This window comes from Macrosteles quadrilineatus, unplaced genomic scaffold, assembly GCF_028750875.1.
Source record: "Macrosteles quadrilineatus isolate MER2022 unplaced genomic scaffold, UCM_ALF_1.0 Scaffold_8__2_contigs__length_117827958, whole genome shotgun sequence".
NCBI lineage: Eukaryota > Metazoa > Arthropoda > Insecta > Hemiptera > Cicadellidae > Macrosteles > Macrosteles quadrilineatus.
Window position 1 is genome coordinate 107,485,217 of NW_026542601.1, and position 72,089 is coordinate 107,557,305.

Genomic DNA, 72,089 nt, shown 5'->3' on the forward strand with positions numbered 1-72,089 from the left:
CTTCAGTATTGCATTCCTTTTTACAGTCTTTAAAATTTACACAAAACACTTAACATTTTTAAATTAGCTGTGGTGAAAGTCAACGTAGTTGTTTTGCAAACTAAGTCAGCTGATTTTATTGTTGTCTGAAGATGTTATTGTTTATTCAATGAAGTCAGTTCCACTAACCTTTTACAGTGAGTGTACACTTAAAAAGTGACATATTACTAAAGCTGCCATATATCAATTAATATTCGTCCAATCTTTAAAAATAAGATGCCTATCGACTTGTATTTAAATTGCCTTAAAAATACTTTAGTAAAATTTTTGTAAAATCAGCGGTTTTTGAGTTATTTAGAAAAGCTAATTTTTTATGGCCACCAATTTGTTTTATGAATTTAAAAAAATGTTGTAATTTTGTTGTATCTTTGTCTAGTTGTCATAAATGTTTGTGCAAAGTTTCAAATTCGTATATTTTACCACTTTTTATAAAACAATTAGAGAGTTAACAAACAAAAACAAAATGGTGGCTGTGTGAGTAACATAGGACTTTAAATATGATATTTGGACATGCTTCTTACTCGAGAATAATACCCTAAAATAGCCAACACGAATTCTAAAACACCCTTATTAAATTATGTACAATTCAAAATTACTTGCTTCTCTTACTTGAAGGTGACTCTTGTCCAAGAGATAATGGTGTTATTTATTTAATTTTTTTTTAGATAAAATCATTCATTTATAAGTCATTTATTTCAGTGTTTTTCACAGTTATATTTGGATGGCTGCAGATACATTAGGTAAAATGTCTTGAGTGAACTTTTAGTTTAGACGAACATTTTGTCAGTTGAAATGTACACGGATTAGGACTTTTGAAAAGAAGAATTGCCGGTTTTTTTGTTCAAAAAGTAAAACGCAATTTTAGTCCACACACATTGACAGATATTTTAACTATAAAAACCAAAACTCTTTAAAAATTTAAATATATGAAATTTTAACTCCGTTTGGATAGATTTTTTTATTTTTTGTATTTAGTTGTACTATAATAATGTATGTATGCAATGCAATTGTTTAATGTAATGAGTATAATGTAACTACACAGGTTACACACCATTCTACACTCACCTTTCTCTCATATTTGGGTTAAAATACGCACCTAGGTGGCGCCCCCATCTCAATGATTTATAATTGATAATAATAATTGAGATGTTATGACTTTTTTATAAGTAAAGTATTTGCATTATATAGTTCAATAGAATATCGTTCCGTAGTATTAAAACAAAATAGTAGTAGCTGATATATTTTTCTAGTATAAGCTAGTGACAGGATAATCGTATAACGTACAGCATTTCAAAGTTTGACTCTCTTTAAGCTTCAAAATTTATTTGAAAATCAGGATGATTTATTACTTTCCAAACTTCAGAAGTAAGGACTTTAACGTGACACCGAATCTCAAAGATCTGATTAACTTATTCATTAACTTGTCAAAGATCAATCTTGGAACAAGTTCACGGTGTTCTCATGAGTGAAGAATGTTTGAAATTAATATTGGGAGAATTCACGTTGTAGAATAAAATGCTTTATTCCAAGTAGTTTATCCTAGTAACTTAAAAGTTGTATGGTAATAAATCAGCGATAATGCATGATCCAGCTTTCCTGATACTCTAAAAAAAACACCAATTTAAACGTTAAATAACTTTTTCGTTCCGACTTCTTATATTAAGAATAAAACAAACATTATATTTGTTTTGTGAAGTAAGGAAAGCAACTGTAAAATACATAATTGTTCACAAAAACCTACTCAAAGCTTTCTGTGGATTTGTTGTCTTAATGTTGGCACCAAACCAGTACACTGCCGCCAACATAAATCCTCGGAAAGGAAAATAACATTTGCTTTTGAGAGAAATTCTGCAGCCATATATAACAAACAGGATAGCCAAATTTTCGGGTCGACTAATAAATGATCGTACATTATTATTCTCTCTTATACATATATTTGTAGGAACCAAGTTGCACTTTAGTCACTATGTGTTTGTAACCAGTTTAAATTCTACTAAGTTCTTAAAACAAATTGTGAATGATTGCTCAAGAGCCTACAACATTTTTTTTCTTTTAGTTATTATAAATGAACTATTAGTTTATCAAATTATTTAGGATTATGATATAACCTAGCTAGATCGTACCATTAAAAGAGGTAACGCTATTACATTAAGAATTGACATACACGACTATTTAACATTTTTATCATGCAATACTTCATTTTTTAATCATATGACTACAGTTTAATTTGCTTTGAATGTATTAGAGAACTTTGTTTGCTGATAATAATACTATAAATAGAAAAATAAATACTAAACTTAGGGTGGGATATTTGCCTACAGAAAAGTTCTGATTGATTGTTTGTTAAGCACAAACATAATTATGTACAACTTATAATTATGCTTCAAAGAGGCCAATACCCTCTTATACCATGCAGCTCTTTACGTTGTTAAAATAAACTAAGCAAACTGTTTTAAGTTATTGTATTTAAATCATATTTCGAAGCAGTATTTTTATATGTACATTTAAATCCCTTATTTGTATAATCTTTCAGGTTATATCATTTATATATATGTAGATAACTTTGCCTGTTTGAGTTGTCTTACATTATTTAATTTAAGAGTAAGAGTTTTTGCATATGGTCTATGCATATACGAAGGAAGTCAAACCAATACTTTTTGGTGTTACAGATTGATAGCTTAATTAATACCTGTACCTTTTCATCAAACAGATTTGCATAATCCATAGGCTAGGATCTTGGTAGTCATTATGATCCAAACTGTAACCTTTAAGACGACACTTGTGTCTCCAAGCCACAATACTAGATAAAAAAGGTTTTTTTTGTGTAATACATAGTTTTCTAGCACTTAACATACGCTGTATGCCGTCTGAAACTATATAACTAACAATTATACAGTATTTTTCATTGCACACACAAAAATCTTACAATCAACTCAAAACACTCTAACAACTCAAATTAACACTTTAAATAGTACGAATCCAAAGCATGGGATTAACACAGTATTTTGTCGTCAGTGGATCATAAATATAGAAATATATTTTTATTTTTGGAATCTAGAAGAGAAACAACTAAACAAATTAACCCTGGCCAAAGCTAGGTAAGGTCTGCCAACATAAATCTTTCGTTGACAAACTGTTTCTGATAAACGAGGTAAATTGTTTTATTGGTGGTCTGGAAACTAGTTCTGTCTTTGATATTACGAAAATAACATTACGAACTCCAACATTTCACCATCTCAACGTTTCATTTTTAAGCTATACCACTTTCTAAAACTACTAGAAGTACTTGCATTATATTAAATAAACATACTCCACAGGCAGTATCTGTCCATAGAACTATGATGTTATAAACATATTTTTCTTAACCAGTAATCTAACTTAATGGTTTCGAATCGTAACACTGAATAAACTCTAGAAGGGGTTTTGTAATAAAATATATATTTATATAGAATATTTTACTAAACATAATATGCATAACGATGAACATCTTAAGATTTATTTCTATACAATTTTAACTATATTGTCTATTTTAATATCACTTTGTAACCATGCGCTTCGTCTATACATTGAATATCTATTTCGATTCTACATATATGTACAACTAACTAGGAAGACTATTTTAAGTACATAATAATTAATTTGTTCTAGATCCCCTAAATCCTGTTCAAAAATAAATTCATCATAATGTTCGATTAACATTTTAATTATTCCAATTTACTCAATTGAAACGTTACACACATATTCTATTATTTTAATATGAATTGTTAGAATCTTTATGTTAAAGTTTTTATCAATCTCATATATTTTAAACAGTAACGCAATGAAAACAAAACCAATATCAATCATAAAATATTATATATACCTGATATGGATTTTGAAAGTTTCAATTCTCTAGAAATTAAATCGTCTTAATTCATCTAAAATTGTGTAAATCAAACTATAGTTTTATACACAAAACAATAATAATACACAACAGAACACAAATTTAACAAGTGTTGTTTTTTTACTCATACACGGTTGGTGTTGGAGCAACAATATAAGAATCAGATATTAAAGTTATTCATAGAAAAAAACGATTAAAAAACAGTATGATTTAATTGAACATATATTCCAAAATTTTACTAAAATTAGAAAAAAGTTAATAGCATTGCAAGTTAACTAAATTTATTTTCCCTTATTTACACCATTTCTCACTAAGTATTTCCATAATTATAATAAACATATTTAAGTATTCAGCAATTTTAGTTTGAAATTTTGTACTCTTTCTTAAGGCCCATGAACCAACTTAACAATGCTAGGACATCCTAGGAGTACTAAATAGTAGGTAACCGTAGTCAACCATGTCTTTCCGTACATTGCCAGACGTTTCCGCCCTACTCTAGGGCTGGTGGGTAACTACTAGGTTAGGCACGGGTCGTCGAACCGCATGAGGCGAATGGTGCCTAGAGGACATTGACCTTCTCTCTATGTCATCTTCGTCATTTCCTTGGTCTATGACGGTTATGTCACGAAGAGAAGGTCTTGCGCTGTGGCGCCAACCAGCTGGAGGACCTGCTACAGTCTTTGTCAAAAGTTTGGTGCCTGAAACAAAATTAAGATACTTCAATCATGTTGGCTAATATTGAGGTAAAGTTTGATTGGGGTTCTCTTTGCTGATGTTAATTTTCATATTGAATTTAACAATTGGTTAAACGGTATTAACCACAAAAAAAAATTAGTTTGAAATTCATTTTTCCTGCATTTATCTGGAGATGTTTTCTTGCATATTTTCATTGCAAAGTGGGCTTAATTGCACTGACTATTTCACGCAAAGTAGTTGATTCCTGAATTTACTTAGTTTCACGCACTCTTCTCACTTTGCTAATATGGTAAAAATCTCAATTCTCACTTATTATGGTAAAAAAATATATATAATAAGTTTTTAGCGTTTCTATATCAGACTACTGAGATTTAATTAATCAAGAATAACAAAGATATACTGTTTATGTTGTTCAAAAATTATTTCAAACTAAATGCTGAGAGTGTTTTCAAAATAGTATTTCCGACTAAGATATTAATTAGAAAAAAATACGAAAGAAATCTCCAAAATATAGTGATTGAGAGTTATATTAAGTTAATTTATGAGTGAATTATTTTGATATGTCAGCTACAAATACTTGACACTTCAATAAATTAACTTACCTGTAAGCATGATAAGTATAGCACCCAGAGGAGCTGTCAGTGCAATGGATAACACACAAAACATTAGCATGACCTTGGCACTCTCATACTCCTCGGAACCAGGCTTCTTGCCCATCTCCACAACCATACTTAGCGCCACTGGGGCTAAAGCAGCCTGAAAAATAGGTGCAAACATGTATTTAGAATAGTTTCTCTTATCTAAGCTACAAGTTAACTGTTAACTATAATAACAACTTTTACCTATGTACGTTAAGCTATAAGTTTTATGTTTATATTTTAACCCTAATTAATATAACGTCATCATAATTTAACCATTCAGTGATTCACTATTTTAAGCTGAATAAAAATCAGGGTGAATAAATAATCAAGATGCCCTATTTTTGCAGTTTTATTAATATAGAGTCTCATTTACTAGAGAGAGTAAAATCAATTACAGCAATTTTAATAGTCAATAATAATTGACACTAAAACTGGTTTATTTTAATAATTTAAATTTGTATTATCTTTTTGTTTAGTTTTTCTAGAGGCTGGATGCTTCTTTTTCTTTCATTTTTTTCCGCCAATGAGGCCTAATAGTGAACTATATTGATAACAAGTAGTGGCAGGTACCAGGTCCCGAACCCACGATATCGTTTCTTTGGGCCCGTGGCCCGTGTCCGTTAAGCTACCGACTGAGCCACCAACTTCATTACTTTGTCCTATTAACTTTGTTTGTATTTCTTTTAAATTGCTAACACCACTTTATGTGAATCATACGATAAACTCGTAACATGTGCATATTGTGATTATACTGTATTTCTTAAAAGTAATTTTCTTTTACGAGTCATATTGTCAAACAAACCCATTTCCTGTGCAACATCATGGACATATTTGTTTACTGGCGTAACATATATTCCTATACAAATATATAGTTTTATACCGTATTTATGATAAATGAATATAGGCCTGTTTTGACGAATCGTTGTTAATTTAATATACATTTATATTGGGTTTAATAAAAAAAAAAAAATACTTTACACCGTAAGTGTTTGGTCAAGAGTAAGAAACAAACTGAAAGAGAATAGAGCAATACAAATTACATGCCTTAAACAATGACAATTTACCTAAATTCTAAAGTTAGGAAATTTTGTGACAAGAAGAGGGGTACTATAAACTCTATAGTAAAATACAACGTATTCTTTAAAACTATAAACATTACCTGCACTGAAGCTTTAGCCATCCAAGACAACGCGACGAATATCTTCTCTTTGAAATTCAAATTTGTCCCGAACGCTACTACAACTGTAGCCATTTGCCGCAACTGAAAAATATACATATGTCAATTAACAGAAATATTCATATTCATAAACTTAGTAAATTTGCAAAAAATATGATGGAAATTATTGCCATTATTTACGAAATGTAAACTTCAACTATAATTATTCTACAACAAATAATAAAGATATGCAAACGAAATTGACAAACTTAAATAGTCAAGGCTGTCCGATTCCATAAATAAAAATTATTTTGATTTGATTTTCTTTAAACATATACTTTATTCAATCAACAAACAAAATGAAATATTTGCAATATTCAGGTAAGAAGATGGGACATGTTGTTTCGTGCAATATGGTTGGTATTGAAATCACATTGTTTGTATATGACTCTCAAACACTTCTTAAATGTAAGCTTTTTTATTTCATCGTTTTATAGAGTGTGTTTTATAAAGTTTATATTGAATGATGAAAAAAGTTGTTTTGAAATGTAGAGTTGTACCTGAAAAACGCTTTCTCGGTAAATACCATTTTATTTATCGTAATAACCTATTATTATACAAACATGACTTACGATGCAGGAAGCAGCTAAAGTGGCTGTGGCTATTATAAATATATGAGTATCAATCTCTCTAATACGAATCTGGGTTCCAGTCAATGAGAAAAGAATTGGCTCAAACACCATCCAGAAAATATCAAACGCAGTCACGACAGGGTTCTGAAAATAACATCATATTAGCACCATTTTTAATTGTATATTATTATCAGACTATTACTATAGAATTCGGGATTTACCAAGCACTTTACTTGCATGCAAAGTAAAGCAGCATAATACATGAAATTATTTATATGTTACATTATTTTATAAACTATTACATATGGCATATATGTATTTTGATATATTACATGGATGTTTTCTGAAATACTTTAAATTTGTGTAGTACTATTAACATTTCATCCAATACTGTGTCGAAATAATTTTTAAAAAATTGAGTTTTGTTCTTATTGGAACGTTTATTATTTTTTATATATAAAAGTAGAATTTCGAAGTTACACTAAATTATTCTATTTGCTTGTAATCAATGGTTTCATCAGTTCCCATTTCGTAGTCCATTTTGATAAAGGAATAGAGTTTGAATCAGCTAACTAACTTACTTCCTCAGCAAAAAAATGTTCACCTCAATAGTTATTTGTGTAAGTCGTGTGCGAAGTGGCAGTTCACTGCACATAAGAGAAATTATTACACATGAGCCACAGGCGAGTGTGGAAAGTTTCTTGAGTGCAGCAAGGCACTTTGCACTCACGTTACACATAATATTTTCCTACAGTTTCTATAAAGCTTATAAATAGTTAGTATTTAAAGCACTATACAACCCGTTTTTCAGTTAGGTTAAATAATAGTCAATGGTTAAATCCTAAATCCTAAGCGATGAACGAAATGGAAAACGCTTCACCGGCTGATCAAAGTCGTAATATCTTTTTCTGTTGTTTGGTTGGAATACTGGAGTGCGACAAAAACAAATGAGTGTGGGAAAAGTAAGTAAATGCAGCAATTAGCTACTTTGCGTGCTAATAAGTGCAAGGAAGCCCACTTTGTTAGGAAACTGTAGGAAAAAGTATTTGTTTATATGATCAACAAATGTATAACCTCCCTAAAACATTTGAAAATATTTAGTTTCAACCTTACATCCTCTATGTGCCAGCCTTGTGTTGACCAAATCCAGGAGGCAATGAAGGAGGCTGCCACCACTGCCAGGGGCCCCGCACCCTCCAGTTCTATCAATTCACTTCCAAACACGGAGATAAGTCCTCCGCACAGGAGCAGCAGAATCCTCATTGGTACAACGAACGGCTAAAATAATAGTGCATTGATCAGTAATCATATAATTATATGCATTCCGTTGTTATCTATAGCATAACCAAAGTCTATAGACATTCTACATACTATTTTGTAATTATATTTTGGCCTATAGCGGTTATTATGATATTTTGAAAATGTCTGAGTTTGTGAATACATTTTTATTCCAAAATCGTAAAGCTTATGGTAGGATGAATTCGTATTTTACAATAATATTTATAAGAAAGCAAGTATTTTAAGTAGGAACAGACGCTTGTTATTTTAAAATAAAACTGATTTAATAAATGTATGAAACTTATATGAGTAATATTTTCTTGGTAATAAATATATAAAATTTATAACATTATCTTAATAATAACTAGACCGGAATAACATTAGAACCATGAAAATAAGTAAACATTAGAATGCTAATATATTGTAAAGTTGGCAGTTAATAAGTCTGGGTTTTTCTATAAAACAATTAGAAAGTTTTCGGCATACCATAATTTGGCTTAACACAGGTGAACAATATTTCAAAAGATTAACAATTATGTAAAAATAAATTTTTTATCGTCAAATAAATTTATGGATTTTTCAAAATCTAAACATTTATTTTTAAACTAATCTCTTTCCCAACCGATGAAGCAATATATAACCAGGAAATTTAGTTTCTATCCCTAGATTTTAGGTAAACTATTTCACTCTCATATAATAATCAAGCACTTAATTTTTCATTACAGTTAGATTGTAAATGGAATCCATCTCTGGACTTAAATAACGAATATTCCAAAATTCGCTTAAAACATTGTTTACTTACATCACCTTTCTCAGGAATGTATTTTAGAAGCAGTCCCCAAAATATTCCGAAACCTACACCACAAAACACAGAGGCCATTCCTAAGATGACGTTATACATTGCCGAATCTGTAAAATAGAAAACCACAATACAACAAATGTATACACTATTTACAAAAGTCACTTACATTAGTGTCACTTACACAGTTAAATCTCACGGATTTATTTTTGAACTTTATTATCATATTTATCTTAAAGTTGCTGAATTCACATGGTAAATATTGTATAAATTATGTTAAAGGAATGTACTTGCTGATTTACACAATACATATTGAAACGTGTAATTTTTGTATGCTGTGTTATAGCATTATGTAAAACACTACATTGAAATAATTAACAGTCAGTTTGAAGACTGATTTAAATTATTTCTCCTTGTTTCCTAAAACTATCTTTGTACCATCTAACTATCTTCTATTTATTTTAACTATCCTTAAGTAAACTGTCTTTTCCGCTTTTATTGGTTAATGTTTAGCTTTATTTTATTTATATAAGGTAATTTGACCATATAATACTGTACTAATTAGCTACATAGTAATATTTGGTAAAATATGTATTAAGTTCGTTGTATTATCAGTAAATATTCACAACTTAAATATTTTACCTTAAATGGTTGATTGGGCTTATTATACTTGTTTGGAATCAATAAAACTTAACGCTTGCTGATAATTGCAGTAGGTTTTAAATAAATTTTCGGTTTAACATAATACTGTATTTGATTTAGTTGAAATTAAATCAAACTAATTACACTGTTTACAATGATGTAAAACTATAGTAGGCTAACAATAGCTGCATTTAAAACACGATGAAAAGGTTCCTGGACGATAGGTAGCTGGTTAAAAGTGTGAATGTTTATACTAAAGTATTTTCCTGATTCAACAAATCGTTTTAAAGTAACAAGCGCCAAAAGCACATAGTTTAATGTATTTAATATTCCTTCAACAAGAAAAAGGTCATAAAATCTCTATGGCTCGTGTTTAGAGCTAAATACAATCTCAATATAGTTAACTCTACAAATTTTAGGTGATGACAAACGCTTACGCTCTGAAAACATGAGGCCTTGCAGTATGCCAAAGGCGGCTACGGACGCAGCGTCGTCTATGCCGGAAACGGCGATAACTACGGTAGGGATTCCCTTAGCTACACCGTAGCCCTTGCTACGGATACGGAATAAGCACGGTACAACTACGGCTGGGGACACGGCAGCAACCACCACTCTGGAACATATAAGGACAATAGTGACATATAGTCTAACATACTATAACACATAGCACACACTACTACACACACTACTACTACAACTACTACCACTACTACTACTACTGTATGTACTATAACATACATGTGGTCTGGACATATAGTGAGGGAATAAGTAACTTAATAATCTCTAGCAAAATTAGGCTGAACAAATAGCCAAACTGTTTTGTTTGGATTGGTACAATCCATAATTGCTATTCGCAACTATAATGTTATAATATACCAAAAATAGTTTATACCTTTTTTCCTAGGACGTTAGGCACAAGCCCGGGATAGTTTTTCACATTACTACAGGCTAGACCTAGGGGTTACGGCATTGTCACTTAGATAAAATCCATTGCTGATTTGGCGGGATTTGAACCCGGGAACCCAGGAACCGGATTCCCACGCTCTAACCCCTAGACCAGCTTGCTACGCCAAAAATAGTTTATACTAAGGTCCAAAATGTTGTGTGTAAGTAAACTAGGTTTATAATTTTGGCTTTTAGCTAAGAGAGCAATTTACAATAATTATTTGTTGTCAATTAGAAAGTAAAATTTTCTTTTTGTGTCTTAACTTTGTATTTTTTGTATTTTTTATGCATAGTTTTTAAATAAACCGTAGCATACAAAAATAAAAATTTTAACTTAAAAAAAATATATTATATGAAGATGGCATTCCTTTCCATCCCCTGGATATTATTAAATATTCACTTCTACCCGCTTTATTTATAGGATATTTTTAATTTTACTTTTTTATTGTTTTGGTGACTTTGCAACCTATGTTACCATCTGACGTGATTATAAAATTAACTGAGTCTTTAAGAAATTTATATACATTTTGATTAAATCCACCCCCTCAAACGTGATCACATTAAATACAAATTAAACCAGGTTTCTGATTTGACTGTAGGATAAAACATATACTTTGTGATCAAAAATAATTATTTTATCATTATAAAATTTAATAGGATTTATATTGGCATTTATAGTATATGATAAGCATTGCAAATTCAGAGAGTGATGGTTTATACAGATTACAAAACACGCTTTGAATACTAGAACCATTATAATCAGCCCGACCAGTTTTCGTATTCAAATAGTACGAAACCCCTCCAAACATAATAAATAACGTATAATGTTATTTTAATCTTATACCCATTCTGCTTACACCACGCTATATTATTGTATAAGTCTGATATAGGCACATACCTACTGATTTTGTAGTAAATCTACAGCTGGATTTAATGTGTGATTTATTAATTGTAGCTTATGTAGTTACTGTAAATGTATGTGTCTTATTTCAGTGAAATTTTTGCTGAAAGCTTTAATACTCTAATGCGAACAATTCTTTCATTACTTGGTCTTTTAATTTATGAACTACTATTTAGGTTTAAATATTGGAAATAAATAAACAATTTTTATCAAACCTCGAATACGAAACAGAAACATATCATAGTGTCTTTAGCAACTCTAAAAGAATGGGAAAATCAACAAGGTAAAATTCTTTGTACATCTTTGCATGACGTCATCACACAATGTACCAATATACTGAAAAATGTTGAGTGTAATAATACAGTACATATTTTTTATTGCTATCCCAGCATCAAACTTAAATTATATTATATGCCACAACATCTGGTGAAACCCATAGCGTGACATAAACATCCTACCTACAAGTGCTCAGACAACAGCAAACTTGAGTCTAAAATAAATTACACACCTACTAGTATAGAATGCACTTTATTAATAAGCATAAGACTCTGTATCCTGTAAAATACACAACTTACTATAGTATAAAACCTGTTTCTTACAGGATATCAATTACTGATGATTCATGCCATTTCTTAAACATAGAAACTACTCAGATTTTCCTAAGACTCCAAAAAAATTACTTGTTTTTTATGACGCCACACTTACCCAGTCAGCAATGCCCACATGCCTGGTAGTCCAAGGATGAAATGACAAGCTAGGTAGACTATACCCGCTTCCACACACCAAGGGACCAGACCTAGCCGCAGGATGGTCCCGAAGAGGCGCTTCATTGCCCCAGGGTCAAGGTCAAGTCCGGCCTTGGTCAAGATAAGCACCAGGGCAATCCTCCTGTTGATTCAATGAATTAGTCTCGTTCTAATTTTACTTTCTCCCCTTATACAAAGTATATAGAGAACGTATTGTTTGAAATCATCGAGGTTGAGTTTTGAGAAAGACCTTTCGTATTGGGTTCCCCTGGATTTTTTTTTCTAATCAATGTGTGTGTGTGTGGACGTTTACAGAGCTAAAGACTACACCTGTGGTCCAATTTTGAAGAAACTTGCTACGTGGCTACTAATGCATGGTATCTCCAGGAGTGTTTTTACCATCTTAATTTTGTGTTTTTGCTTTAATTTAAATGTCGTACAACGTGCAATTCAACGTTATTTATATTTCACAGGTTAAGCAACACAGTCACATTTAACACAAAAATATATTTTTGTCACTATTTGTGTGGTTCATCTGTAAATAAACAGTTTATATTTCTTTTAATTAAATTGCTAGCAGGTATTATTCCCTAATCACTGACAAAGATTCTGTTTGCTATGATTCTGAATTCAACTAAAACAAAACAGACACATAACTGGTTGAAAACACATTCAAATAAATTCACACTCAAAGCTCTAGTAGAAGTGAATTTGTCAAGATAAATGTTACTTGTAATTAGACAGAGTTGTTTTCAGTTACAAACTCATAACCCTCAGTGGTTGATATAAATCCAGCAGAACATTACCATTTATAACAAAGCGTGGACGTTTAAACATTGAGCCAGACATATTAGTCCATTAACATTACAGCGATGGCTAGATTAATCTCTTTAGTTTATGTTTAACTTAGTGCATTATACCATTTCCAATTAAACATTAAAACTAGTATTCCAAATGTTTTTATGGCGAATTAAATTAAGGTATTGTTGTTGGATAGGTTATTTAATCAACTGATTTGACTTGAGTGGTTTTATTGATGAATGACACGCAACTAATTTCCTTAGCTCCCCTCAAATTATAATTAATTAAAATGTCTAGGATATACGATAATATTAACTAACATATTCATCATATTTCATATTCATACTAGCTGGCCCGACAGACGTCGTCCTGTCCTATGTGGTTTTATGTCACATGCTCGTTCATTTTCAAGAAGAGCTCGATCGCATGGCTCAATCACGTCCTGGTCGAAGTTCGTTTGCTACGCTAATTCACCTTTTGGTTGCAAATTAGCAATTGTCATAAATAATAATAAAAATTGTGCTGCACCCTGTTGGTAAACCTATTAACTTTTTAATGCTATTGAACACCACAGAATCAATTGGTGGATCTGCACCAAACTTCACACAAACCATCCTTGAATAATGTTTAATAATGCCTGAAAGTTTCATTAGGTTTCGGAGTCCATAAAGGACAAAAAACAACCAAACAAACATACATTGGATTTTATATATATATATAGATTATTTAGGAAATTAATTACTTTTTTTAAAGATTGTTTGATGAAGTTTGATATGATGAAGGGAAATTACTTCAGTGAATGGTTTAATTTACACGTCTTATTCATTTTGTTAGAGTCCAACGTCAAAGACTTACAATTTCCTGCATAAAACCTGTTTCAATGCCTTTGCCGCAATATTGATTAAACAAGCCACAAAATTAATTTACTTAAAAAAAGTATAAAATTATCTACAGAATAATTAATACATATTTTCCAAACGATTATTGGATTTTGATAAAAACTTATATACATGTTTCAAACTCTATCATAAAAGGCTAAAAAAATGGGTTTCTATTATTAAAACGTTTCTATTGTTTTAGGTTCTATGACCTAAAACATATACATTAACAAGTTAAATAGTCCTTCTGAGGAATTTATAATGGATAGTCAAATTTTTTATCTTACCTACATCGCAATCAATAGCATTTCTGCAAACCGTTACTTTATTTTAAACTTTTAAAATATAATAAAAACATAAAAAAACTCTTATTTTCACATTACTTTATTTTGTAATCAATATATTCCTGCATATCTACCTTTCAACATGATACCAAGGACCGTTTGCTCATTTTAATAGCATAGTACAACAATCTAAACTGTTCTTCTTGTATTTTAGTGTTGTGAACAACAATTTTATCCAGAAAATAACTTTAAATATAACGAATATAGTTTTGTATATTTAAACAAATTATTATAAATTGTGATAACTGCTGAATGAATCTGTAAGCAAATAGATATAAACATCTCAGAGATATAAACAGGATTCAGATAAATACCAAATAATAACTTTAATGTTAATATATTATTTTGAAAGTTTTAAATAAAAAAAAAAATTAAATTAAAACAAACTATTACCTCAGAACTGACGAAACTTTGAGATAAGGCCCATGAATATCCACCAACCCCATGTTCTGGTAGATCACTCCAACAGCAAGCATGCCAGCCAGTCCAGGCAAGTTGATAAGTCTGAAGAAGTAACCACCGAAGTGGGCAGAGATGACGAGCATGGCCATGGCAAACAGAGGACCTCCAGGTGCTGCGTCGGAGCCCATCACGGAGTAGACGACGCCCCAGGCCAGCATGACCAGAAGGAAGAGGGCGAAGCACTGGGCCACGTGGCGGTAGGTGGGGCAGAAGGGGTAGGGACAGAACATCTGCCAGAAGCTGGGCTCCCAACCAGGACCTGTCTCCTTCTGACGACACTTGGCGCACAACAGGTACCACCAGGAACTGTCCGAAATGATTTAGTTAATGGCATTAATTCAGTACAATAACAGATAAGTAAGAGAGGAAACACGCTTATGGGATAACCATGCCCTTTCAGTTTTGGTGTATTGTGCCGGAAATATACTTTCAAGGAAGGGCCCGAACGGCAAGCACTGTGCGGAGATTCCTATCGCACAAGACACAGGGCGAGGAGGGACTTAAACCTAGACACCAGCACTAGTGCTAGACACCACCAACATGTACCATGGAGTGAATCAATGGTATCGTACAAATTTATTTTTCGTATCTGTCTGGTTTGAATACCATAGTTATATCCCACAGTTATATGTAATGAATCCACTGTACAGGGACATCATTTGGCTTCAGGCCTTTGATATTTGAAGGAGCTTTGCACTAATCCCAAAATTGTGCTCAACACTTACAACTGGAGCTATATTCATCAGAAACCAATGATAAATTGCGTAGAAACACACTTCAAGGAACACAACTGTCCTATCTGTTTCATTTGTCGCCATACTGGTTTTCTAATAATCTAGTCAATTTCATGCATTATAAACAAGGAAAACTACTATACAAACTAAAGCGATACACTTTAGGCGATTTACAATACGGGTTGAACTTTATGAATCAACATAACGCTTTTCATATTATTTCTAATTTTCATCAAAACCGCTACTTAAATAAAAGAAAATGTAACAGTTGTACTTACGCTTCAGTCCTGGCATTGTATTGCTGATGTATGTGGTCCAAGTTAAGTTGGCCTGTGTTGCTACTTGTGTTACTGTGTTCTAAAAAAATAAATGAATTATAAAAATACTACATTTTTCGTTTTGGAAATGAATTTGTGTGTCTATTATTTATAGAAAATTTATTTACAATCAGTATTATCTATTTTCATACCACGTAAAAAAAGCTGTCAGTAAAAAATAGAACTATCAATTTCCTAACTTTTGTAACATTTAGCATAAATAAATGTGCTTCATCTTTTGGTATTCTCTTTTAGTAAAAAAAAAACTGCATGCTCAACTAAAAAAGTGTTATTATTGAATTAATAAATAAAATTATATACATACCATATAATGTACTACAGCATGAACAAGTCAAATACATACTTTTTAATGAATAGTTAATTACAAAATTATAAACTAATAAAATACCCCCGCCGCAGCAAACCTGCAGACTAAGCGAATTTCCATTTGCCTGATTGGATTTACACTAAAATGTCTCCTTAAAAATATCACATTTATTCCCTATTTAAATAGAATCAGTTTAACACATACTTAGGTTTGCTGCAACAGGGAGGGTAAGTGGTTTTTTATGTAAAATGTTAATAGTTAGTAAGAAATTAAAACATTTTCCAAATTTGGGCAAAATATGTTAATAAACAAGCAAACTACAACAGTTTACTTATTCTCCATAAGAATAACATGGGAATTTTAAATTAATAATTTTTTTGAATTTTCTCCGTAACCATTAGGCGCATTATAACGCTTCAATATACTAAATTATTTGTTTTTTTAAGCTCTACAAAATAGTTTGGAAAGAAATTGCAAAATTTTATGTTTTTTGGGTCAAAAATTGGAAAACCCATTTTTACCCCATAAAAGCCCCCATAAACCCCCGTTCCCATGGTCCGATCATGCTGGTTCGCGAACTCGTTCGAATAAACGTAGGTTTACACGTTTGTACCAAATTTCATCAAAATCGGATCATTTTTGCTCAAGTTATCGCGCTAACGGACACACACACACACACACACACACACACACACACACACATATATATATATATATATATATATATTTATATATATATATATCTAATATATAAAATTCTCGTGTCACAGTGTTTGTCTGCAAACTCCTCCGGATCGACTTCACCGATCGTTATGAAATTTGGTGTGTAAATTCTGTAGGTATGCGAATCGGACGTAAACTATTTCCCGTTTCGAAATTCTTAAAAGGGCTCCGCCCCAGTGGCTCTGGAGTTTCCCATGTTAACCTTATGAGAAATGGAATTAATGAATCTTAACAGCTGTTTCAATTAAACAAGTTGGTTCTGTTCTATGATGTTCAATAGCATTAAAGTTGCAAGGATTACCAACAGGGTGCAGCACTATTATTTCTTTTACATTTATGACAACAGCTAATTTGCAACCAAAAGGTGAGTGAGCGTAGCGAACGAACTTCAACCTGGAGGCGAGTTAGCGTAGCGAACGAGCTAACCTGAAGGCAAGTGAGCGCAGCGAACGAGCTCCAACCTAAAGGTGAGTGAGCGTAGCGAACGAGCTCTAACCCAAAGGTGAGTGAGCGTAGCGAACGAACTTCAACCAGGACGTGATTGAGCGATGCGAACGAGATCATCTTGAAAATTAAACGTAACGGTACTTAAATTATAAATAGTCAAAGGCAAGACAACGTCTGCCGGGTTTTCCATCGGTCTGTCTTAGGGGAAACCTATAACTTAGGCGATACGAAGTTCGCCGGGTCAGCTAGTATATATATATATATATGAATTTGAACGGATGGTGTTTTTGGCCTCTAGGGACCTCAAAACAAAAAATCGCTCCTGGGTCCAGGTCTTACCATGAGTACTACGGTAATAGCTTATTCCCTATATGGGAAATTCGCTAATAAAAAACAAGTCTGTGTTGCTTAATTTAATTTATTTTGTGCAATCAGAAGAGCAGCACTTGCCTATGAGTGCTGCCTGTAAGTCTGCTTGATTTTTATGAAAAAACTAACTATACAAATAAGAATATTATTATTTTCAATTTAAATTAAAAAAAGGAAACTATTGCCAAAAAAGTATATATGATTAGAAAAAGCATTTAATTCTCATCTACGGTCGTGGAATATTTTAGAATAGATAAAACAGAGGGTGTTACTCTAATTTTTTTTTGTAAAAAGCGGTCCAAAGCAATATGTTTTGTGAATGCCTCTTTTCATTATTAGTATTTAATTGATATATTAAATTCATTATAAATACCTATACAACAAAATAAAATAAAACAAAGCCTGCTATTGTTTCCACATTATTTTAGGCTTGTCCTAGAGGGTTGCTCTATTATCTTAAAGATTGAATCCATTGGTGATTGGTGGGATTTGCACCCAGGCCCACGGAATCCGAAGCTCCACACTTTACTGGACCCACTCACTCCCTGAACTATTAAATAGTACAACTTGGAAGTTTTTAACGTAAAGTTTTATGTGTTTTATGTGAGTTTATGGTGATGGCTAGATAATATTGTAAGAGAAAATTTCTAACCTACAAAGTGACTGTGGTCGCCGTTATGAAGACCGAGGTTTTTACCAAGATGGCTGCCGGTGCTGATCTTTCTCTTCCGCTCCTCATCAGCATGCACGGCATCCATGCTGATGCTGACTTTCCTCCTTGGCTCATCGTGTGTGAACCCTGTGTTGAGAGTTCCATGTGCTTCTCGGCTGTCGTCTACTGCGGTCATCCTGTCATGGAGACGTCAAGGTTAGATAAAATTAATTAAAAGTTAAATTTAACCTAATTAAGAGAGAAAGATTGGATTTATAATATAAGGAAATAGTTTTAATACTGAATTGTTGCAAGTTGAATTAATTTCAGGTGTCAATGTTTGATTTAATTATTTTACATGGTTAAATCGGTGGTTCAGCAGTTAGCATTTCAATAAGTTAAAAACCTAAAGAGATCGGAGAACAACATTACAACTTTAGGACTCAAAGATAAATTCCAAAGGGATGTATGTTGTCTTTTATTTTGATATGAATATTATAAGGTAACGATTTAGACTGAAAAGAAAATTTATACGTCTTAAACATAGGAATAAAAGTGTTATTTACCACATTGGGACAAGTTAAGTTATAGAAGTAATAGATAAAACTAAAAGAATACTTTTTTAAGGATTCTTTTTACTTGGACGAAAATATTTGTTTATGATTTTAAAACTGTACATTAAAAATATGTTTTCCTATGATAAAAATTTGATTAATATTAAGGCGCCAGATGACTATTAGGAAGATACCTGTTTTTTCCTCGCTAAAACTCGTATACAAGAGTTTTAAATATCTAAGTACAGTAATAGGAATTAATAAAAAATAATTGAAAGTAACACGAATTAAACTATAAAAAACATATTTTTCACCACACTAAGATGTTTTTATCCGTTTTACAAAGGTTTATTAGAGGCCGAAAGCTACGTTTTGCTGTCCATGAAAGCTGCCATCGTGATTTGGGGACGAAGCAGGTTTTTACATCCTTAGGGCCAAAAATTAGCTGTTCACTTACTTTCTCAACACATTAATGCATATTAAATACACAATCAGTATCAATAGCATTGAAATAGACTTGTGATATTTTCAAAGCTGCCTAGCAACTATTTATTATTATTTTCACCGATTCCTCAAATGTTCACACAACCTTAAAGTTGTAGTTGTGTTCATTGTTTTTCTGCATTATTATTGTAGTGAATAGTGGTAATAGGGTAAAGTGTGGTGAAAAATAGCGGTTGTACCATGGACCTAAATAATTTTCCAGCTCTCGATCGTTCTAAGTCCCCGAGTCGGCAAAACCTCATTTTCAGCCCTAGCTACGAAATATACTATAAATCTAAATAAACATGTAAGCAGGCTATCCACGTACGGTATATACGTCGATTACTTAATGCAGAGATTACTTAATTTAAGTGCACCCCCTATAAAACTGTCTATAGTAAAACTAGTTTTATAACTATAAAGTTTCTTACTGTTGAAACGAACATCTATTTAGATTTGAATATTTAGCTCTTTTTGTCAAACAAACTAAGCGAAACATCAAATTAGATATATGCTCAAAGCATTAAATTCATATGAAGCCATTTTCGCGTAAAATAATTAGATCCCAACATTGTTCTGGTAAACAGATTAGGAACCGATTACTATTGAAATTTGTAACTAAACCCGAATATATACACATCGAACCTATTATTTTAAAATAGCTAAATATCTAACAAAAGTTAAGCCCATTAAAACTTAATTACAAATCCCTATATATGAACAATACTCAACAAACATACCGAGAAAATAACCCAAAGAAATATTCATTTTTCCAATCTAATAGCTTCCTAGCCACCTTTTTTGTACTGTGTACCGCATCGTCTTGCATAATTCTGTAAACTGTCACACTCTATGATCAAAGGATTGTATTTAAACTAACACTGAAACACTACATATACACGTTTGCTTGCGCGCACAATACTAATGACTGTGGCAGGAACTAGTAATCAAGGCATTCAGGAGGAGTTGGATAAGGCAGGTGGTTGATAACGAGGAAAGTGACAAGACGGTTCTTTGATGGAAATGTGGTAAAACGAAGTTGTCGCAGACGACAGAATCTACCAGATTTTTGTTGTTGTTTCCAAATCAATTTCATTTTGATTTATTTAGTATAATTAAACATACAATTATTGAAAAACTGTTCAGTAAGAGCGATACAGTTGTGGCTAGGTGCTGAAGTGTCTTAGTAGTTATGTTAATTGACTGCTAGTCAAAAGGTCGCTGGTTCAATCCTGAGAAAAGTCAGAAGCTTTTTGATGGTTTGAAACTTGATCTAGTTTCCTGACTTTGAACAAATGGATCCTCACTGTTGAAACAGCTGATCTTAGTCAGTAACAAAGCTACACAAATCATCTATCACCATTCTACACTCACCCTTCACTTTTATTTGGGTTATCAGCTTTAGGTATCTCATAAACATGAAACTGGACCCGGTTAGTCTTGATCATTGAGCTTTAAATAAACGATCCTGACTGATGAAACAGCTTATCTTGGTCAATAAAAAAGCTAGAATAGATAGGCCCTATAAAGTCTACTCTATTTTACCCTACGTCTCATGTTTGGGTTCAAATACTCACCTAGAGGGCGTCCATATCTTAATTTGTATTGCAATAATATTGGTAATGACAGACTGCCGGGTGATATGGTAAAGCCACGTTTGACAAAAATAAACAAACAAAATTGAGTTTTCTTTAGTTTTTCTAAAAAAGTGTTTATAGCACTACTTATTTTCATTGTTTATCACAGTCGAATTAGAAATCGCAAATGCAAGCTTACTCGGCTCATTGGTGGATGCAAATATTGTTTACGTTCCACTTAATCATAAAAATGATGAGTTTGTTAAATAATTTTAATTTCACTCAACTTATGACTATTCAATTAACAAACAACTCGAGCTACTAATCAATTACCTAGTTTTGTTACATAATTTAATTACCTTATTTCGCTACCTTTCCTTCAAATGATTATGACACAACTAGTCATTCTTCTTCATGCCTTGTAATCATTATTTGTTTATGAGTCAGATACTAAGGGTAATTGGTCTCATTTTACTAACTAGTTTATGCGTCCAGTTTTTTCCTCCTATTAAGACAAACGCAGACTTAATGAGCATTTAGCGGGGAACTACAAGTTAATTACACCAGGAAACAACTCAACTGTTGACCTAGAAAAACCCTAACCGTGACAGCGAGTTGTACAAAGCACACTTTATTCACTATCTGTGTTAACTCGTTGAGATAACACTTTTTTTATACAGTAGAAGCTAGTTATGTGATGTAATAGGTTGGCAATTATTTATTTATTAGCTTAAGAAACTACTCGTATAGTATGCCTGGTAATAAATTGAGGAACATAACGTCTATAGCTGTAGATGCAGTATAGAAATAGTATACCTCGAAACATTAAAATAACCATGCCCTTTTCAAAGTAAATGGAAATATTTTGGAGTAATTCAGATTTGATTCTCATGTTTCCACATAGACAAGGTACAATTGATCAGGAAATTATGAGTACTTTGCTAAGAAATGTAACTGGAAATACACGAACGCTACATGGTTGAATCTATATCCGTTTACTTTATGATTAACACATTGTATTTTTTCATAATTTGCCAATCGTTGCTCAACTACTCAGAGAGCACAAGGAATATCATGGGATAAGTTTGTCATCGGAATCTATTTCAATCGTTAATATCACAACTGGAAATTGCCACAATACTTTAGATCATTATACTTTAGGTTTCAAAAGTGACAGTAGTTTAATTGGCCGCTCGTTATTGTTATACACATTGTATTGTAATATTATAAGGGTTAAATCAACACTGCGCTTCTATGTTCTGAAATAATTACCACCAATTATGTTTATTTTAAAACAACACGCTATGTCTTTCTCTAAGTAGATAAGATGAGTAGATTTATGAGTCATTTTTGAAATATGTAATACAATATTTAATTAGCCAATAAATAAGGAATTTTCTTGTAACAATATTTCGTAGTGCAACATGCTAACATCAAAAATAATATACTATTTTTTTTTTTATTCAAAATAAACTACATATTACACTCATTATAAACAATATTGTGGTTATATTTCAAGAATTATTCGTAACCAAAAATATTTTCATAGATTTTATGATGACTCCCAATGTACTAATATAATTTAGTGATTTTAGGTAAAAAATAGTTAGTGTAGAGCAAATAAGAAAATTATATTGCCAACCACATCTTGTATTTCGTGTAGTCTGCTTATTAAGTAAATAAAAATCCGTCGAGAAGTCAAATTTCCAAGTCAAATGTGGGGAGCGGAGTGTTGTTATATGAAGAGCTTAGTGACGCCGCTGTGGTTCTTGAGCTATCCGTCTATTGAATATGTATAGTCTGTTAGTTTCCTTATCCTAATTTTGGAATAAAAATTATAAAAACTTATGATGACGAACGATAGTTGACAAGCAGAGCCGATTCAAATCATCGTTTACTTTACTATTTGAACGGTTTATCAAAGACCATATACGATAAAAACTTTATAAATACATCATCCTAAATATTGATGGTAAAATAGAGGGTGAAAAATTGAGTGGGATTTTTCCATATAATTAATTTTACCAAGTCTAACTTTACAGTTTAAGTTAGTTTGAATCGGAAATTGTGCACGAATTTCATTTCCGTCGATTCAAATATTGTAATATAGGTAAGCTGTTTGACTAAAACTGAACTGAACTGTTGACTTAAACCTATACGTGATGCATATATTTATTTAAATACAGATTTATATTTTGATATAGAGACAGCATTTGAAAGTGCCCTCATAATGTCCTTAATTACGCCGGTGATATGAGTGGTATACAAATAATTGATTAACACTAATTAACACATCGTATGTATTAAATAATTTGGTACTTTCCTGTTAAAGGGAACATTCATTATTATCGATGATTTTTTCTCGGTATATCGATATTTTTGTTTTCCGATCCATTACAAATTGACAACTGATCTTGTTTAGGCTAAAATAGTCTGTTATATGGATTAAGAAATGAAACTGTTCTAAGCTAACCTAACATAACCAACCAAACTTGCTGTACCATTTAAAAATTCCGTTTCGATAACAGAAAAGGCAAGTTAAACACAGAATTTTTAAATGTTACAAGCAAGTTTGGTTAGTTATGTTAGGTTATTTAACAGTTTCATTTCAATATTGTTTGTTGATACTGAACAATATTTATCGTAGTTGTCAGCTGATATGTTTCAATTTGTTAATATCGATATATCGAGAAAAAAAATCATCGATAATAATGAATTTTCCCTTTAACAGGAAAGTACCAATAATTTAAATGATACCCATATTAAAATTGCATATGAATTGTTAATTAGGTATATATATATATTTTTTTTAATCATTTACAAAATATATAACGTTCTAACAAACTCCGGAGTATTTTAAGGCTATTTATAAACAATGTAACGCAAAATAATATAAAAAAATTCAAACAATTAATTTACTTTCTTTTAAAATGCAATTAAAATCATTGACATGGATATTAACAAAATACTGTATTACAGACAAAGAGAAATTTAGGACAAATACGTTATAAAAGCTTTAGGAAAATATATCAGATGTCAGAATAATAAACAAATAGTCACATCTTTATCTTATTTAAAATATTTGAGGATTAGCATAAAGATTATAACTTTGAATCAAGAAATTATTCAAGTGGTGAAAATTAAAACCGTTACATACTAGCATATGATACACTCTTTTCTAAAACGTTTCGGTTGGATTGTATGGTTTTTAATTGACTATGCTTGTAAATATGGGTTTCATCTAGTAAAATTTTAATAAATAACGGTCGTTATCAAAAGAATGATGGATATTGATATAATGGCAGCAATAAAAGTGCACTCGATGATTTTTTTCTCTCAAAGGAGATGATTAATAGTACTGGAACTTTCATTAATTCATGTTGTCAGCCCTGCTTTATCCTCACAGAAACATGGACCATAATGGACCCAGTCATCGTGTCTGATCTTTCTTGGAGAACTTATTTCCAGTCTTTCCTTCAGTAATGGTCAAAAATTTAACTGCGTATCTAATTATATCCATAAAATAAACAAATCACAGTTTTACCATACACTTACGCAAAAAGATGTGGAAGTGATGATTTTCAACTAACGAGTTTTCCCTATATTTTTCATGAAAAATTTTGCGTCTCTACTTTTATTTATTGGACGTATAATGACATAAGTTCTAGTGAGGCTACGGATTATTTGAAACTTAAGACTACCATATTAGTATGTGAAAGTCCATGTATTTAGTAAATTTCAAGCTTTCAGCTATCGCCATTGACTTTACAACTTTAAATAACTAATACATCAAAGAACACTTCAAAAGAATAGTAAAAAACACTTATGTATAGTAAAATAAGGGTTATGTCTTTTGAACAAAAATAAAAATCCATCAGTGCCTACGCTTGGACATGGAACTGGTATTCAACCAAATATTTTACACTCAAAGTTTCTTAAATAAAAAAGAAAATTCGCTGCTCAACATGTTTTTTACAGTTTTCTTGTCATCATGAGTCATTCTAATTAATAAGTGATAATATTTAACTAATAAAAGGTTAAAGTTCTTACCTTAAACGAACAATACGTTAAAACTGTCTTGTGTTAAAATAAAAATTAAAATACAGATAGTAATTAACTTTTGGTTCATATTTTACATTTTATCCTGGAAGCAAGAGCACATAAAGAGACATAAAGCAGAAGAGAAATAGAGTTATTTAAATTGTGATTGAAATAACTGCAAACTGCGATAGAGTGATTCATTTGCAAATTCAAATGTTCGATGTGTTTTTGATGTTGTTTTCCTTTAATTATTACTTTAAAATTAAATTTCAATGCGTTTTGTAATAACAGTGGTGTGTATTATTGCAGATATTATTTTGTTTGAATAAAACCAGTTTTTTGCACGCGTTTGGTAAACAAAAAATTAAACAATAACATCTAAACATACTTAATGCTATGTACTAAAAACAAACGATCTTTAAAAAGTTACAACTGTTCATACTTTGTGCTATGTACTAAAGATACATGGAGTATACAAAATTATTGTAACCAAATTGAAATACTTTACAAGAAATGTTTTATGGGAGGGACATTTTTCTTTCATTCTTTCTACGTTTATTTTGCACACTGCTTTTGTTTTTGTTTGACAAAAATATGCTAATTTCACAAATTTCTTAATATTAATTTAAAATTTTTATTTTGTAAAAACAAACTTTTGACAAACTAACTTTTTATCAAACACCTACGGGATCATTAAAATTGAAACATCTGATAAATGTTGTATTGTAGAATTAGAATAAGTTTTAGTTAAACATGATGGTAACTGAACACTGTTACATTGAGAGAGAAATTACTATATACATTCATTGACATTTTACATGTACTCGTCTTGTATTTCAGAGTGCAAAGTTGAGCTGGCTGCGTCTAAGTTAAACTGGCAACGGCTAAACCAGTGAAGCGAGCAAACTGGGTTCCGGTTTGATAAATAGGATAAGTTTTATCATATAAGCTCCAACTCAAATTTATATTGTTGAGTGGAACAGAAATTGCATAGTTGTATTATATTACCAAAGTGGTTACGAAATTCTAACTAAACCTAAATAGAGATTGTTTACGTTTACGATTCAATGTTGTGGTATGAACTCAAAAGGGCCATTGCAGGTAGCAATGTTTTATATTAACATTACTGTACTTTTTTACATTTATTGATGTATTGGTCTTTGGATAGTTTAAATTAAATAAAACGAGTTTAAATTAACTGGTTACTGTCAAAACGACACTATGTAGTTTGAATGACTGCAGCTTTTTAGACTGCAAATTCAGCACATTCAATAGTTTAGAATGTGCATTATAAATATTCTCTGTACATATAGACCTGATATGATAATGTGCTTAATTCACAGCATGAAACAGCTATAGTTGTTCAAAAACATAGGCTAATTTTGGCAGTAGCTTCCACCTTCAGTAATTTAAACCTTTTTGTATTTTTGCACAAATTATAATGTATCTTTAACTATTGTAGCCTTATGTTAAAGGGGACATTTTATTTTACCTGAAAACATAAGTAACACTTTAGATGAAAGGCTTGTGTTTTTGTGTCAGTATTTCTATGATTCCTTAAACATAAAAAGTAAAACGCTGAAAAATTAAAACCTTACACGCATTGTTTATAGTAATAATATACTGAAAATGAGTGAATTTTACTAAAAATAAAACCTTGAAATTACCATGTTATGTTACTATTTTAGTTTGTCTAATCAGCAGTTTAGTTTAGTTTGGATACCATAACAGGTAAATGTTTTCCTTTGTATATTTGCAAAATTGAGTATCATTAACCGTAGCTGTAATATAAACGATATCGACAGTAAGATAGTACAAGTTTTTTAATAGTAGTTTACGCGAGGATTGCGTAAAGATAGTGCTAACGACACGAGTATAACATTTAAAAACATCTACGAGTGTCATTAATACCATTTACGCAAGTTGCGTACACTACTTTACCTACGACAGTGTTTTAATTACTAAAAATCACTACTGATAACTTTTAAGAGAGGTTATTTTTCGTTTATAACCTCTCATAGCCACTGACAGTGATGCAAGGAAACATTGTACCAAACACTAATTGCACCAGTCAACAATTAAATTGGCCTGAACAGCTGATTATTTCAAGTTCGAATCATTACAATTTTACTTCTTCTCTCTCAATCCTTAAACCTCATTTGTCCGTTACCCGTGTTGTTATGAGTAAAACTATGCTGTTATGAAAGTAAACAATGAGAAACTTTTCAATTCTGGAACTGAACTGAAAAGACTACTTAAAAATGGTTGTAGGTAAAAAAGTGTTTTATTTTAGTAAGCCTAAATCTGTGATGTTAAAATATTAAGCTTAAAGAAAAGTTTTGCCATAAGTCCTAAGGTATCCAAGTTAAAGATTATTGTCTAAAGTAAATATCGGGTAATAAATGAGTGATGGCTATTGACAAAGATATTACGTGCAGATGCCAGAGTTGTAATGGACATGTGTTACTTGGACGGTTCAGGTCTATAACACTGGTCATGTGTTTCACCTTCAGTTTTAAAAGACAGTTGGCTTTGTAAACTATTATATATTAATATTATTATCTCTATTGTTATTTTATTAGTATCTCATGTATTTTTTTGTAAAATGGCGATTGGCGTCGAAATAAATAAATTGAATAAATTGTATTAGAATTGCTGATGGTGTAATAAATTTTGCCACTAAATAGTATATTTTTACCATTTGATTGGTTTAAGTATTTAAGTTACGTAAAAGGTCAATACAAAAATAATACGATGCATTTGTTTTAAACTCTATAGTAACAGGTATTAATTTAACATATTGTATTGCGGGTAAACATGTATAAAGTTGTTGTGTTGTTCAAAGTGTTACTTATGTTAGAAGCAACCGCTATTATTTTGTATTTTAGAACTAGTTTGTATGAAATACCAGTGCTATGTCTCCAATTTTCATTAAAAACTGCCTCCAAATTATATGACGGAATTATTACAGTGACTGGAGCTACCATAATTTCTACATTGTTATTAATCTGAACAAATAATTTTTAACCAGTGAACACTTTTCCAGGCGTAGTCAATGGGTTTTATCACGTATACTAAATTTCTAACCAATATTAAAATTAACACTATACGGTAAAAAACAAAAAAAAAACAACAAATTTAGAACGCTTAAGAGGTTAAAAATTGCGTGCATAGCTCAACCGTAAGGTGGGCAATGATTTGGTAATACGAATACAATTAAATTCGACTCTGACGAGAAAATTGAAAAAAATCAAAATAGCATAGTTCAACAAATATTAGCATAATTTTTTCTGCTGTTGTGTTATATGAAACAGACACAACATATGGAAAAGAGCGATTTGTAATTTGGCAGAAATTTTACAAAGCAATAAATCCCTACCATATTAATGATATTGGTCTTTGGCATACGATACAAATATAATTAATATGATTTATTATTAGAAATAAACTGTTAGGTTAATTGAAAGCAATGCTGCGGTACGATAACATTAATCAAACCTCTTTTCAAGATTCTTGAGCAATTGTAACTAAAGTTGTAGTTACAAATCCTCTTCTTTTTATGTTAGTTGGCTACCCAATCCTAAACAAATATATAAAAAATCCTCCTCGTTCAACAAAATTGGCCTTAAAATATATGTCAGGAATAAACCCATGATTGGCACCCTGATGTTGTTAGGTGGCTTTTCAGTGGGCAGAAATGCTCCAATAAACTCCACCTCTGGCGGCAAATTGCCTTTTACTCTTTTCTGTTGCGGACTACATATTTTGAACGAACCCATGTATAAGATTTTCCTGTTTTATGATGTAACTAATCTACAAAGTATTAATATTAGCACATGAAATATGCAAAACTCCCAAATTGTCCTCCAATCTCAATCAATAGAATGGCTGAAGACTGGTACTGTATGTATCATTTGAGGGAGATAATTTATCAGACGTTTTATCATATGTGACTTATTTATATTAAAAAATACTAAAAAATAACAAAATCTATAATGGATTAAAAGCGTTCAATTATTATCTTTGTTACAATTTATTATAATAATAGCAACGATAAATTCGTAAATAAAATACACCGATACAGGAAACTGGTTTTAATACTGGATCGATGTTCTTGTTAAACTTCCCTGGTAACCACGTTACGGTAAATTCTAATCACCAACCAACGTTCTATTTGACTAAAAGCAGTTGATGGACAAGTTTGAATCAAACTTGGGGCAAACTTTGGACTTTGGGAGAGTACAATTTATAATTATTAATTGTTGGCTCGGAGTATAGTTAACTGAAAGACTAGCCATTTCTGTTTAATTGTGTAGAAGTAACTTTACGAAATTGGTTTGCTATTGATTCTAAGCTGACTTCTGAATAAATACTATTTAAAAATACCAATTGAATTATAATATAACTGGACTTTTTATAGTAAAGGAATTTTCTTCTTTGTTTAATCTACCTGAATATGCTCCCATTATATTTGGATATTGTGTCAAAAACGACTTAACACTATCATTCACCAACGTTTCGGCATCGGTACCGCGTGTCTTGTTCAGGGCGACTTGACTTCCACACAGTGTCCATAGTAAGTGGAGTTCATAGGGTGAGGTCGTACATTATATCCCCATGTTCAAATTGTCACTAGTTTTCTAATCAAAATCGTCGTAGTTGTTCTGAACCGCCAACAGATTGTGCTGACCTAATGTAACAATTTTGAATTTATGTTAATGTACTTTCTACCAAATCAGTCTAGTAGTCAAGTATTACTTGAATCAATGCCTTGATCTTTAAATGGTTTTTGTGCTGATCTCTATGGTTTTTAGACCTATTTCATTTCATTTCATTTCAATATCTTTATTCAACAATTGTACATTGTACATTGAATAGTGTCAGATTCCTAACCTAGTAAATAAAGTTATTAGCTAAAATAACAATTTATATAATACTAAAAAACTACCAATAAAATCAGTTTAATTGGGTAAACACCTCTTTAATGGAGTAGGGAGCGATTTCTATGAGATAATTTTTTGATTTGTTTTTAAATTTGATTGAGTTGCCAATGGGTTTTAAATGATTTGGAAGAAACCGTAAAAATCTTCTTCCGGCACAGGTGGGCTTTTTATTTGAAAATAAAAGATGGTTGCGACTATTTTCTCTTAGGGCTTTTCCTCTTGTATTGTAGCATAATTGTGCGTTATCTGATATACTTTCTTTCGCTATGAGAGCAGTTTCAAAAATGTATTGGGCAAACACAGTTAATATTTTAAAATTTTTGAAATGAATTTTAACCTATACCTCGAGGCATTTTGAGGTGAAAGCCAAAATATTTTGAAAATCAATGGCGCGTTTTGTAACAAATGCTTAATCGTTGATTTAAGTAAATTACAAATCATTTAGGATAAGTCATAATTGTATTAAATTACTTGTATTTACAGGCAGTAAAAAGGTTGTTGTGTTTTTGTTTTAACTTTCGTTATCATATCACAAAATTGCATTGCATGTTATCTGAACTTGAGTGTAGGACTTTTATACAAAAATAGCCTAAGTAAACTAGATAAAAAAAGTCTTAAAATATTAAATTTCATTTGACATAACGTTGTCAAACATTTTTATCTACTTAATTTTTAAATCATCATCTTTAAATTTATCAAAATCATAGGCGAATAATTTATAGCATACGCATGTTTATCCATTAGATGATCTATCACCAAGGTGTTACATACAGTATTTCAGTTGGTATTTTGCCAAGAATAAGCCGGATTCGCGTTAGATTAAAATATAAAATTTAATCCTGGAAACACTAAAGTGGATCAAGTTAAGTGATACAGAACGCAAACCAGCAACATTCATATTTGGAGTAACAACACTATGTATAATTTGTAGTGATACTTTACATAATACGAACCAGTCACCGAAGGAAACACAGAGACATACTTGATGGCAGCACCAATATTTGAATTTTAAATTGTGTTTGTTCTCTCTTGACATCAAAGCTGAAACGTCTATTTTTCTTGTTTATTGAGTCACTGGGTGCTTTAGTAAGCAATCAATAAACTATAGTAGTGCATAAATTCATGTTATAAGAATTTAAATGATTAATATGACAGTTGGTATAAGTAAATCAATTGTTTGCTTATAATCTTGTCATGGAAATATTGCCAATAAAATATCGCAGATTAAGTATTGGTTGGAAATATATCTACTTACATTGTTTAATACTCTTTGTTCCAACCGTTTGACTAAATGTTCTACCCTGTTCAGACTCATCTTAGACAACCAGCTGACCTCATTTAGAAAGACAAAGTATTTCGACAAAGAATGCATTCCATTAAATCAGATTTCGTCAAAATTTTTACCTCCTCTCCCTTAAAAAAAGTGGATTTTTCGTAGAACATGTTTATTAATTTTTTGTTTATTTCCTATAAAGAGCAATGAGTAAATGTAAATAATTTTAAATCGTATAATTCAATCATCTTAGTGGATAAAGAGTCTATTAGCAATAGAACTATTTGAGCTATTCTAAAAAGTGTATAACATCTTTTATACTTTAAATAATCTTTGTATTACACTAAGATCTTCTGTAGACTAGATCAAGAGGGGTCTCAGTATATATTACTGCTTTGATGAAACTTATTGGTAATTGGAGGGATTTGATGCCGGGACCTTGAAGACCGAAGTCCCACGTTCTACACCTAAACCAGCTTGCTCCCCAAGATTTAATTTAAGAACAATAATATAAACTTCTACACAAAACATAGTCCTTATGGTCTTATTTAGAATACATTTATAAACCGTGTACAGTACAACAGAACGAACACTTTGTTGCATTTCAACATACAACTTGCATTCACGAATATATTACACTGAATAAATACGTTGAATAAATTGGAAAGGCATCAGGCAAGAGTATTTTGCAGAATATTTAGGAAAAGTGATCACTGTCAGTAGCAGCTCCGACAGTGACTATCTGTGCGCACTGCGGCTGATATGGGCAAGGGTTGAGAGCGTTGCTGTCATCACCATCCTTACTGGTAATTGGCCAATATAGCAACCCCCACCCCAACAGTCTGACGTTCCAACGAGATCATTCTACCATGGATATTTCACTACGATCTGGCCTGTGTTATTTCCTTTAAAACTTCAAGTGCACGTTCATGTATGTATGAAAATTAGGAGTTAGTGGATTTTGAAAGGCAACTTAATATTTTAATGATATGATAAATGAATCGATAAGACTTTGTCATGATTGATTTGTAATAAGATTTGTGATAAGATTGTGATTTAAAATTTGGAAATCCTTGGCGATATGAAACATAAACATTTAATTAGTCTCGCACTAGCTTGTAAGTTTAAATAGGTATTTTTTACGTTCTTCATATTGTAACATCTCTAACCAAAGTATTCCTGATATCTGTTGTATACATTTAACATTTTGAGATATAATAAATGATATCTTAATAATAATTAACATCCGGATCCATAATAAACCCTTAATTATATCACATATTATAGCTTTAAGATTTCGAATCATGCAAGTTTAAACGTACGTCTTTAAATAAATCAACAGTAAAAATTTTAATTAAATTCGCAATCATTTTAGGGTAAATTTATAACCGACATTGTGAGGAATGATTTTAAATGGTTTGAAGAAAATAGAATCCAATCATTATTTAGTGCTATATTTAAAGATTTAAGGAAAACAATATTGTCAAATATGTCAAAACTATAGTTATATATTCATTATTTATTGTTTTCTATTTATGAAACGATTTAAGCCATTAGTTGTTTACTGTGTCGATATTATCGACAGAGAATACAACAGGAGATTTCATGACCTGTAGAAACGTCGTGTAGTCTAGTGGTCAAAGTGATCAATTCCCAAAACTCGGGTTATTGATTCGATTATAAGCAAGCTCAGTTTAGAACTCAGGCTACATTTTTTCATTGATCATAGTTAATTGTTCTACCAAACAAAAGGTCCAAGTATTTGTAACAAGAACAGAGTCTAGACTGTTATAAACATCGTAAAATTCGAATCTCGCTAAGAAAATAATAACACCGATTCCCGCATTATTTTGTTTTAACCACAAAATCTAGCATCTCACCCAAAGAAGAAAACACTTTTCGCTTAATCATCGTAATTGTTTAGAAATAATTGGAGACAAGTCGTATGAAAATACGAAAGCACCACTCAAGCAAGATGATGAATGCTGACAACAATATTTCAACCGTTATTGCACTTTACAAATGAGGATTTTCACATTTTATCTCACTTACCCTACAGTTTATTTCAGTCCTCTTCGAATCATGTCATATAAATCAATTCCAGTTGTGTTTATAACGTATAATTATGAATAAGATTTATGGAACTGTATGAAAGCTATTATTTTAAGAAACAGTTGTTTATCATTTAAATTTAGAACCCACTTATTTCATTGAATTTTTATTCAAACTAGGTTAGGGTAACGTAGTTATAGAGTTATAGATACTTGAATAGTTTTTATCATTATATAAAGTATACAAGTACCTTAAACTATCTAGATTTACATATTTTATATTTTGTAACAACGATTCTATTTATAGCTGTCAATCATTACATGGCCAAAAGTGCAATAAAAATCATTTGAAAAGTATAAACATAGTAAATTTGAACGTACAAATTATTATTTTATGAAACCGTTTGTTGAGGTAATCGTGATAATCCTATGCCACCAATCAAATATTCTACCAATAGTTGATTTCCCCTACTGGCAATTATATAAAGTATACAAGTACTGTACTTTGAATTATCTCTATTTACTTATTTTATATTTTGTAAGAACGATTATATTTATCGCTGTCAGTCATTACATTGCCAAGAGTGTAATGAAAATCATTTGAAAGTATAATCATGGTACATTTAAACGTATAAACTATTATTTTACGAAACCATTTGTTGAGGTAATCGTGATAATCCTATGCCGCCAATCAAATATTCTACCAATATTTGAATTCCCCCACTGGCAAAAGCCTTTTTACCTTCAAGACGAAAGGAAAAACGAAACACATTTTTTGATAATGCATGAGAATTTAGGCTACACAAATGCATACGTGTCCTGGCATTTTAAAACACTCAAAATCAATGTTTATCAGTGACTATCCTTTTTACTCTGTTCTCGGGTTATAAACAAATTAAATAACCAACAAACCTATACCAGACAGAACTCCTTAGTTGCAAACTCACTTTCTTGACATTTCGGTCTAAAATAAAATTAAGTGTTACTTTCATGATACCTCTCAATATGACGTTCAATTCCTCCACCAAGAGTTAAAATGTCTACGATTTCTGTACATTACTGGATGACCCAAACAAACGTGTAAACTAGGAGATAGGGCTATTGTCTGGGAATGTAAATTAGCTGCGATTGTAACAGGAAGCCCCACTCTCTCCTACCAGGTCTGCAGGCTGCATGTTAAACAACTGACCACTGTTTGGTTGTCGGTGATACGGTGTCTTTGCCAAATACACAGCACAAGAAGAAAATTTGATCTAAAGTCAATCAAAGAGTCATCGCTGATTTAAAATTGAATAGGTCTGTTTGTATAGCTTAGCACGCATAAATATAAATGTATATTGCATACAAAGCACAACAAATGTTTTGTAATTCACAAAATGAGTGAATTACTACTACAGTAATAGTAAGGAGATTTAACTATGGCAATCCCCCATTTATTACCACATTAGTGTTGGAGATGGTAATAAAATGGTCTTTAGGAGCATCTTCATTGCATTTTTAAGTTTGGTATCTTTATGTTCAGCATAGCTTCGTTATTCATATTTAATGCGTTAGGCCTACTTGGAGTCTTAAATTTATCTTAAAAAAAATATAAATTTTTTTATTATGATTATGATTTTAAAAATTTAAATTTAACTACCAGTAATCTTACGCTGTCTTTTAAATAATATCAGTAATATAAAGCACCTTATTATTTTTTTTACATATTATATTGGTACAATGAAAGAATTCATGAAAACGACGTAAACACAAAAATAAATTTGAAATACGGCAGACAAACAAGTTGGCAGATGCTGACGTATCTCATTGAAGCCAGCCATAAACCGTCTGCTATTCATCTGTCCATGTAGCCCTTGATTTGTTGATAACATATTTTATAGTCTTCTTTCATAAAAAATGTGGCGTTATGATATAGCAAATAAGAAATGATTATGTAAAAGTAGTATTTTATCGAGGATTGACATATTGTGGGAGTGTGCTGGTATAGTGGTAGTGCACAGGAGTTTAGAACTAGAAGTTCTGAGTTCTAATCCTGTATATCAGCAATTATTTTATCTAGTCATAACGTCACGGCCCTGTAGGTTTAATATGTAAAACATTTCCAGCTAGAACCTAGCATCCAATGGTATGAAGCTGGGGCCTAAAAAATGTATTTTTATCACACACGGAAGACAACTTCAATCAAAAAAGTAGTGATAATGATTCCAGATGATCGTTAACATAAACGGCATACAATCTTAATCAAGGCAGCTGTTATTGAGCTTCTAATGTTGGCTCTAAACAGTTGGACAAGGTGAAAGACATAGATAAAACTGTTAACAGGTGTTTGGATAATTATCACCAGCTGATCGGCTTGTTAGCGTGGTCCAAGGTCGACTTGACGCTGTGACAACAGTGTGACAATGTGACAATCGTAGTGTGACAATGTGACAGTATTCACTTGCCTCTATGGGTTAGCGTCGTTTCCACATCCGGTATCAGTCAACACAAGGAAATGTAAACATGCATTACAATTAACCTAAAATTGGTTAAATTGGACACCACCAGTCTTTACGTGACAGATTATATCGACATGGATACAAGCGTATGTTTTTTATTGGTTATTTTTACCTGATGATATTTCGTGTAAACTCTTATTAGAATGTCGGCTGAACGTTAATTAAATGTGTTTTGCATTTATTAAAGTTACATATATCTGTAACATAAAAATCTATTATTTTCGCGTTTTTCATTCTTATGAGGATGGTTGTTGAAGTGAAAATAGATGTGCAGCATTATATTACTCGTGAAATGTTTCATACAATAACAAATTGTTGTTCATATTATTTTTGAAACTAGTTAGACATATTTAAAACCTATTTTATATGTGTACTGTATGGTTTGCAAGCATCTGTTAACGGTATTATGGTACTATTAACGCAAAATTAACGGTATTATGGTTTTAAATGTGTTTTATTTACTTGCTGTAAAAAAAAATATATAAAAAAAAAACTATAAGCATTTCTTACACTATTCAAAATCCGAACTCCCCTTTCAAGTGAAGTAGCCCTATGTAGTTTTTAGAAAAGAAGTGTTCATAAAATTGTTTACTGGCTAAACCAAGCTACTATTGGGTCCTTAGGTTAACGTTTATAATAATCACAATATCCATCAATATTATTTATCACCTACCCGCAAGTGGTATAACATTTAAAGCTTCGTAATATTTTATCCGTTACATAAAATATTTACAAAAGTTTATTTTCACACACACTATCATTAATGTGAACTAAAAGAAAAAAAAATATTTATTATCATCTAAAAAAATATATATACTTACTTAATCATTGTTTCGTTTGGATTTTCGTAAAAATAATTACTGTTTGTTAAGTTTCACTACAATAAATTAACCAAGCACTCACATAAAAACACACAATTACTATGAAAAAAGTGAATTAAACCGCCAAGGCACTAGGCCATCAAGCGGTGCCACTTCACTCGAACCACTGACCAGAACAACAAACATGACACAAATCAGCTGATCAGTTTGGACGCCTGTCAGACATCAGCTGACAGTAGTGAGCACGTGACTAGTGACCACTACCACTGTACCTAGTGACGTAGCACGCGAGATACCTTAAGTCACACACATGTTTTTTATCACGGAATACACCCTATTTTTATTAGAGAATCGAGAAATTTGTAAATAATTGTTTAAAAAATATTTAGATAGAAATAAAGCTATTTCAAGTAAATCTTTTCAGAAATATAAATTTATTAACTTTGATATATATTTCCTACCAGACGATTCAGAAAGACATTCACAGTTTTTAGGGATTTTTCTCCATAAAAAAAATTCTCAGTGATAAATCTATAAAACCATGTGTATGTTACTTTGAAGTTTAAGTTGAAATAACAATTAAAAAGGGTTTGCATGGAATCCAAAAATATTTAGAGATGACTTATGTATGTGTGTGTGATGGTTATGTATGTGTTATTTTTTTTTAAGTTTAAGATACAGTTTTAAGTGGTTATTTTACTAAAAAAAGGTTGGACGAATTTGGAAAACTGAGGTAATATAATACGATTTATTAAAGTATAAGTAAATTCATATTTTACTTATGTACCAAGTTTTCCATTTAATAGATTAATTACTTAATTAATATTACTTAATACTTAATTACATATTATTTTTTTGCAGAAACAAATTTAATACAATATGAAATGTGTATACGTTGTACCTGAATAGACAAACAATTAATCCAAATTTATGACATATTTTTTTTTAATTGGTACAATGGTAATTTATATTTGTGGTGATGGTGCAGTTTTTATTCAGGATACAGTTATTACCGTACGTTTTATTTTAAGAAGACCATTTAGCGAAAATAAGTCTTTATTCAACCACCTAGAACCTTAATATTTTACTCTCTCTTTTATGTAAATGGTTTACAATATTAGTACATAACGAGACTTTTATGTTATAAATTGTTGACTTATACCTTGAAAATAAAAGATAACAAAAACTGAAATGAAATTATGTTTTTGGTAGACTTTAACTAGCTGTACAAACTTTCAAAGAGATATGCACTTTTATATTTAGCTTGACAAAATGCAGTCTTTGACTAAAACAAGTCTTTTTGAAACAGCGTATCAATTTCCAAACAACTGACTTTTGAATGTCATTTAAACCTTTGATGCATATTTGATTGAATACCGATTGAACTTTGTCCAATCTCGAACTCGTTGTTATTCCTGTGCTCACAGCATTGAGGAATTAAAACCCAATTAAATTATATATTATATACAATTACAACTAATACTATTTACTGATATTAACTTTTACAATTTATAAAATTTGTATTTACTATTTATTTATAATTTATACTTATTTACTTAGATATGCCATATTAGAATATCAAGTATGAAAAGTATTAAACTTATACATTTTATAAGTGTTTATAGTTTTACATACTTTTGACTACTGATACAACTAGATGTTCCATCCCCATCTTAAAGTAGTTTGATGAATTTTTATTTAAGTTGATGAGAGTGAACCACCGACAAATTTTGTTGATGTAAAATACAGGATTCTGTTGAATACACAATTTTTTTACCAAGTCAAACAGATGGACTTATTGTGATCTCTGTCTATTTTGGTATCCAATAATCAATGATTTAACTTAGTGCGACAACAAATCATATTACTTTTAATATAATAAGTCTATACTGTCCTAAAATTGTGATCTAATTAACTTTTATGTATAATAATTAAAGTTGTTATTCTTCCAAATTACAATCACTTTCCTATATGATTTATCAATTTTACCTCACAAGATTATTAAATAACAAGGTCTGCGAGCAATGGCAGAACAGCTGTTTTTGGTTGCATTTGCCCAGGCTACAACGCTATAATAGGACCCACCTGTTGAGTATGGCCACATGTTTTGCAATGACCTCGCTACCGACGTCACTGTAAACCAATGGTAATTTGAAACACTCAAGTAAGCTACGCTGGTTACTAGACGTTCTTCATTTGACTAATTTCCTATGAGAAATGGTTGTAGAAAGAATTAACATGAAGTAGTGCGTTTGGAACCTTATAATTAAATAAACACAACTAAATCTGAAATAATTGACAGGATGAATTGAAAAGTAGTTTTAATGTTCTACATGTAGTAATACGCATAAGACTGATAAATAAGGAACGTTTAAGCAAAGTGACACATCAATACACTTTTATTGTAGTCAGAAGCAAATAATAATAACGTATGTAATAATAAAACTATAAGTTGGTATAACACACACAGGAATTAATTAACTAATGTCAAACTTAATTTACAACTAATGTCAATAAGGAAAATGGGAGACATGGTGTAGTGGTGAGAGCACTCGACTTCGGTCCCTGAGATACGGGCTCAAATTCCGCAAATCGCCAATGGATTTTATCTAAGTGATAATGCCACAACCCCTATATCTAGCCTGAAGTAATGTGAAAAACAATCCCAGGCTCGTGCCTGACAAAAAGAAAGTTAGAAGCAAGTATCATTATTTATTTTTCATACATTTAATTGGGATTTTTGGCCAACACAATTTTTAAATGAATAAACAATAATGCAAAAATACTGTGGGATATCCTATTATTTGCCGTGGATTACTTCACTATCTGAAAGATAATTATTATTTAAAGCCAAACATGCAAATTAAAGCAGTTGATTTTCAAACGTACAAAATAATCTAATATACTTAATTAGGCTGAACAATTAAATGAAAAAAAAACCTCAGCCTCTTTTTTACGCGAAGTATTAATATCCTAAGGGTTTCGTTTATATTTCAATGCCAATATAGCTTTAATTTTTAATCTACGAAATTATTAGTTGGTATAAAAATACCAAATATTATTTTTCTTGTGATTTCAACTTTCATAACCATTGAAATCCCAACTGGTACGGTGAGTTTAACTTATATTACGCAATGTTTAATTTTATAACAAAATCACACGATTTTAAAAATTGATTTTATTACTGCTATTAGATAATAGTTTTTTGTTTCACTTTGCACACGTGTTACACATTACAATTTGTTCTACAGATACTATAAATCTTATAAATAATTAATTAGTCTTTCAAACACTATACAACACGTTTTTAGGTTAGGTTAAAACCTAGCGTTGATCGAAATCGGTAACGCTGAACTAGCTGATCATAGTCGTAATGTGTTGCCAGCTTAATTACAAGCATAAACGTATTGCTTGCCTAATAAAAGCACACTGTTTTGTGTTATTTGGTTACAATACTGGAGTGCAGAAAAAAATTGTGCGATGAAAGAAATATGATTGCGGCAAAAGTAAGCAGCTATTAGCTACTTTGCGTGCTATGATCGTTGCAAGGAAGCCTACTTTCTCAGGTACCGTAGCTGAAAAAATATTGAAACGATAGCATTATGTTTGACCAATATATTCGTTTTTACTGCCGTCCATACTTAAAAATATAAAAATAAAATATAAAAATTAAAAATATAAAAATGCTTAAAATATAAAGATTTGTATATTATTTGGATTTTAAGGTGTACCCATGTTTTTTTTATGGCGCTGTTTATTGACTTTCAGTGATCAAATTACGATACAGAATTTTTACTCTAAAAAGTGTACACACAAAATATACGGTAAGGTGGACAGGGTTAGCGGTAAAACCAGTGTTGTATTCATGTCACGGGTTTCATTATTTACTGCTGAAACTACTTTCTATCCATTTTTCTCTTGGGCCTCAGACGTAATCAGTTTACCTGAAAATTCTGCGGCATCATGGCGAGCTTATTAAAACATACTGTAATGAAGGTGAAATATAAAACATGGATAACTATTATATTATATAATTATAATAACCGTTTGTATATTTAAATAACATTTTTGCCAAGATGAGTAATATATTATTACTTTCTTTCTTTATCATTAAACATTAGTACTCCTAAACTTCTTTGCGAATAATCTTATCTTGACGGTTATAAAAAAGTAGCCAGTCCTTACTTTACTTAAAACCTAATGATAGTAAGTATGATCACGTACTATAAATAATTGCTTGGAGTTATCAACTAATGATACAAATTAATGATATATAAACGTCCAAAATATACTATTATCATTCGAATAAGCTGCTAAAAAGTGTAAAATTCAGGTTTGAAAAACTCTAACGTAACAAATACGGTTATTTTTTTATATAAATGAAACTGATTAATCCTTCCTTTCCCATTTTCATCTTAAAACTTTCAATGTTTAAACTGATTCGGTTGAGTGGTAAGTATGCAAAATAAATCCAGACAAATATGTTCATAGTATAGAAGTTTTATTATATTGTAGTATGGACAAAATTGTGGAAAATGGGGAATGTTCGTAAGGTAAATATTTAGCGGGAATTTCCAAACTTAGTTAACGTGTACGAAACCAGATACGCTTTTTTTAAAAGTACCTTTACAATCCTTTTATATACTTTCTGAGGACCCTTTACAATCTTTATGTATTAAATGTTGAATAAAAATAAAAATATAGGCCTACGTTAAGATGTATAAGTTGTCTTTTTTCTATTATTTTAATCAATATTTATTTTTACTTAAGCAACCTACTTAGTGGTTGTTTGGTCTTGTTTCATTCCGAAAAATTATTTTTTGTTTAAAATATATTTTGGAACTGAAAAAAACTGCAACAAATTCATAAGGATAACCATATCCCAATTTAATACTCTTTAATGTTAAAGTGTGATTATTTAAATCCTTAACACAAGACAGGATTATTTGATGGACTAACCCGTCACGTAGCGTTATGAAGTGAGATAGAGAGATTGAGTGAAAGAGAAGGACGGGGAGTGTTGAGCAAACGTGGGAGGGGGGGGGTAATGTTTTGTCAACGTTCTGATGAGAGATTCTTGTCACGGTTTTCATTATTTACTGTTGTAACTTTATTTTATCTGCCTCACCACATCATGAAGTTGGCCAATTTCCTTGATAGCTTTGGGGATTTGTTCTAGATTGTTTTCTGTTGCTTTATATTCTAGAAAGATATTTCAACACAATTTAGTGCGTAGATTAAATAAAAAAAAAATATGTTACAGATTATACATGGAGAACTATATGTTTATAAAACTGAATGAATCCAAGTTATTAATAAATATACCATTTTATAGTGTATAGTTTATGAATTATTAATAAATTAATATATTTTTAAGAGTTGACGTCAAGATTTTTTTAAAAAACCTCTTCATTTACGACGTTGAGTTACTAATACCATATTGTTTACACCTGCAAACCTAGTAATGAATATTAATTGATTGGTCTATATATAATTAAACAATTTTGTAGCCAAAAATAATTTTTACTTACCCATGCATATTATTTTCTGATTTAATATAATGATCTTGTAACCTGAAAAATAGTTGTAAAGTTTAGGGGTTTATACAAATATATACGAGCATATGTCTGACTAGGTCGTAAATGCACACTAAGAACAAGTCTTTTGTGTAATTTACTCTTTGTTTTAAAATGTTTTAAAAAACCAAAATAAATGACGACATATTCATCATGTTCTCACGTTTTGTGTCATATTTAATTGAATAAAATAAAGAGTAACGAATATTTAAGATTTTGAAATGCAATAACAACTTTACCAAGTTCAAATATCATCATAATTTGATCTAAATTGGTTCCTAGTTTACAAATGAAACCCTGCATACATTTTCATACACAGTACTGTTCAAAATGCGGGTTAATTTCTGTTTGCCAGTAACAATGTTATCCGGGTGTTTAAACGTAGGCCAACAATGGCTTCAATTGTATGGAACAAGAACATTAGCCACATAGCATTTGCATAACATTGTCTGAGAACATTATTTATTATTGTTTTATACATACGTGCACCTACATACACCTAAATAAAATAAAGAAAGTTGTAAAAAAATTGAAAATATTAGTTATGACACATAATAAAAAGTAGTTTACTTTATTAATGTTTTATTGAAACTTTGTTTTCCATTGGTGCATTACATACAAGTTATGTATAACATTGTACTGTAATATAATACATGTTTTGGTACAGGGCTGCAACGAAATGAGATATTTCAAATTAAGATTTTCTTTTTTGCACACAAATAGTGTTTCATTAACGCTTCTATCAAATCCATGGATTTCAATCATCCACTATTGTTTATATTTGTGTAAGAGATCAATTCTAAATTCTAACTTAATTTAAGATGTGAAAATAAAAATATGTATTACATACAGACATTGTTTTTTTTAAAGCATTGTTTTAAATACTCAGTATTCTTATTGAACACTCAATTTCAGTTTGGATAGTTATTATTCTGGTCTTCCGTTAAACAGTATTAGTTTAAAACCCTTAGCAGTGGAATAGCGAGTATAGGTTGCCACCCACCATTTTCCTGACTGCTAAAAAATGGCAACCTTCGTGTACTAAAAAAAAAATATATCTTTGGCGAACACAGGTCGCCGGGTGCCATTTTCTCGACTGCTGGAATGACAAACTGTACTCACCGAAAAATGGGGGGGAAATTCGACCTAAGAGGCCTGGTGGTTATAAGGTAGGTTTGTGTACACGATGTGTGAAAAAATAAAAATATGCAAGTTTTTGAATAACATTACTATTCAAGACTAAGAGGCCTGACATGTGGAAATTAACGTACCACAAGTAAAGGAAACCAACGAACAAACGATGCGTGTAGTTTAATCCAATTTACCCGATGTAGCTTTTATTCTGACCTTGTTTCATTGATTCAGACCATTTTTGTGGACTCCAATGACTAATACAAGTTGGTTCCAGTTATAAATAATAAGGTAATGAATTTTCTCGGTAACCCGTATCATTTTGATATGAAGGAGACATGTTTAACAACTTATAGTTCACATTGAGTTGAGAAAACTGTTGTCTCAACTTACCACGGTGAATATGGTAGCGTGAACACGGACAAACAATTTATGAGACGAAAAGCCTAAGGGATAGACCCTATATGTATGTACTACTACCTAATAATGTCTTTGTTAGCACATAATCTTAAACTTTGGAAAACTTGCCCTTGAATGCTTTCTATAGCATAACTCAATTTAGTTTAACGAACGTACAAGTGTGTGTTATCAAATAAAATAATAAAAATCACTCAATATTTTGTGGATTCTTGTTTGTGAATATTCAAAATCAGAGCCAAACATATGTTTTCACCGCAATTGGCCTCTAAGTGAGGCTATGTTTTTGTTTACAACCACTCCTTGACAAATAATCAGCTGGTTAGTGTCCGGTAAAAACTCATTACAGTACAGTAGTACGCAATAGACCCCATTTGAATAAGCTGGCAGCAAACAGCTGTTTTCTGGACTAAATCCTTGCGTGGAAAGTCCACCAAAATAGTGTAGTGTGGCGTAAAATATTATACATTAGCAGGTCCTTATCTTACACGAGTTTTCCTTATTTTATAGATTTTAAGTGTTTTAGAGTTTTTTTCTAATGTATGCGATACTTTGCAAACAAAGACATTATTATCTTATGGGAAAACAACCCGAATTGTATTCAACAGTTTCAACGATATTTTCATTGCAACGTACAATGATAAAAAATTATTTTCTACAAACTCCCTAATGAATATAAAGTTTTATTGATCTATAAAAATTAATCCACGCCCGATAAAACTTATCAAAATTCCATCCTGTGTAGCGATTTTCCTTATTACTCTAAAAATATGGCTGAACATTTCATTGAACCATTCATTAAAAGTTATTTCCCAGTGAATTCACCAGTATTAATAACGTTTTATGATAACGGACGAGTTTTCATACTATAATAGCCTTTATATTTTCTCTGAAAATATTTAATTTTTATGAGGCATTTCTGTTAGAAAAGATTTAAATCGCGCACATATTTTAAGAAATTCAATGGAATTTGTGAATTTTTTTCAATTGAATTTTGAATTTAATGGAATTGGAAATAGTAATGGTAGGAAGACGCCTTAGTAGTATTGTTAAGTGGTATTCTTATATTATAGTCCGTAGTTGTATTGATGAAAAACGCACTTAAATATGAAATAGGACAGATAAAAGAAGTAATTCGTGACTATTAGGTGCAATATTCTGAATACGGTATTTCAAATATTTGATTTTACTTTTAATGTTATTTAGTCATAAAGTTAGCAATTGAAATTATGAAATCTTACCTTAGCAATCCTATGTTGTCAACCCAACGAAATCGATTTTCCAAAGATTTATCATCAGTCGGGTTCTAGGTAGACCAAATTTCAAAAGTTTTATGCACCCGAAGGGTTTTGTAAAATATAAAATAACACTGAATACTTTTACAATGAACAAAAATTTGACAAATAAATTAGGTACACAAGACAATTGTTTTAAAATATGGGTTAACCTTACTTTTAAAAAGTAAGGTAAATTCTTAAAACTGAGGTTAACCCAAATTTTAAAACCATGGATTTTCCCCTAATTTATATGTCAAATTCGTGTTTATTGTAAAGTATTCAATGTTATTGTATCTTCTATATAACCCTTCGGGTGGATACAACTTTAAAAATTTGGTCGACCTAGAATCCAACTGATGATAGGTTTGAAATAGATTTCGTTGAATCAACTACATAGGATTGCTAAGTTAAGCATCATATAATTGTATATACGCAATATAGAGGTTAACTTTATTGATGTATTTAGTGTAATCTATCCTATAAACTTAGTTTTGACATTTGTGTTATTCACAATAAGAATTAAAACGTGCATTCAAAACACCATTTGATCATATATTTAGCATAAACCAGCCATTCAATTAATTTTTAATTTCGATGTTGTTAACATCTATCTTTTTAAACTTGCATTAAACTGTAAGGATATAAATCGACTTGTTGTTTTCTGCCACCTAAAAAAACACATTAGAAATTACAATTAAAACAAATGGGTGTTTATAAACTATATAATACAACCTATCATACAGTTTATAATGGATGAATATTCAAATTGGCTTTCCATACCCTGGTTCCATTGAAAAACTAATAACTTTTGAAGTATATATGACTGTATGTAAACATTAAAGAGATACTATGTTAAACTACGTATTTTAAACAGGCAGTCATACAATTGAAGCTGTAATGTACCTTTATAATGCTATGTACCGCATAGGCAAGGGACCTGTACAGTGGACAATGCAAGCAATCGCTGCCTACAAGGGCATTAACATTAGCATCGGGTGAACACGAACTAATTAACTTGACATGGCCATTAACATAACAATAGTTAATGAGCTGACTGACATGGCTCGTAGCAAAACTGTCTGCTGGACTCCAAGTGAAATATAACTTAATTAGAGAAAATAAATATCCAACTAACAAACGTCACCTGAAGGCGTATTTTGGTAAACAAATGATATCTTTGCTTACATATGTTATCACAGATGTATATATGAACATTGGTTCAATTTATTGGGAAAAGAGTTCAAGCAGTTTTATTTCGATCCCGAAAAATATTTTAAAATACAATATATTTTGTGGCTATAATAGATTGAAAAAATATATCGAAACCAAACTATCGATATGGAAGTGTCTTTTTATCAGGGAAAGGGATAGGGATTCAGCTTTATGTAAAAATAAGGTCATAATACATTAATTGACGTCTAATTATGACACAACAGACAGAATTTCCAATGACAAGTCCAAACTAATTGAGGAGATGTGTCAGAATTGGTAATAGGATTTGAATCTGTCACAGGTAGAAATGATAATTAGTCATTTTACCACCAATATCGTGTCACGTTTATGGCAACCTCTTTATTGTTAAAACAGCCATCATTTTGAACAGTTTTAAGGGTTTTTATTCATATTTAGCAAAAAGATAGCAGCCTTTAAGATGAAGATTTTCGCACAATTTCAACGCTGTCACACAAAATGTTAAGGAATGAATGTTTTTGTAAAACACATAAATACAGATAAGCGCTAAACAAAACAAGAATGTTTATTTGAACTTTTTTGTTTATTCTGACCAAAGGTGTCACTACGTAAATTGCATGCTCATCTTTTTTGAACACCCACTATTTTATAGATATTTAAAAATGTCAATACTAATGCACTCTTAGTTAGTTTATTTCTACTTAAAAACCTAATTTGAATAGGGTAAGCTATTTACTTTTGATACATTCATTTACACTCATCATCTAAGCTCGCGTTAATCCAAAATATCGCCTTTTGAAAAATTAAAGTATTTGAATGGGTTTGCTAAAAAAATATTATTTTAACTATAAATCACATTGTTATAATTAATTTGGATCAGAAAGTTCGAATCAAATGACCGTATGGCAAGCAATACAAGCAAAGTTTAGCAAAAATAAAATTAGAGGCTCATGTAACTTGAACGACTGTACTTTTGAAAGGTTGCTGTGTTATTTAAAAAACGTGCATTTTAATTAAGAATTCGCGCATGTTTATTATTTTAATTCACCACTTGAGGCAAACAAATGTGTATGAAAGTACTTCAAAAATGGCTTACTTATAAAAGTCAAATAAAATTCATTGACTCACTGATCACTGTATCTAAAAAACTACAGGCAATAAGAACTCAGGAATTGGCATGGAGTTTCCAATAAGGAGCGTTTTCAAGAAATTCTATCAGAGCTCTGCCCCAGTGGCCTCCCATGTTATCCTGATTGGGAAAAGATTTGTTTACATTTTAACACATGGATACTTTTGAATTACTCCTATTAATTGAGGGAACAGCTGGTTATATGTTATTACATAAATTTAAATATTTACATTATTTTTGTGGTTTTAAAAAGTGTTTTACTGCATAACAGATTTTTAATAGTTAAATGAATAAAAAAATCAAGAAGTGTAGGCCCTACTCAGATTGAACATTTATATTTTCAATTTAAATTTTCGTGAGGGAAGCCTCGATGGGTTTGCTAGTACAGTAGGCTATATTATATAAACGATTAAACATATTAGGTATTAATAATTATGAAATTGAGCATTTATACACGTAAAGATCCGTTCATATATATAATCTTAACGTTATATAGAATCAACCTAACAATTTAAGTACGGCATATCAAGCATGAATCAAGTAGGAATATAGTACTTCAAATTTAAATCAAATGCTAAATCAAAGATTAAAAACAGGCTTGTGATACAAGAGTCGTAATGGAAAATGAAATAGCATTTAGGGCTACATTGCGATTATTTCCTCGTCCAATGAGACCAATAATTACCCTTGATTTCCCTCCTAATTAACTATCGGCCCGCCAAATGTATTCGCTTTGACCAATTCATTATCCACTCATTCATTATCGATATTGGTCCTTGTTATCCTCATGATCCAAAAGAACGACTCTCCTCCAAAAGCTTTGATTCTGTTACCAAAGCAGGTGTATACGGCTCATATACTATTTACACGAATGAATATAGCAATACTTGATATATTTTCAGGGATTTCAAAGATACATTTTATAGATTCAAAGACAAAAATACATATATTACAATAGCAATTGATGCAATTGCTTAGGGAGAGAAAATGTCAATCAATCTATCAATTATTTAAGATGGGGACGCCACCGTGTACGTATTTTAACCACAATGTGTTGAAGCACAATGTGGGCAGCAGTGGTCTCCTATGGGGCATGAATTCTGTAAACTACACACCCTCCCCATCTTCTTGGGCAACTTTTTTTGAAAAAATGCCTTATTTCAGCAGAACTAGTCCAAATTTTCTTACGCCAAAGGGCTCACTCCCGTCTCTCGCTAATAAGACTACTACGATGATAACGCCATCTGATAAGTCGTCAAAGTCACCAATTCGTGACTTGGTGTAGCGTCAATAGAGTCGTGTCACCAAGTGATAACTGATAGGTCGTTATTTTTACACGCATGACCAGGTGCAGTTTCAGTTCGGTTAGCTCATCGATGCGTGCAGCAATGAGGTCTACGTCGTCGTAATCTACAAAAGCGTTCTCGCATCCGGAACCTTGAATCTTAGAAAGCTTTGTGTTAGGCAGGGTGCCATCGATATGACAATAGTATCGAACTTTGTGGCATCAAAATGACTTCTTTTGTCCTCGGTCCATCACTGGTGTTGCACACTTGAGTTCTGCAGCCCAAATAGTCAGTGATAAGACTCAGCGCATTCGACACATCAAACCATATCACCGGTATCCTTGCAATTTAGCGTGACGAAAACCACTACACTGCTCGACTGCGTTTCGTACTTTGGATATTCGGACGTTGACACACCTTTTCTAAAGTCTTGCAGGACAAGCAAGTCTACTTAGATTGCACGGCAGACGTCAGCTCAAAAGCTATCAAATGTTTAAACTGTTTCCCTGCCACAGTTTAGACTGTTGGATTAAATACAACTTATTTGATTATAACTTGATTTACATGTCACTAATAGCAAATCAATATTGTGTAAGAAAAGGCATTAATGTCTACGATTGAGACCACCAATCAATACCTTATTCTGTAATTTTTACATTCGTGAATAATATTTGTAAGCCTTTGGGCTTCGGATTCGAAGTAATTAAATATTCCCTTTTACATGTATATGCTATTTAAATCTCCTTATGTTACGACAAAAAAACTCAAAATATCTTTTTGGGACTATAAATAAAAATACCTACTAGCGTACCTGTTGCTCGAATTCGAGCGATTGCGAAGTATTGCAGGCGTTATTTTAAAACGAAAAACAGTCATAATTCTGATGAAGAGCCGACTCAAAGATTATGGAAATACTCATGATGTACATAACAGGTCGATATAATCAACACTTTTCGTAAATATCTTACGATTTTTTTATACTCGTTTTTTGTGTTTTCTACAAATGTTTCCCACTCATAGCCGCATTAGGTTGTCCATGATAACGATTATAAATTCTAAAAAAAGATATTATTTATATTTCTTCTAAATGGAGATGATCTATGACATTCTCATGTTTCCATGGTTTGCAAATCGATTCTTTCAATGATTGCTAAAAGAAAATGCAGCATATTGTTAACTCAGTTTTCTTTTTAGTAATTTCAAATTTTCCAGGCTTACTCTAGCTTAGAATTTACGCCAACCCAAATTCAACTAGTAAATATTTCATTTCAACCAAGCCAGTAAATGTTTATAGCGTACACATTGTCATAAATTGCAACTAATATATTAACAGCAATTAAATTATCCAGCTGATCATAATGTAAACAAATAAATTCTTCATAAGGATAACATGGGAACTTTAAAAGCCGCTGGGGCAGAGCCCAAGGGGTTTTTTTTAAACATGTAAGGTCAGTTTGCAAATCTACAGACCTAGACGAACATTTTGGTATAAAACTTGTGGGGTTAAATCTTTTAACAAAAAAGCCTTATTGTTTTCATGTAGCGTATTAATAATATAGATATCCCATTTCACAAAATTCCCACACAGTTATTTAATGTCATACACATTAATTATCTTTCCGACAGTTAATCTGTTGCAAGATTATAGCCTACATTTGAAAAATCTTTAACAATTTATATAACACAGGTTCACAAATCTTACAAAAATTTACGTAATCATACTAACTAGTAAACATCTGATTATATAGTTTAGTCAAGCAAAACTTTGTAAATATTTTCGCTTCATAATAACCAATTAAAAGGAGAGCAGGAGAATAATTTCTGGTCTTAAAGAATAATAGTCATCATAAATTCTAACTCTCGAGAAAAGTTATTCACAAGAGAGAAATTTTTAATAATTTGCTTTCTCTTCACCATCCAGATTATTTCGTTTTAGAATAAGGAATGTTGGAAGTATAAAATACGAAATAAATTATGTTTAAACAACGTTTCAGGGTATTTTAAATTCACTAAATGCATATTTTATACGATCAGATTTTCTTCTCTTAACATGCTGCTGAAAGAATTATTGACTTTTGTAAGAACTTACTAAATAAAATACAATAATTAATTGTCATTTAAGAGACATTTTTTCTCGTGATTTATGCAAATACACATCTCAACGCTATTTATGCTCTCGGAGAAAAAAAAGAATCATTTCGGGAAAAGTTACTGCTCTAAATTTACTAATGAATATATGAAATTAGAAAAATAATCTTCTTGTCAAACTTATGTAGGCATACCAAAACAACAAAATTTATTTGTATTTACGTTTTCATTTTAAGGAGAAAATAAGACCTGAAAAAGTATTACACATAAATTTATAATTTAAAACTGTATATACCAATCATAGTGTAATTATAAAACAATATTGTTTATACAGAAAATTTTAGGCAAATTTAAATTTTTTTTCCTTTAATAGGCCAAATAAAAATAATAAAACATAAAGCAGATTTTATACGATAATAACTCATCAGCAAGTTCTCATACGTTTTATGGAGGAATTTTATACGTTATAAGCAGATAGTTACACCGGTGTTCACAGAAGTAATTAGAAGTAAATGTATCTAAAGTGCTGAACTTCATTGAGCATTACGAAGAACACTATAGACAAGAGCGGTGTTGTGAACATGTAGTTGTTACACTACAGTGTTCATTACCATGAAACTGTTCAATACACGTTGAGTCAATTAGTTATTAACGTGTTCTGTCAATCGTAACAATTGTTGTAAATCTTTTAGCATGTTGTTTATAATGGTTATCCGTAATTTTGGACTTTGATTTAATAATAAATTATGCAATACACTTCAATACCTTAAATATTGTTGTACTAATTATATGTAATTAAGGAAGGCATCCAAGAATTGTAATTATTGTTGACTAAAGAGAACGAAAGAACCGAATATAAAATATAAATATCCAGAATTAGTTGGACGCGTGTAAAGTGAAAATGATAGTGAGCAATTCAAACGCTCTGTTATGTTTAGAATGGTCCATAAGTCCCGAAATACATTAAAAAATCAAGATTTTTTTTACTAACACTAAACTTTAATTTATGTGCGGTGTTTAAAAGTACCCGGCTAAAAAAATATTCAAACCTAAATAACAAACCATGCACGTTTCATGGCACATTTTACTTACTGTTACTACAATTTATATTTACCGGTCAATATCTCACAAAAGTTGAAATCAATTACTTTAACTTCTTATTTTTACCGGTTGAAATCTTTCACAGTTATTAAATAAGCAGTTGTAACCACATATTTGGTTCAAGAATACGAAGACAAATAATTATCAAATGATTAAAACCAATAATTAACTTTTTGAAAATCCCTTACCTGCAATTTCCGAATGGTTGTCAAAATAAAAGAACACATCAAACAGAGACCTCTCTATGCCACTGTAGATCTTACTGTCCTAGTGCAACCTTCAAGAATATTTAGCACAACTTCACTAACCAGGACTACTGTATTATCACCTAGAAATGAAGTCGTCATAATTTACACTGTAGCGACTTGCGCACCGACAATTCAATTTGCATAGACTACGGCCTAAACAGGCTTTCCTCGTGGTCTTATCTGTGAAGAAGAGGGGGGAGTAGTTAATTACTTATACAGGGCAGGTTCAAGGTTCAAATATAAAGAAGCATATTAGATAAGTCATTGGTCGTAATCAGTAAGTAATACTTTCTTTCAAATGGTGTAAGCCAGTAATGACAATATTTGAAAGATTGTGATTTGTAAAAATATATTCTTATGATGGTTGGATTTACAATAACCTATACTTCCTTACTTCCTTAGCTCCTTCTTTAGTTCCTTCTTAGCCAACGAAAATTTTAATCTAGGTTATTGTAGATCTACAAAGTAATAATGTCTTTCGTACCAGTCCGGACAATGTGTTAACCGGACAAGTGTGGTCGTTCGAATTCCATACGAGTCTAGTACACACATTTTGAACGAGTGACGTACGATATTTTCGTCATACTACTCTAAACTAACCAAACAATAAAAACAATTACAAATTCGTTATATGGTCTCACCAACTAAGCACTAACAATCACTACTCATAACCTTTAAGATGGGTTGTGTTTTTATTAACCACTCATTTCCAAATTAATTAGCTGGTGTCCAGTAAAAAATCATTACTTCACAGTAGTACATAATAATAACCCATTCTCGATTAAGCAGACGGCAAACAGAGGATTTCTGGACTTAAACCTTGAATAAAAAGTTTCTTGAGACGGTGTAATATGGTGAAAACTAAATATTCAAACTTGTTGATTCATTAACTAACGTAGTGGTAGAATCTCGCTCGGACTAAGCTTCTCGGATTGGTGAAAAGAAACAATCGATTCCTGACAACCCACAAACACTTGAAACGTTCGAACCTTTTCCTTGAAAAGCCTTTGAGTCTCTTCAATATAGAATTCTACTATTGTAGAAAATGCATAAGAAAATCATCTCCTTATTTTATTCGAAATTAAGAAAGGCAAAACTAATATTTTGTTTTACATAATCCTGCTGAAACATATTCTATGTTTAACGCAAAAACTTTCAACAAATGGGTGTATTCTACAACATTATTTTCAAACGTATTTATATAAATTGCCAATAGGACAACTATTTAAACATGTTTTCTTATGACTAGAATGGTACAATGGGCCACGAAGTGATTGAACCACTAGCTATTGTTTGTTATAATATGTACGGTATACAAGTTTTATGAACACTAAACTAAATTGATTTGAAAATTTCATATATATACTCCATTCAAAACTGGTAACGGTAACGTGGAACCATTGTTTGTGAAGTAATTTAAATGTAAATTAAGCCATTTTCTGCATAGAACGTTGTCTAACCGAACAGTAACATGGTGATTACTTTGAAATGTCCCTTTACTTTATTACGGGTTTACTTTAAAATGCAAGGAAATAATCGATTGCTATACCAATAAACAAACGTTTGAACTCTTAATAAATTAGGCCCATTGAAAGGTCAAGCAAAATGTTTGTATTCGTAACACGTGGTATTAATGATAGTTTTTTTGATATTTTTTTATTTATATCATTCATTAAATTATGATTAAAAAATATGTATAACCATACACAAAAAAACCAATCCAAATAAAAAATCTAGATTTTATAAACTAAAGGCTATTAAAAACGTGTTATACGCTGTACTCATTTAGGTTGTCAAAAGTTAAATTTTCATTTATAATGTTGAATATTTGCAAATCTATTTAACAAATATATGTGTTGAGCTTATAACATTTCCATTGTGTAGCACATATCTAGTGTTAATGTGTATAGATGACAGACTGTATATCAGTTCTGCTTTATTAGTCATATAAATTTATACAACTCATTTATATGTTGATCAATTGAGTTTTTACCGCTGGAAACTATAAGAACCAACATATTTTCCCCTACTATGGGTATTCATTTTGGCTGGAAAGCTTAATTAGTTCCCATATTTCAAGAAGGCTGAATCTGAATAATTGAGTTGGAAAACTTGACAGATTCTAATCTCTAGATGGATAATAAACGTCCTAATTAGGCTCTCATTTTATGAACATCGTTAATGCGGACTAAGTAAAATGTTACTTAAAGCTCTTTTTATTTTTTTTTACAGTATAGTACATGTGGTTTAAATATATACACTGGTTTTTAATGATCTGATTATTAATGTAAAACAATCAGTAGTCCTGTAGAATACACTTTTAATATTAAAATAAACTAGGGTAATTGTTTTAACTACATGTAAAGTTTATATCAAATTCGTAACGAATATATAAACGTTTAAGTATTAAGTTGTTGACGTATTTTTTTTATTTTAACCGTTGTATTTTTAATAAAACCATTTCAATGTTAGGAACAACCTACACAAAACCTGCACAAATAACTGGATGAAATTTCATAAATTTCTTAAAAAATTTTAAGTGTTTGTGTATGTTGTGGCATTATGTTATTTTTTATAATCCGCTTTGCAAAAAAAAAACCCTGTCAACACTCTCATAAGAACTTATAGGAATAATTTATATTTATTTCATCACACAAGGACAAACTTGCATGTAAAATTCTATCAAGAATCTTCACTAAACCAACAATTACCAAAATAAATATAAAACATTGCTAATAAAACAATTATGATTATTAGTATGGTTTGTACTTACCCATCCATTATTCAAGTAAGCACTGGTCCAATCCCACAGTCCAAGGTGTTCCGCTGTTCCCGTGTCTAGATGTTTCAGTTCCAACGGTCCAATTGTCTTGTCTCGCGTCAATGCTGCTAGTTAAGGCATCACTTGTCTCCACTAATCGTCTGAGGAATTAGATTAGTAAATCAATTACCTTAAGACCCAACCTCAATTAAAATGTGTTTACAACTAAAATTAGGGATGGAAATAAAAATGTTGTACATCGAACAATAAAGTAAAAAAAAATGTTTGAATTGGTAGAATAGAATATATTTATCGTCGAAAACATTACAAAAATGACATTACTGTAAAACAGGTTTTTAGGTTAAATCCAAACATTTAACAAAATGGAAAACGCTGCACCTGATCGTAGTCATAATATCTTTAATTGTTGCCGACTTATTTTCAAGCGTACACGGATTACGTGAATAATAAAAGTACGCTGTTTTTTGTTGTTTGGTTGGAATACTGGTTGGAATGCTGGTGTGCGGTAAAGTAAAAACTGTGCGTCAAAGAAAGGCTTTTTGTACTAGAAACAACACCCACGTTAATAACACATCACGTGGTTTATCTGTGCAAGCATAACCACTTTGTCGGTTGACTCCAAAAAAGGGTGTTCCTGCTTGGTTCCAAATCTCTACAATACGACCTTCCCTTGGACCTAAAACCACTGGGGTTTATATCTTTCAAATAAAAATTAAATAAATCGTGAAATATTTGTATATACATATTGTGTTCTTTTATTTTGATTGGTATAGTTTGCCCCACGTTAATCGGCAAAGCAGATTTTTTGCTTAGAGACACTTGGCATTTAGCCATTTCAAATTATTTGTTTCGTTGTCATTCACGTACAAAAGATAAACGCTGTAAAAATAAACATGTATATACTATAATAAAAAAGCTATGGCCTAGATAATTTTAATGTATATAATAGTGTTTTAAGTATATTTTATATAGGAAATAAATAAAAAATTACCATATAAAACTAATTTATAAGCATTATTTATTAATGGTAATTCTAATTGTCTTTACTATAAGGAAATGATTAAGTGGAATCTTTAGAAATGTGACTTTTTAACATTGCCTAAAGCCAATATTATTTGTAACACTCGATAAAATATGAAAGACTAAAAGGAAGTCAGGAGTGTTGACAATGAAATATTTTTAATGACGTAAATAAGGCAGGATTCACAAAACAACGAAGGCATTTTAAAAGAAATGAAGCCTTTAGGCAAAATATTAGTCACGGGGGATTGATATGCTTTTTACAGGTACTTCTAAAAACAAAACCTTGATTTTCGATTGTGAACCTAATGCTAAATGGCACTGTAAATTTCCTGTCATCAAATAATGCGTTAAAAATCGTTATTATGTCTAATTAACATGTACTCCACTTATATTTTTATTCGTAATATTTGGAGTTACACTATATATATTTAAGGATAGAGGATGTTTTATGCAGAAGAGTTTTCTTTTTAATTGGTTTTCCTTTAGCCTAGATTAGACCCCAAACCCCCTGGTAAATATTTCATCGCGTATCTAAATTCCATACATGATTTCAAATATTCACACCCAACCCTTTACAGTTAAGGTTCCACATAACATTTCTTTGTCTCACCTTTACATCCTAGGACACTAGGTTCTAGCCCGTAACTGATTTACTCTTTACTTCAGGCTGTCCTATAGGGTTGCGGCATTATCACAATAGATACGATCCATTGGTGATTGGTGGAATTTGAACCCGGGACCTCGGTTAAAGAAGCCCCGCACGGTACTATAAAACCAAATCAATCCCCTCACGCATACCTTTAAAGCTAAAAAAGACCCAAATTTTCTAATGGATATATTTTTTAATCTAACTTAATGCCAATATTTTAAACTGATACAAATATTTATATACAAATTTGTTAAATAAAGACCAGGTGACATCACTTTATAAAAAAAACCAAACTAAGAGATAAACAAAAATTTTGATATTAGAAAAAATACTTTTAATAATATGGGAATATTTTTGGTCTTAATACATCCAACAACAAAACAGTCATAGAAAATTTGCTGTAACTTATTGTATAAGCATTACGCATTTAAGTCACCAATAATATATTATACGTTAACAATATAGGCCACGTATGACCTACACAAATAATACATTTTGGAAACATTTATCTAAATTTAACAAGATCAAAATTTACTGTTCAAAACGTTAATGATATGGAAAATAATTAACAGGTTTCTACGAATAGCTACTAGTCGACAGCTAATCTTCGTGACAACAGTTTAATCCTTAGCAAAGGTCGGTTGTTCGTGTTGATTCAAATTAACGGAATTCATTGTTTTGTCTCTATTTTCATAGAACCTATTAAATGTAATCTTCCTTGGGGCAATCAAAACCTTAGACAACGTTCAATTAGTTACGGTTTCTATTAAGGTACGTAGCAAATGCAGGTTAGTTCAGACAGCAGGTTTGCTGTAAACAATGTATTTTATAATCACAACGGGAACATCATTTGATTTAAAATATTTGATAGCTATCTAAAAATACAATATGTACTATAAAAATGCCCAGTTTTGTATAAACCTATACATTGACGTATATAGTATGAATCACCTTATACTATTATACAAAATAAAACATATTTTGGGGTTTAACATTACTTTCTTTTGTTTCTGTTTTAGGTATTTTTTTTATAACTAGAATACCTAATATATATATATAAGAAAAGTAATTCTTGTGTTATAACAAAACCTATTTACAGAGTACAAAAAAGAAGGGTCAATTATATAATTGAATGACTTCAGTATTGGGTATAATTGTATAAATAATCTAGTATATTTAATATATCTCATTAACATCCTTGTGTTATAACAAAACTCTATAATCTGTCTGGGTATTGATCCTAGATACAAATCTTGTAATAGAGAAAGCATTTTAAGGTTAATATTTTCAAAACACAACTACTCCGCCAAATACAAACATACGATTGAGTAAACTGTGTATTTAAAAAAAAACAAAAAATAAAATAAAAAACCAATATAATATTTTAAAGTGCATCTTGTTTATGTAGATATTGTCGAAGTGTTCAAGATGAAAGCAATAATCGGTTTTCAAAAAGCTACATCAGAAGTCACTCAGCCCTCGATATCGGAAAATCAACGTTCCTCCTATAGCTTGCACGTTCTCACAAACTCCGCGAGAAATGTTCTTTGAAATCTTTAAACTACAAGTTACGTATTAAAAAAGTATGTAGGCGTAGTTCTTGGAATGAAACGATTATCTGAATGGTATTAAGTTCATTCTGAAATTGAATTACGTTACTGATATGGGAAACTTATTAATTTTACTGGAAAAATATATTAATATGCAATTATGTTCCTTACTTGTTCTTTAAATCAAAACAATAAATATAGGCTACTTAATTTAAAATTACAAAGCATATTTCATTTACAATAATTTCGTTGTACTGGAATAACCGTATAAAACAGTTATAGGTAAACATAATGACGATTCATATTATATATTTGGTTATTTTCGTGGAATTCACTTACAAAACACGTGAATGTTATTTTTAACGTTCCTGTTAATAGCTCAGTGAAAACATTTAGTTGAGACTAACTCAATTGTTCTAACAAACAAACAATTTAAATGTGAAATATTCAGGGAAAGTTTAATTTACTGACATTGTTTTGTCAATTCAAAACTTACCTACCAACCACAAGCCCTTCCTTTGTATAATTAAAACTGAAGTTTAGATTGTGTCTGTTCCTTTTGACTGATGTAGTTAGAGACAGCTGTTTGCAAACGCTTTGTTGTATTCTAACAGCATAGTGACAGGGGAGTAATCCCTTAAAGCATGGCAAACAGTTAAATTGAAGTAACTGTATGTCATGCAGTTTTCAGTCAAATTTTTTTTTTTTGATACAATAATAGTCAAGGAAATTATTTTATAAGGTTACGTATTATTTTGTTTATAAAAGGTACAGAAAGTGGTGATGACAACAAACAACTATATGTAATTGATTATTTATGGATACATTTATTGGCCATTATAATGCTTTGATAAATACCGTTTATAAGCTCCTTGTGATAGATTTTGTGGGATGTTGTTTGGGTATGATTTAAAATTGTATACTGATCTATTACGTATGGAATGTAATTTTTTTTGTAATACTACTTTAAAAACATTTAAAATAGATTAATAGTTTTTATTAATGTACCTTAAACAATGTTGATGTAGTTATCCAAAAATAATACGTCTATGGTCACGAAGATCAAAATCGTACCAATCAACCAATTTTAATGTCAAATTTGTCAATCAATGGGTTTCTTGGTAAACAAAATCAAGAAAAAAAGTTGTACTTCTGCGGTTTAGTTTGTTTCCTATTATTATTTACCTTTACACTAAAATTATGTCAATTTAAATTGACAACTGTACAGAAACAAGTTTTATTTTTACCTCGCAAAAGAAAGGTATAATCCGACATAAAATGTCATGTAAAAATTAAATCATAAAATTTCACGATACATTTTATTTATTTTATTTATCAATTTATTTGGTGCATTTATATATTCCTGTTTTTTGTCGATTATTATAAATTGAACGGTGTCACATTGGTTAACATGAGTTAAAACAAGAGATTTCTGTCTTTGAGTTTAAAAAATACCATAGGGGTTGCAGCTAATAAGCAGTACCAGCAAATATATACTCATCAAACTCCTAACCATTCCCATACGATGTGATGAGTTGTATTCTGCTTTTAAATTAGCATACTACATTTTCACGTTACAGTAGATAAAATAATTTTCTAACGTGAGCTTCAAAACCTCGAACCGAAGATACATTCACATATAAGACATCAAATGTAATAAAATACTATGCCATAGCTTGGATGTCTAATTTCTTACCCCTTGTGAAGCTTTCAATTTCATTCACATCACTAATTTAAAGATGTTAAGTAATGGAGACTAACCAATCTGAAAATATACAACGATAAAAACAGATGTTTGTGAGAGCGACTGAAAATAACAAAACAGCTGTGATGGCAGTTGACAGTAGTTGTCAGTGAGCTTTACCGTAAACCCACGATATTACGTGTTTGTTTACTGTAGTAATGGTTTGTTCGCTATTAACTTTTATCCTTTGCACGGTGACTCCTGGCTTTAACAGGAAATTATATTGAAGTACGTTCGAAGATACACATGTTAATGTTAAAAAAAATAATACAATACTACACCTCTAACAAAGTTTGGTTTTGTGATTTAAACGAATATTCTCTTTAGAATTTGTCTGAATATACAGTTGTTTATAGATTTTTTTATATAGACCCATGCAAACAAAATGTTATGCGGTTTATAAATATTCTTGTATTAAATATTCTCATTAGATGTTTTAAAAATGTTGGGAATATTGATTAAATAAAATATAATAAGGTAACGGGTATACTAAGGTTTTCATTTGTTAGGCTAATTATTTAGTTCGACTACTGTTTTTTATTCCAATATTTTTATTAGCTATTTATGTTTTAGCAGTAATTTACGTAACAGTTTTGTTATTTAAAATTTGTTTTTATTATAAGTTCGTATACCAAGTGAAACATTAAAACTTAAAAAAATTACCCTCAATAACGTACGTAGAAGTTATATATTTTTATCACTTTGGTAGAAAACTACAAAAAAACAACGCAATTAAATACAGACATGTTATAAAAAGCAAAACTTGCACATCGTTTGTACCTATTAAAGCTTGTGTTAAGCAAAAACTCGTTTATAGATTGTATTTTTTTACTGTTCCTACTTCAAAAGTATTCTGTTGAGATCTGTAATCCTACTTGATTAAGTTAAAAGAAATCCTAATGTCATTAAAACTTATTGGATGTAAATTTTCTTTTAAACGGATGGATTCTAGATAAGAAAAATCACTATATCACTGTTACTAAGCACATTCATCTTCTACTTGTCAAATAGACTTTACAGTGAAATTCAAAAGAGATTGGACCGCTGGTCCGTAAGATTGGACCAAGGCGTCTTGATGGATATTTAAATTAGATGTTGAAATTGAGTGATTGAGTCTTTTCTCTTCTTAATTTGTTTAAATCGCCAATACAGTCAGTTAACTAGTGCATGGAATATCTCTTACTGCTGTATAAGTTAAACTGTTGTTGTTATATTTTCTATATCAGAATAATTAAATAGTTTTAAGATTATGAAACCGTAGTTTTAATATAGTCCAGGCAAATTAGATCAAATATAGGGTGTGCTCCCCGAAAAATCATCTAAAGCTGGAAAGTGTTTTAATACCTTTTGGGGGTCCCAAATAAGACTCCTGTGAGTTTGCGACGGATTCTGACGTCTGCTTAAGTTTTGGGAGTAGAAAAACTATGAAAATTTTGCACTTTTTTCAGTTTTTCGCTTATAACTTCTAAATAACGAATCCTAAGGAAAATGTTGTTCAAAGGTGTCTTTTAGTGCATTGAATTCCGCGTCGATTGATGTCAAATACGTCAAAATCGGCCGAGCCGTTTAGCCGCTGTAGCTTTTCAAAGGTGGGATATTTTCATCAACATGGCCAAAAGGTTGATTATTTGACCAGTTTTCGGCTTAAAACTCCTAAATGACGCATGCTATACAAAAGTGCACCTGTAGTTAGTTTGGAAAACACAAAATTCTGCGTATAATGTTTTTTTTATTATTCAATAACGGCAATTGATTGTTACCTACTTTGTATGGATGCTAGTTCATTGAAAAAAAGTATTAAAGTTAATGTTGGAAAATTTTAATGAAATTGGTAACAACATACATCCTGTCCTTAAATGGATTATGAATTATTAGATAGTGGTTTATTCCATCATGATGGTCATCTAGAGGTTTATCTAATAAGGTGTAATGAGAGTAAGACCCCCTATGTAATTTTAAGTCTAATATTGTTGTCTGAGGTTCCGAAAATTCTAGGATTCATCCCAACCAGCCATTATACGATCTATCTCTGTATTCATCTTTCAGTTTTTGGCTTACATCTCCTAACGCATGCTATAGAAAAAATGTTCCTGTTGTTAGTTTGAAGAGCATAAACGTCTGCGTAGAATGTTTTCCAATTCATTAAGATCGGCTTCACCATTTAACCGCTATTGAAATGAAATGAAATGAAATGAAATGAAATGAAATGAAATGAAATGAAAATCGTCTTTATTCTTGAGCGTTTTTCATATTACAACATATGTTTTTCAAAACAACTCACGTCAACATAAATAAATAATATAAAACAAAAGCAACTCTCAAATCTTAAGTTAGGCTAATTAAAAATTAAAATATGTTCTCTATTCCTAATTATTTTACCATTCTTCAAGCAATTTGTTATATATTTTTTGAATGACTTTTCACTGTCCAACACCCCTGGCTCAGTCCTGGATGACAATTTATTCCAGATTTTAGGGGCAAAATAAGAAAACCCACAACGGTCGGACTCACAGCGCACACGGGGCATCTCCAGCATGTCATCCTGCCGTGTGCATCGGGATCGCATCTCAGAGCGAACTCTCAGTCTTACCTTCAGGTACTGAGGTCTCTCCTCTGACAGTACCCTCCGGATGATGCAGGAAGTGCGTAAAAGGCACAGGTCAGCCATAGGCAATAAGCCAAGAGATGTGAGGTCTGATGAAATTCGATCAAATTTTCGCAGATCGCAGACGTACCTGACGCACATGTTTTGCACCCTCTGCATCCGACTCATGTCTCCCAGTGATATAACATTACCATACACCGGAAGACAGTAATCAAACACAGACAGTACAAGTGCCTGCACAAGCCGAAATTTGGTGGGTTTGGGGAACAAGTCACGATGCCTGTACAGAATTCTCAGACGACCTATTGCTCTCTGGCATGCGTAACTCACATGATCAGAAAAGGAGAGCTCAGGATCGAAATGAAGCCCAAGAAGCTTGGGAGCTTTACACTCTTTGAGCGGAATTCCGCCAAGGCATACTCCAGACAGGGGCTCGGACCGAACAACCCTGCTGGCAGAAAAAGTCACCAATGAACATTTGTCTCTGTTCAGCTTGATGCCATGGGACATAGACCATGCAAAGACAGAATCCAAATCAGAATTGAAATCAGAGACTGCCTGATTTGCTGGGTCAGCGTCATGCTGAAAAGCCAGCTGAGCATCATCAGCGTATGAATACAACCGACAATGACGCAAATCTCTTCCCATAGATGCGGCAAACAAAGTAAACAGGACAGGTCCAAGACAGCTGCCCTGTGGGACTCCTTTGGACTTTTGCATGGGGACGGAGATCTCAGATCCAACTTTGGTCTTTTGGCATCTTCCGTTCAAGTAGGAGTGAAACCACGACACTACCTGCTGGTCAAATCTGTAGTGATACATCATGGCCAACAGTAGATCGTGATCAATAGAGTCGAAGGCTTGCGAAAAATCCAGCATTGCCAGAGAAGTACACCTCTTTTCAGCTCTAGCTTTTATGACATCATCACAAAGCAGTAACAGAGCAGTTGAAGTACTGTACCCCCTACGAAAGCCAGATTGTGTTGCTGGAATTATTGACTCCAACTCCAGGAACTCAACTATTGATTGTTAACACTAGATCAGATGCTTGTCAAGTTTAAAATCTTACCATTGAAATCTGGCAAACAACCAGCCTAATTACCAAAAACATAGGGGATATGGCAGTGAATCTATCCACTAGTGTGACGTCATGGATCGTGCAGCATGGCCTATAAACAAGCTCATGAGAGCAACATCTTACTGTGGAGAGCTTTTTCCGAGATAGGGGAATCAATGATGTGGACCTAGCCCGATGGTTCGCTGGCAGGCCCATCGCAGTGAATGCTACCCATCAAGTTAAGGTATATTGTGGGATCACCTCTTCAACATATTACCAGCACGTTGACAATATAAACTCCACAGATACGGTGGGATCAAAAAGAAATTCATCAAATAGTTCCAGTGTCAAGGACCCATTTACTGAAAATAGTTCGCTCATGTCAATCATCTCAGCAGTTATCCCATATGATAGCATCAACGCGAAATATGTATAAAGCATAATGGAAAGGCCCAGCTTGCAAGAAAATCGTAAATAGGCAAGCCTATAATGACCATAAACTGTGCAGAATAAAAGGAAGTTTTGACATTAATCGCGAGCTGTGATGGCAACAGCAAAGGTTAAAGAAGAATCTGCCCCCTCAGTCAACACGTGATATTCAACATTAAATCCAAGCCTCAATTTGAATCATACTTTAGATTAAAAATAGGTACGTACCCACTAGTGCAGTTTGATGAAGAAAGCATGATGTAGAAGAGTCGAAAATCTAACTATTAATGTAGCCTAAAACTACTCATGCTGTTTACTCCAATCAATGTGGATCTCACTGTGTTCTGACGGGTTACAACGCTTGGCGAAGTTGCAGAAGCAGGTTGGCCCTATACATGGTTGGGAGCAGAAGATATCCAAATCAAGAGAGGGTTGGTCTCTTCTAGAGGACACTTTCAACTAATTTTGACTTTGATTCTAACAAAAGGGGCTGCTCATCCACCAATCCTATAGAGCTCATTTAAAATTGTACTTAATTCAGAGAGATAGGTATGGAAAATTAACGTCAATGGGTTAACTCCCATCACTACGGCTTAATCCACCGGTTCGACAAGAACTTCTCAACTCCGTCTACCTCTCTGTGACGGCATGGCATATTTGCCTCATTTTGTTGTAATTTGTTAACTTTGAGCTTAAGCTGATTGGCCTTACTCCCTAAACCTGGCCCTCTGGCTATCACCGAATATTTGCTAGGTTGATGTGTCAACCGTATTTAGCAATATTGAATTTTATTCAACTTCATATAAGTCTCCAAGTGAACCTTGCAACTCATACTCCAATTCATTTCATTACTTTGTAACCCTACAATAATCCTAACCAGACGTCGTGGCTTGGCCGGATATGCCTTGGAATGTGCTGAATCTGCATGCACGTGTGCCGCGATAAACAATGTTACACTTCTAGACTCGGTTCCTCGCTTCAGTTAGTTTCATTAATGACAGTTGTGATCGTTTGGCTGCAGCACCAGACGGGCGAGTAAATTATGGGCTGAGCGCTCAGCGTGTGCTGATTGGCCGATGACGGTCATGTGACCACGCTGACGCTTCCGCTTGGGCGATGCTGAAGCCTCAGATCGTGCCGGAATGTAGCGAACGTCGGTAGGGTCCGCGCGGGCGGTCTCCCCTTTCTTTTACTCTTACTCCTTTCTTCTGTAAATCCGTGTACGTTTTTAAATTCATTATTGTAATTCGTATTTTATTCGGTTAGTCGCGGTTTGTTTTGTAAATTGTAGTGTGTTATTTTTAATCGAGGAAATTGTTAAAGATTAATTTTTTTAAGTAATAAAGTGTTAGCTGATCCCTATTCGCTTGTTTTAATATTCGTTCTTCCTGCTCCCAACCGCTACGAAGACTAGAAGAGAGGCTGCTGTGACATCTCGACCATCGTGTACATGTTAAAAAGGTTTACATTTTCTCGCTCCATATGAAATGCAGGGATATAATGCACTACTGTCTGAAAGACTTGCAAGGGGCACGATTATCTCAATTAATATCTGACGAAAAAGATGGTACCGAATGTCACAATTTGTGGCAAGACCAATAAGAGCAAAGAATGAATCCTTATTCTGAAGATTCCAATGATGAGAAGTAGAAAAGTTATATGGTAAATCTACGAAAAATCCCAATCGTTTTTTTTAAATAGGCTAAATACATAGTAAAACTATGTACATCCGTCCCATTATCATCTTTCGTTTATTAAGCTAAAAAATAACATTTTTGCTATATTTAATAAAATCTTTCACGTTGTAATATCTTATTATATATTAGAATCGCTTAACATCATTCCGGAGTGTCCAGAGATGGGATCATATATATGGGAGCTTAGGACGAATCCTAGAATTTTTGTAACCCCCTCAACAATATTAGATTTAAAATTGCATAGGGGGTCTTGCTACCCTTCCCTTCACACATTCTTGGATAAACCTCTAGATGATAACAATGAAATAAACAACTATCTAGTCATTCATATCATAATTCTAAGCAAAATTTTGTGTTTTCCAAACTAACTGCAGGCGCATTTTTGTATAGCATGCGTCGTTTAGGAGGTGTAAGTCGAAAACTGGTCAAATAATCAACCTTTTGGCCATGTTGATGAAAATATCCCAACTTTGAAAAGCTACAGCGGCTAAACGGCTCGGCCGATTTTGACGTATTTGACATCAATCGACGCGGAATTTAATGCACTAAAAGACACCTTTGAACAACATTTTCCTTAGGATTCGTTATTTAGGAGTTATAAGCAAAAAACTTAAAAAAGTGCAAGATTTTCATAGTTTTTCGACTCCCAAAACTTAAGCAGACGTCAGAATCCGTCGCAAACTCACAGGAGTCTTATTTGGGACCCCCAAAAGGTATTAAAACACTTTCCAGCTTTAGACGATTTTTTGGGGAGCATATGTCTAATTTGCCTGGGCTAATATGGAATACTCTCGTTTTAACCTACGTTCCTATCTACGTACTTTGTAAGGTTTGTAATATTTCTGTAACATTTTTAGTATTGTCCTCTACGCATATTATCGATATCTGAATCGCCACAAAATACATTATTAGTAAGAAACAATTTTATCTTAAACTTTCTGGTCAATCCCGCACTTCTTTTTTCAAAAACAAAACAAGTTTTTATAAGGATATTGAACAGCTGAAACATCATCCTAGCTGATTAGATATAATTTCAAGCGCATTATATATTACTCTTCAACAAGAAGACATAAGAGAAAGTAATTTATTGAATTTCCTTGTATTAGGGCATAGAATTTATTTTTTCCGTATTCATCGTTAAAAGATTACGTATCTTTTACACAACGTTTTGTTCTTTTACAGCAACGAGAACTGAGGTTTATGAAGTGAACATTGGGTTTTCTAATTTTTGACCCTAAAAACAAAAATTCAAAATCCCTATGTTGTTTTCAAGGAGGATAAGTAAACTGTTGTATTTTGCTGGGTTTTTGACATATTTTTATCAAACTTGGCAAATTGTTTTAATTTCCTACCAAGCTAGAATTGTGAATATACATTTTATATACATTTTCACAGAATATACAGAATATACATTTTCACAAAAAACTTACTTAAATCCCCTTCTATTAGCAGAAAGCCTAACTACTGCGTAATCCTAATGATATTAAAATAAAAAATAAATCTGTCAAGTTTAAGGGCATATTAAGTGAAATCGGATAAGGCTAAATTAAATTCGCTTAGTCTGCAGGTTTTCCGGGGCAGGAGTATTTTTATCTGTCGCAACAATAGTCTAAGCCATTATAATGTTCATATAATATTTAAATCCATATAGTATGAACTCTTTTTACATAAACAAAACATATTTTATAGATTATTTATTAGGAACATTACCGATGGTAGAACATAATAATAAATTAAACTCACCTTCATTTAAACCAAAGCCTAGTGTTGTAAGCTCTAACATTTGGACATTCAATAAATCTCCAACTAAGTTACACTAGGGATCCAAACTGGAGTCGCAAAATCCAACCATGGTGTCCTGAAGCATTTTAGTTAGCAATCCATTCTGATAGACAAGTTTCGATCGGTCAACTTTAACCACCGCTAAATTTGACCCTTGCTTGAGAGTCCATCTGTACTGTATCTCATGAATAAGTATTGTTTTCTAAAATACGAAAGCTGACATGAGAAATTAAAATACTCATGGCAAACTAACAAAAATCCACAGTTAAACTTTATTTAACTGTTATCCTTTTATTTTGATTGTTTCATATAGGTTGATTGAAGAATTGTCTTTATTTGAGAATGGTTAAGTTTGTTTATGGCAATAATAAAGCCTTATATTTTGTGGTATGAATTCCTAAAAGTATTATATTTCATGCGATATCGTTCTTGATAATCGAAAACAAAACTGAATAAAATTAAATAACTATTAAAATATTATTTACAATAACAGGTTTTTTATGTGAATTTATTTAGCAGTTTATGATAAATCTTTTATGTCAGCATTTAATGTAATAAACTGATGTTTGACTTATTCTCCAGCTTAAACAATAAACGAGCCATATAAATTGATAACAATAAATAGAACCCAGGAATAACAACCTAAGTAAACCATAATACCCAGCTAGTCATAAATGTCTACGACCTAGATGTATTTGAGTATGAGTTATTAGATACTGTTTTATGGAGCTGCGTACTCTTTATACGAGTTCTAAGTTGCATTTAATAATCTTAAAAATTTATTGCATTTGCCCAACACACCTATACATTTATAAACATACTTTAGCATATATAATGATTGTACTGCAGGTCCTATTATTGGTTCAGTAATGTATACCACCTATCTCACAGATTTTTCATATAACTTGATTTTATTCCAATGGTTGTTAAGGAAATTCCAAAAACTATAAATTAAAATGTCCAAAAATATGATGCATTAACTTACTTCTTTATGGACAAATTCTGATCAAATATAATAAATACTTTTATTTTATACTGTAAAAGTTAATCTTTAGTGCTGTTACCAATTTAACAGTTAGATTTATTATAACCGCTACCACATGGGAGTGAAAACAAAGAAAAAGGTACACAGAATTATACAAAATTCAATTTGGAATTTCAAAACAAATATTTGAAGAACTGCACTAATATTTATTTAATAAGTTAGATAAAAATAACAATAACAAGGACTAAGTATCAAGTGTTATTAATTAATATGCAATAGAATTAGGTATAGATATAATACGTTTGTGTTTGATCAACTCTGCTTGCTAAAAGATTGTCTTTATATAAGAATATACTAATCTGTCTAACTGTCTGTAATCCAAAGCTATCTGTACTCTAAGTCGAAACATACATATATATATGTATATATATTTCTTTCAATAAAAGATGTATACATGAGAATATAACGCCAAACTACATTCAAATTAACACAAAATATATATATATATATATATATATATATATATATATATAATCAAAAGTAAAGAGGGGGAAACAGCTTTACCTTTTCGTCGGGTCCAGAAGGGCAGAATAATATTGAAATAATACCACTTAGTTAACCACTAAGAGAGGGTAAGGCTGTGATCAGGAATTTGTTGTACATACCGTACATACGACCTACTGAATGCAAAAAGTAGCGCAAAAAGGTTTACATTCAGCGGTCAACTTTACGCAATTAAATGCTGTTACGGTCCTGAAATTAGTGCGATACCAACAGTCTACACCACAATGAATGATTGAAAATCATTTACAAAATATATTATTGAAATTATTATGAAATTAAACTCTACTTTATTACGTCCTACCATTACAATATAAAGATATTAAGATTTTTACAAAAACACACTTCCCTGTATCAGAAAGCCTAAGAACTCACTAAACCTAATGTTAATCGTATTATTTCTCCAATCTAACATGTTTGAAAGAAATATTTTCAAACAAAATCCGATCGGTATAGTGGAAATTCAATTAGAATGCAGGTTTGCTACAGTGGTGGTTTTTACCTTCTGTAGCAGCCAAAACGAAAAAGTTTACAAAAACAAAAACGAAAAAAAAGAAAAAAAAAGAAAAAAGAAAAAGTTTACAAAACGAAAAGTTTTTATTTGGTTTTTCTCGTTACAATTAATGTTATTAAAATATAAAATAGATCCGACAACTAAGGAATATTATACAAAAAATCCTACTACGTTAAAAAAATCTCTTAGTCAGCAGGTATGATGCGAAGGGGGTATTAAGGTCACTTGTAATACTAGATACAATATCAAACGTTAAAGAAAACATAAAGCTTTTACAATTTATTATTTTTAATGGCACAAACATGGCGAACACAAAACAACAAAGACGTTTTCAAATAAAAAACGTCGCCTCTGGCCAAAAATAATTAGTCGCGTAGGTTGGTACTGTGTTTTACAGGGAATTTTAATAACAAAACCTTGATTATTTCTTGTAACCTCCAACTTGGATTATTATGTTTTATTTGATAGCATTGGAGCTATAACAGTTATTCCACAACCATGTAAGAAATATTCTAAAATGTGTGGTTTGAAGTGCATAGTTTCTGTTGCATATTATTTGAGGGAATTTTAAAAAATATCACGAAAAAACACATTGTACAGAAAAAATTAATATATAAGTTGATTAATAAGCAACTTAAAAATAAGACAAATCCTTCAAAAATGTTGTGATGGAGAACAACTTAAATTAAGTATAAAATTGAATACGAAACTAATTATTTCAACAAAAGGCGTTCTAAAGTAATATAGATACTACGCAAAATTTCCATTGGGAATGAAAACGAAATTAGGCACACCAAGTCAAAACAAGGCATTATAGAGAACAGGGGTTTGAATTAAACTAATCATATTGCAAGATGCAAGTTTTGGATTTTTTATAAGTAAACTGCAATTAAAAAAAAGATGACACATAATTTATCATTTTACAAAATATAGACTCCAGTGAAAGTCTGCATAACAACAAGTTAATGGTCAAGAAGTTATTTAACAAGTTAATGTTACTAATAACACACATGTCCCTGAAACTCCGAGATGTCAGTTAGTTTATGTCAGTGGCAAATATCAAACTCTAAACAAAGGTAGAATATTCGGGTTGGACTAAATTAACTGACCTTTGTTTAATTTCAATTCAAAACTAACTTATTAACCGCAAGCATTTCCTTTGTACAGTTAAAACTTTAGACGAAGTTTAGGCTGTGTTTGTCCCTTTACATTGATTTAGTTAGTGATGGCAGTTTATCAACTATAATATTTTAACAGCACAAGGAAGTGTTGCTTAAATCATGGCGAAATTTTAGATGGAATAACAATATGTTATGGAATGTGTTGGGGTAGGTCTTAGGATATTACCGATACGGAAAATGATTTTCAAGTTTGGTATTTCTATATTTATTTCGTGTATTCGTGTCCGTATTGATAAGAAACAATGTTTTTTATACGGTTTGTTTTGTTTATATTTATATTTAGAGGTTGTTCTCAAATGTTATTATTTAAGATGTATAGAACCTACCAAAACCTATTTTGTGTTTTTTTATTTAATAGGTTCAGACAGTAAAAAAAAAACATAGTTTAGTGTGGATCTAAGAGCTTGCTACTGTGCATTTCTGAAAATGGACTGGTATAACCGTCTTAAAATAGAATAGAATATATATTTATGGGAATATAAATATTTATTTTCATTCCTTACTAGGTTTTACTTTCAGGCTATTGAAACAAGCTGTGTAAAGAACACAATTTTGTTTTTACTATGGAAATTGAGATCAATAATGTCTTAAGAGTCGGTAAATGTCATTAATTTTGCATTGCCGTTAAACGTCAGATGCCAGGCCTAACAGTGGTTGTCCGAGCCCCGATTAACAAAAGCAAGCATGTTGAAGCATGTTAATCATGCACCGTAAGCTTGATTACCGAGCATAACATTTTATGTAATTCTTAAATAATACATTTTCCGTGTGAATTGCTTTTCGGATTTTTAAAACTTTTGTTTTAGAGGTTGAAAAAATCACAGTTTAAGTCAATATATGTATGTAGTTTGACAAAAAAATATTTTTAAAATCGCAAACCAAATTTGCAGTTTCAATAGCTCCAAAAAAAATATTTTGCAGCTTGAAAATCTTTCAATTCGTTAACAATTTATTGAATGTAAAATATAATTAAATGGATGGATTACAGTTCAAATGGTCACTTCCTTGCTACTGTTAATTACATTTATCTTTAAACTGTCGAATAAACTGTAAGCCGAACTTTAAAAGAGATTGACAATTCTTCCGTAAGTTTGGACCGAGACAGGTTGATGAATATTTGAATTCTCTGCTGAAATAGACTGATGATGAAGTCTTCTCTCTTCTATAAAATTAAATGCTAACGTGATTGGTTAATTAGCACATAGGATATGCGTTACTATTGTCAACATTATAATAATTTTCTTGTAATTAAGGTTGGAAATATTGTTTTGTAGCTTTTAATGTAATTTAATTTTGACTTAATTTAATTATGGTATGTGACATGGCGTCGAATTGTTAATATTTTACTTTAATATCCTCCATCCATATTAGCGTTAGTTTGTCTTGCATTAAGTTTGATGTACTTTCAAGAACATAATTTTGTTTTTTCTTA

At 31.4% G+C, this 72,089-nt stretch overlaps 1 protein-coding gene across 5 annotated transcripts; it reads right to left on the reverse strand.

Annotated features, from left to right (window-relative positions):
• Positions 1-3,934: 3,934 nt before the first annotated feature.
• On the reverse strand, positions 3,935-54,988 carry LOC129000913 (sodium/hydrogen exchanger 9B1-like). Of its 5 annotated transcripts, none has more exons than XM_054427998.1 (13): positions 52,039-52,142; positions 42,186-42,227; positions 18,459-18,610; positions 15,856-15,934; positions 14,775-15,149; positions 12,318-12,500; positions 10,204-10,379; positions 9,128-9,234; positions 8,161-8,325; positions 7,048-7,191; positions 6,419-6,520; positions 5,221-5,374; positions 3,935-4,620 (listed from the first exon to the last, which is right to left on the reverse strand). In XM_054427998.1, exons 2-13 carry the CDS (start codon positions 42,191-42,193, stop codon positions 4,418-4,420), a joined length of 1,848 nt encoding a protein of 615 aa, XP_054283973.1. In that variant the 5' UTR covers positions 42,194-42,227; positions 52,039-52,142; the 3' UTR covers positions 3,935-4,417. The 5 variants fall into 5 exon arrangements, with proteins under 5 accessions (XP_054283973.1, XP_054283969.1, XP_054283971.1 ...); XM_054427994.1 differs by having other exon boundaries at positions 18,414-18,610; XM_054427996.1 differs by lacking the exons at positions 42,186-42,227; positions 52,039-52,142 and adding an exon at positions 54,872-54,988 and having other exon boundaries at positions 18,414-18,610.
• Positions 54,989-72,089: the final 17,101 nt, after the last annotated feature.

Coding starts and splice junctions, on each gene's coding strand:
- LOC129000913 (XM_054427996.1), bottom strand. Junction 8,326..9,127: donor ACATTCCTGAGAAAGGTGAT/GTAAGTAAACAA, acceptor CTATTATTTTAG/CCGTTCGTTGTACCAATGAG. Junction 6,521..7,047: donor CTTTAGCTGCTTCCTGCATC/GTAAGTCATGTT, acceptor TATATTTTTCAG/TTGCGGCAAATGGCTACAGT.